The sequence below is a fragment of the Bos javanicus genome, chromosome 10 (genome assembly GCF_032452875.1).
Source record: "Bos javanicus breed banteng chromosome 10, ARS-OSU_banteng_1.0, whole genome shotgun sequence".
Lineage (NCBI taxonomy): Eukaryota > Metazoa > Chordata > Mammalia > Artiodactyla > Bovidae > Bos > Bos javanicus.
In genome coordinates, this window is record NC_083877.1 from 94,903,884 (window position 1) to 94,975,972 (window position 72,089).

A 72,089-nucleotide genomic window follows, 5' to 3' on the forward strand; every position below is an offset into this window, starting at 1 on the left:
GAGAAACTTTAGACCCAGTTTCTACTTATATAATGGACCTGGGATACACTTTTAAATAAATAAATTGGAAAAAAATTATAGATTTGAAGAAAAACTCAAGAGGAGTACAAAAACACTTTTTCAAGGACTGGGAGATATAGAAAGACAATTTAAATAATGTGATTTCCATTTTTATAGCTAAAAAACAATTTCATGGTATGCAACTTGAAGTTTGCCTAGTAAAAAGATGACATCTCTTTAAATCTAAATATAAATGCAAAGCAAAAAAGAGAAGACAGAAACAGCTTGTCAACATGTGACAGTCAACTGCCAAATTGTAAGTGATCAATGATAGTAAATGAAGACATATGACATGAAATCTGTTCTTAACTTGAGAAGGATTAAGTTTGGCAATATTACACATTTTCATGAAAATAAAAACCTAAAAGTGAAGCTAAATGTATCTGAGAAGGTAAGGTCTATTTTCTGGAATTAAATTCACCTCCCCCAGGCTCTAAGCACACTTTCTGAATCTTATCTTTAAATTTTATCTCTAGAATGTAGCTTTCAAGTTGTTTGAAATGTGATAACTTTTTTTGAAGTCCTTTTCACCAATCTGATTTTCCCTAAACCTTTATAGCTGTTTTTTTTTTTTTTTTCCTCTCAGAACATTTCCTTCCAGGAAATATGAATAATGCAGATATGACTTTGGAGTGATGATTTATCTAATAAGCAAATAGTTCACAAAAAATGTACCTGTTGAATGGTATAAAATTAACCTTAAAAATATTTGAATTCAGTTCCATTTCTACTATACTCTACCTGTGCAATTTTGTGGATTATTTTCTTTAAGCATCTTTTTACCATCTATAAATAATATCTTCCTTTGGATAATTAGTTTACCTTTGTCTATTCATTTGATTGTATTTTTGATAATAAAAAGATTTTTTTTTTGTTTTTGTTTAGTCACTAACTCGTGCCCAACTCTTTGCGACCCCATGGACTGCAGCATACCAGGCTCCTCTGTCCTTCCAGAGTTTGATCAAACTCACGTCCATTGAATCAGTGATGCCATCCAACCATCTCATTCTCTGCTGTCCCCTTTTCCTGCTGCCTTCAATCTTTCCCAGTATCAGGGTCTCTCCTAATGAGTTTGATCATCACAGCAGCTGGCCAAAGTATTGGAACTTCAGCTGCAGCATCAGTCTTTCCAATGAATATTCAGGGTTTATTTCCTATAGGATTGACTGGTTTGATCTCCTTGCAGTCCAAGGGGCTCTCAAGAGTCTTCTCCAACGCCACAGTTTGAAAGCATCAATTCGTCACACTCAACCTTCTTTCTGGTCCAACTCTTACAACCATACATAAGTACTGGGAAAACCATAGCTTTGACTAGACAGACTTTTGTTGGCAAAGTAATGTCTTTGCTTTTTAATATGCTGTCTAGGCTTGTCACATCTTTTCTTCCAATGAGCAAGGGTCTTTTAATTTTGTGGTTGCAGTCACCATCTGCAGTGATTTTGAAGCCCAAGAAAATAAAGTCTGTCACTGTTTTCACTGTTTACCCATCTATTTGCCATGAAGTGATGGTACTTGCTGCCATGATCTTTGTTTTTTGAATGCCAAGTTTTAAGTCAGCATTTTCACTCTCCTCTCTTACCTTCATCAATATATTCTTCAGTTCCTTTTTGCTTTCTGCCGTAAGGGTGATGCCATCTACATATCTGAGGTTATTGATATTTGTCCCAACAGTCTTGATTCCAACTTGAGCTTCCTCTGGCCTGGCATTTTGCAAGATGCACTCTGCATATAAGTTAAATAAGCAGGGCAGCAATATACAACCTTGAAATATATCTTTCCCAATTTGGAACCAGTTGTTCCATGTCCATTTCTAATTGTTGCTGCTTGTCCTGCATATGGGTTTCTCAGGAGGCAGGTAAGGTGGCCTGGTACTCCCATATGTAAGAATTTTCCACAGTTTATTGTAATCCACACAGTCAAAAGTCAAAGCTTTAGTGTAGTATACTAAAGTCAAAGCTTTAATACAGTCAATTAAGCAGAGTAAATGTTTTTCTGGAATTCCCTTGCTTTGGCTATCCTACAAATGTCAAATTTAAAACAACCTTGGGAAGGAAGTGTGCTTCCTTTTGTAGGTGGCAATAGAAATTTTAGATGGTTAACTATATTTCCCAATGACATTCAACTATTAATAACAGGCCTGGAGTTAAAACACAGGTCATTATTAAAATACTGTTAATATATTTAATTTCACAATAGTGTGTATATAAAAAATCAAGGAATTCTAAAGCAAAACAAATTATCATTTAAAGCACTAAGGAAAAGTATATAAAAATCTTATGGTGTCTAGAATCATTTTCCTCTTAATGGCTCTTTCTAAAACTCATGAATATTTCTCTACTTCCAATGCTAATAGCCAAAGAAAAGAGATAAAGTAGGGCTTTTTCTTATTTAATTCTTGTACAGAAGATAATGACTTTCATCCTTTTACTCATCTTTAGCCTTTGAAACTTGGGCTCAGCATGAGCACATTTCCGGCAATTACTGTCATTTGGAATCATTTTTGCTTTTCTTTTCCAATTGTCCTGTACCTGGTCCTCATTACTCACCACTAAACAAGGTGACTTCCTCTTTTTAACACTTTCTACCTCCATTCCCTTTCAACTCTGATTTACTATCAGCATAAGCTATGTATTTTTGCAAAGTGATTCCTTTGATTTGTCCAATCAAATCAAGTCATGCTGCATGATGGGGAGACTTCCAAAGAGGCAGCTCTGCTTTTTGGGGGCTAGTTTCCAAAGCCTAAGACACCCACAGTATCCATTCATTAGCATATGTTTAATGAGAGTCCTCTTTGTGAGAAGTGTGGCAGTGCTCTTTGCAGAGGAATTCAATGGGGATTAGAGCCAGGGGTAGCTCAGATGGTAAAGAATCTTCTCACAATGTGGGAGACCCCGTTTTGATCCCTGGGTTGGGAAGATCCCCTGGAGAAGGGAACGGCTACCCACTCCCATATTCTTTCCTGGAGAATTCCATGGACAGGGGAGCCTGATGAATTATAGTCCACGGGGTCACAAAGAGTCAGGCATGACTGAGTGACTATCACACACACGCGCACACACACACACACACACACACACACGTGCACACTGACCTTAAAGGGACTTCCCAGGTGGTACTAGGAGTGAAGAACCCACCTGCTAAAGCAGGAGACATAAGAACTGTGGGTTTAATCCCTGGGTCTGGAAGATCTGGAGGAGGGCATGGCAACCCACCCCAGTTATCTTGTCTGGAGAATCCCATGGAGAGAGGAGCCTGGTGGGCTATGGCTCATAGAGTCTTAAAGAGCTGGAAACGACTAAACCATCTTAGCATGCATTCACTGACCTTAAAAGTTATCCAGTCCATTTTAGGAGACTGGAATATGCACATAAAAAAGATTATATATTCTTATTTTAACGAAATATGAAACATTTCCTACCTTATATTTTCTGTACACTAAGATAATGGCAATATACAAAAAAGTTCAAGAAAATCCTCATTTTTGGGGTGCCTTATATTTAAGCAGGAAACACAAACAATAAAGAATTAATATAATAAATAATTAATAACATAGTAAGTTCTAATTGCCGTGGAAATATTCACAGGCTCAGGGGGATGGAAAGTGCTGGTGGTCGTACGGGGTTTCAGTCTGAGATGTGTGGTTGAGATGGCGTGTAATGAGAAAGCAGCATGCGGACACCTTACTGATTCATGCCGTGGGAAGTTGGAGAGAACAAGGCACCAATTGTGAGGTGGGATCACCGGGCGTATTTGTAATCAAGAAGTGGAGAATACACCGGTTTATTGTAGCAATGTGTGCAAGGTGTTACGGATAGGAAATAAGGTAAAACATGTCATTAGTTGACAATTTCTGTAGGGTCTCTTAGGCCATTGTAAGTTCTCTAGTTTTTCTTTTGGAAGAAATAAAAAGGCCTTTTAAGAGTATACTATCTAACTTTAGGGGGAAAAGGGTGTTAGCCAAAAAATTAGTTGAAGAACACAGCAAAAATGCTTGTTAGTAATGATGGAGGCTTGCACGTGGGTAGCAGGGATGGATGTTAGTCTCCCTAGAAGTGGTGAGAAGCTTAGGACATATTTTGAAGGAAGAGCTAACAGCATTTTATGATAGACTGAATATGGTATTTGAGAAAATGAGAGATGACTTCAAGATATTTGAAACAAAACAACATAAGACAGAAACTCTTAAAATAAAACTATAGATTTCTGAAACTGAGATAGCCTGATACAACCATAATAATATTTTCTCCATCGATGAAGTCACTCAGGAAATAACAAAGATCATGTAGATGCAGCGAGTTTAAAATAGAGTCTTCAGGGATGTAGGATTTACATAGTAAAGAGTAGAGGTATGTATGAGGTAAATGTCACAAGCAAGAGAAATAAGATACATACACACATATATAATGTGTGTATGTGTCTGCTTAGTCACTCAGTCATGTTCGACTCTTTGTGACCTCATGGACTGTAGCCTGCCAGTCTCCTCTGTACCTGGGATTCTCCAGGCAAGAATACTGGAGCAGGTTACCATTCCTACTCCCTGGGATCTTCCTGACCCAGGGATCAAACTCGCGTCACTTGCCTCTCCTGCATTGGCAGGCAGTTTCTTTATCATTCCACCACTTGGGAAGCCCATATATATAGTTAAGTTGAATAAAGCTAGCAAACTTGGTCTGAACCAAGAATCAGGAGAACTAGATTGCAGAGTTTTTCTCTGCAAAATAATTAGAAATCTGCTAGAAATTAAATTAGAAGACTTTTAGAGTTTCAATCAAATTGAGTAAGATTAGTGAATAGAAAATACACATAATAGTTTTCAAAAATCTCTGGAGATAATTAAGGACCACAATGATCCTCTTTAATTAAATTGAAATCTATTTTCATTCTAAGTGACAATACAAAATTTCCTACCTGTGCTGAGATATTCAATGCTTGTGTTGGGTCCATTATGATATGTTTTATCCATTTAGAAGCTCATCTTTATATTAGTAGTGATTTCAAGTGCAATTCAAAATAGTCATAACAATAATCAGGCCAATTTGGACAGCATTTCAAAAACGCAGCTGTGGTCAAATGCTTAGTCTATGAAGTATGCTTTGTTGTATCTAATAGAGATTGATACTATTGATTTTAATTTACATAATAGGCACGGTCAGGTGTCACCCAGAGAGATCTTGGTGGCCATAAAATGACTGAACAATACACCAAAGGGATTATTTACCATTTGCCTTTTAGTATTCAGTAATTTAATGGAAGCTTCTCTAAAGACAGTCTTTTATATACTATCTAGTCTGTAGAAGCAGCTTTACACATGGACTTTGTTCAGTCAAATGCTTGTGTTTTTGTTTTTGTTTTCAAATTTCCTTACAGAAAACTTCTCCTTGTGCATATGTGTATTCTCTAAGCGAGTCACGTTGTAGAGTCTATTTAAGCACCTTGACAGGAAAATTGAGAGATGACAGAGAACCGCGCCATATTGTATTACTTCCAGAAGAAAAACTCTACAAGAAGTAAAATGTGGCCTGTATGTATATGAAAAAGAGTACCGTAATGCTGATTAGTTTACATATGTAACTATGTACCGTGTGTAATGCAAGTGCATTGATGTACATACACTAGAAACCGGTGACTTTTTTGCAGTAAGAGATATTTTCAAGGGCGGTAGTTAGAGTTACACAGCTAGAACTATTTGCAGAAGGTTTCCTAAAAGGTACTTTCTAAAATTCACATTCACACTAGCACCTTTAAAATGAACTAAACGACCAAAATATTTCAATCTAATCACTGATTCAGACTTACTATAGATCTCCTACAAGTAGATAGAGATGTTTCTCCTTGGCGTGAGTCTCGTTACTGTCTGCTGGCTTTTGTGTATGGTATAATGAATGTAGGAGAGCTCTGTCAGCGCATCACCAAACTCCCATGGCCGCAGAGTCTGAGAAAGTTACTTGCTCACAGTCGCTGCCTTCAGACCACAAATACTTTACCTGGAGAATGGGCTGACTTATCAGTTCTCTCCTTCCTGTGACTCATCTCTAACAGCATTATCCTGGAACTTCATTTCCAAAGCTTCGTTTAACCATATATCATCCACACATTTCATCACTTGTAGTGTTACTTAATTTTTTTCATTAAATTGATAAATTTGAAACAAATAGGCATGTGCTGATAATACTTCTTTCAATATTATAGAAGCTTAAATATAACAGCTTAAATATTAATTAAGCTGTATAATAAACAGTAATTAATTACCGTTAATTACTATTTATTGCTTACTGTAATAAGTAATTGCTAATTACCGTAAAAATTAATTACTGTTTATTCATTAGTAACTAAACAGTAATATAACAGCTTAAACATTAAAATAGAGAATGTTTGTATCTGTGTACCATTGAAAACCATCTTTATTATTGCTTATCATGTCTTGAAATATACCAAATTTTGATTGGCGGTAAGGTAGGACTCTTCCTTAATCCGTGTTGAGGTCGGGCTCAACTGTATTTCTCTGTGGCAAAATTGTGAAAAGTATTTAACTGAATCATTCAACTGAAATGATGCTCAACTTGTGATTAAAAGGGAGTACTTTCCTGCATCAGGAAATCATATGAGAACATAGTTTGGTATCCACTTTCAAAGAACTTATATCAGGGACAGCAATACTATGTTGCAAGAAGCTAAGGGAGTGTAAAGAAGAAGAAAACATACCAGTCATTGCAGAATGAGAATTCAGGAATAGGTAGAGCTTGTCCTGGGGTTTTAAATTTCAGATTAAACCTATAATCTCTGAAGATACGAAGGATTAGGGGACGATATTCCCAAAGATTTCTGATGAGCAGGGTCAGGGGATTGCACACGGCTCTTAGAGTATAGCGTACAAGAATTTCGTTGACTTCATGGAGAAAGAGTCTGGAAGTGGATTCAGGCTGTGGATTGTGCAATACTTTGTATGTCAGCAGATGGGATTTTGAATTCTTCAATACGATTTCTGTAATTATTTTTTCTGTTGCTTGTATATATATTTACCTGCTACATTGTATAATGCATCATTGTTATGAAATACCATCAGCATTATTACTACTGTTACAATACTATATGTATTACGTGGGTATTATTATTAATGTGATATATTACATGTCCTATATGTGTATTTCATATGCATGTCTATATGCATATGTATGCTTATTTACACACATGCATAAGTAATTGCTGCTCTGAACATTATACATTATTTAAACTGAAAAGAGGAACCACACTCTTAAAATAGACTTTGCTATGCTTGTTTTACAAATCTGAAAACTGGAAATCAGAAACCTTGTCACAGTCTAACGTAATAGAATTATGGTTCGTTTGCCTATCTGTGATGACTGAATCTATGTTTCTATGAAGTAAAACTTCCATGATAGACATTGACTAGGATAAAGGAGTTTCTCTTATTCAGATTATTCTGGTGGCCAAAAACTCATTTCATGAGTTAGCTGGCCAAAAACTCATTTCATGAGTTATAGCCAGGATCTCCCTGTTTCAGAACAAACATATAGTTTCTCTAACAATAGATTCATAAAATTGCCATGATAACTAGAATTTAATAACCATTATAGTGAGGAACACTGGCAGAATCAAATGTGAATCCACATCTAGCTGGATTGGTGGATGCTTCACTGAAGTCAAAACTTTTCTAAACATCATCTTCACTTGGAATACAAACTTATCTGAATTCAGTTATCCTGGAAATTCTTGCCAAATACATGAAGATATGACAACTTACTCAATAATTTTTATGAAGTCTTTACTTCAGTAATCAGTATGATCATTTTTAGAAAAAGTAAAAGAATTAAGAGTGTTTTGAACTGTTATTAATTTGAAGACTCTACAAAGGAGAGGTGATCTTTATTGTGTCTCAACTGTGATATCAGTATCATCAAGGGGGAAAAAATGAAATAATACATGGGTTCAAACCATGGATCATTCATTTCCTGCCTGTGTGATAATAAATTAAATATCTATAGACCGGATTTCAGTTTCTGCATCTATAAATGCAGCATTTTAAGGATTAGGGAGACTAGCCATACATTTGGCACTCAACATAATAGAAAAAATATGCTTTATAGCACAGGTTTTGGCATCAGCTGGCCCTGGGTGATGGGCTGTATAACCTTGAACATATATGACTTAATCTCTAAAAGAGTAAAACAGAGACTATAACATACTTACTTCATAGTGTGGTAGTGAAAAATGGAGGAAATATTACATAAAAACTTCTTGTTTTCTTAGTTTTAGTACTAATAATAACTGATCACAAATCCTAATAACTGATGTGTGTGCGTGCTTGTGTGTGCTCAGTCATGCCCAACTCTTTGCAGCCCTATGGGCTGTAATCCACCAGGCTCCTCTGTCCATGGAATTTTCCAAGCAATGTTTTTGGAGTGGGCTGCCGTTTCCCACTCCGGGCATCTTCTCAACCCTGGGATTGAACCTGTGTCTCTTGTGTCTCCAGCACTGATAGATCAGTTCTTTACCACGAGCACCGCCTGGGAGACAACCAGTAATGAAGGATGATTACTACAAGTGTTACTGTTCTGACAAGAAGGACTTATGATCATGACATTTGATTATTTGAAATGTATGATTTAAAATATTGGTTTACAATTTTGAAAACAGTATTCATATTTGAAGTGACAGTAACAGATGGAGTACTTATTCTGGCAAGGCTTTAACATTAACTACTGAGAATTAGGTGCCATGAACAGAATTCCCCTAAGTGGTAACAGTCATTTTGAAAATTCTTTCAGTTTCTTTTTAAGATGTGGACAGATTAAAGTTGCCCAACCAGGTTATTACCAATAAACTTTTCCAATATGATATAATTAAACAGTAAGAGTGAGGGTAATAAAATGTCTTAGTTTTATTTCTAAAGTTCCAGGAAAATCAATATCCCAAATCCACATTTTGGTCATTGCTTATGAAAGTTAAGAAAAGAGATCTATTTTCCCTTCTAGTTGTAAACACAAGAACACATATTCCATTACATAAAGTTTCAGTGTCTAAACACAAAGCTTAAAATATGCATTGGAATCAATTTATAATGATTAAGAGTTTGAAGAGGAAGCAATGTCTTTCTGGTGTCATTTTTCGTAAAATACCAGTCTATTTTATTATGTAATTATAACCATAAGTTGTTTCATTTTCAGGGTAAAATAGCAAATATTACTTTATTCCTGTGTGAGGGTTCTCCAGGTTTATTTATTCTTGTCCTAACTCTTGCCCTAATGAATGCATTATCTGTTCTTGCCTAATCCTGCTACACAGGAATGGTAAGGGAAATCCGGCATGAGTGCCTTTTGACCTTAATCTTAAGTGCATTGCAGCATTCCTGAAAGTCAAACCAGCGTGCCTTTTCACGTCTCCATTCCTGAAATCTCATACTTGGAGTGTGTTGTGCTTGTCTGCTTTATTTGCCTCAGGACAGAAATCCTGACCTTCTGGGCCCTTCACTCTACCATGCACCTTTACGGTTCTTGAAAGCTAGTTTATCTGGGGGAAAATAAAATAGGGCAAGAAAAATGAGGACTCAGATTATTTTTAAAATGAAGGAAAGGTATATGATAAGATCAATCATTTAAAATACCTTTGAATTACTTCATGTAAATATAAATCTCTCTACATGTATTGCCTTTAATATATATTTAACCTTATATATATATATATATATATAAAATAAAAAAATGTTCATTTTTTACATTTTTTTCTGTAAGATGGCTTGAGTAGCTCTTAATTGTCTTTAACTTCATTCCAAGCCATTTCGTTAGGTTGTATTGTGACAACTGTCATAACATTCATTTTAAAAGAACTTATCAAAATTGATGAATTTTTGTTTAGCTATTTTAATATTTAAGATGGAAGCAAAAGCAACATTTGCAGCATACTATGCTTTATTACTTCAAGAAAGGTAAAAACACAACTGAAATACACACAAAAAAGACTTGTGCAGTGTGTGCAAGAAGGTGCTGTGACTGATCAAAAGTGTCAAAAGTGCTTTGTGAAGTTTGTGCTGGAAATTTCTCACTGGATGATGCTCTATCATCAAGTAGACCAGTTGAAGCTGATAGTAATCAAATCAAGACATTGATGGAGAAAAATCAGTGCTATACCATGCCTGAGATACCTGAAGGACTCAAAATATCCAAATCAAGAGTTGAAAATCACTTGCACCAGTTTGGTTATATTAATCACTTTGAAGTTTGGGTTCCTCATAAGCCAAGTGGAAAAAAAAAATCTTCTTGACCATATTTCCACATGTAATTCTCTACTTAAATGTAATGAAAATGTTCCATTTCTAAAACAAATTGTGACAGGTGATGAAAAGTGGAAACTGTACAATAATGTGGAATGGAAAAAATTGTGGGGCATGGGAGATGAACCACCACCAACCAGAACAAAGGCCAGTCTTCAGCCAAAGAAGATGAAGTTGTGTATATGTAGGACTGGAAGAGAGTCTTCTATTATGAGGTTCTGGAAAACAAACAATTAATTCTGACAAATACTGCTCCCAGTTAGACCAATTGAAGGCAGCACTTGAAAAAAAGTATCTGGAATAAGTAAACAGAAAATGCATAATCTTCCACCAGGATAACACAAGACCAAACATTTCTTTGATGACCAGGCAAAAACTGTTACTCTTGGCTGGGACGTTCTGATTCCTCTGCCATATTCACCAGCTGTTACTTCTTCAGGTGTTCATTTATTTTGGTCTTTACAAAATTCTCTAATGAAAAAATTTTCAATTCTCTGGAAGATTGTAAAAGGCACCTGGAATAGTTTCTTTGCTCAAAAGGATAAAAAGTTTTGGGAAGATGAGATTACGAATTTGCCTGAAAAAAATAGCAAAATATAGTGGAACAAAATGGTGAAGATGTTGTTTAATAAAGTTTTCAGCGAAAATGAAAAATCAGTCTTTTATTTTTACTTAAAAAATTGAAGGAAAAATTTAACCAAGGTATACTACTTTCCTCAAGTTATATTATTTTTGTTGTTTAGTCGCTAAATTGTGTCTGACTCTTTGCGACCCCATAGACTGCAGCACACCAGGCTTCTCTGTCCTTCACCAGCTCCCGGAGTTTGCTCAAACTTGTGTCCATTGACATGGACATTTGCTCATGTCCATTAAGATGCTTTGCAACCATCTTATCCTCTGTCTCCTCTTATCCTCTGTCCAACCACCTTTCCAATCATCTTATCCTCTGTCTCCCCCTTCTCCTCCTGCCCTCAATAATTATATAGTTCTTTATGTATATTTCAGTTTAATAATGTGTTATAAGAGCTATTTTATGCAGAGAATCAAATTTGCAATTCTTATTTATAGAGGCACAGGTTTCTTTTATCTTGAAAGGCACAGAAATTGTCATTTTATAAAAGATCACTTTTTAAAAGAATAAGGAAAGGGACTGTGACTTAGGACAAAATTGCCAAAAATTTCTAATTGTTCTTCAAATATTTTTAGCTCTTTCTACTTAAATGATAATATCCTTGCAGACTTTGGTCACACTGAAGGGATTAAAAGAGAGTTCTGTTTTCAGGGAGCGTGCAATCTAGTACAAAAGAGAACAAGAAACAAGGAAAATTAATAATTTTAATACGATAATTGCTTTAATAAAGTTGTGTTGTCTGAGGTAAAATTGTAGTTCTGAAGAATAATATGTGGAAATATGCAGTTGCATGCCACCAGTGTGACTTTCCGGGTATTTCAGTGGTGAAGAATCTCCCTGCCAAAGCAGGAGGCACAGGTCCCATCTTTCTGGGTCAGGAAGATCCCCTGGAGGAGGAAATGGCCACGTACTCCAGTGTTCTTGCCTGGGAAATCCTATGGATAGGAGAACCCGGAGGGCTATATATAGTCCATGGGGTCACAAAGAGTCAGACATGGCTGAGCTGTTGCTCAGAGCATATAAGCATGGATATTACCTATGCACGTCCTACCTAATACGTGAAGTCATCTCTAGATTACTTATAATACTTAATGCCATGTAAAAGCTACATAAATTGTTGCCAGTGTATGGCAAATTAAATTTTAATTTTTGTAACATTCTGGATTTTTAAACAAATATTTTCCATCAAAGGTTAGTTAACTTCGTGGATGTGAAACCTGCAGATTTCAAAAGCCAACTCTACTCTCCACATTTTCTCAGCTGAACTCCAGATGGGACAATAATGTACCTTTCTAAAGATAAGGCCAAACAGAAAATGCCCACGTGTCTCAGTGGCCCAAACAATGATGCCCCAGAAGAAGGACATAAATATGAAAGGAGGGAAAAATGAACTGCTTGAGAAAAGTATTTTAAAAGTTTTCTACTCTAATCAACACAAACACGTGGGATGAAATATCAAAGAATGGGAGGAGGAGGATGGATAGAGGGCCTCTCCTCAAGAAGCTTTTCTTCTTATTTCCAGTCCAGTCATGTAAGTTTCCAGCATTTGGATCAACACCATGCGAACACAGGTATCTTGATTCACCATCCATATATACATGATCAGAACTTAAAACAAGCTCAGAAACTCAAAATCATTTGGACAACTGGAATCCTAATGCATGGTACTTGAAGCTAAGAATCTTAGTTTTTAAACATTGGCTATTGGCAAATTAGGATTAGTCTGGGATTGCCGGGAGAAATATCAATAACGTCAGATATGCAGATGACACCACTCTTAAAGCAGAAAGCGAAGAAAACCTGAACAACCTCTTGATGAAAGTGAAAGAGGAGACTGAAAAAGTTGGCTTAAAGCTCAACATTCAGAAAACTAAGATCATGGCATCCAGTCCCATAACTTCATGGCAAATAGATGGGGAAACAGTGGAAACAGTGACAGACTTTATTTTTTGCTCTCCAAAATCACTGCAGGTGGTGACTGCAGCCATGAAATTAAAAGGTGCTTACTCCTTGGAAGAAAAGTTATGACCAACCTAGACAACAAATTAAAAAGCAGACACATTACTTTGCCAAGAAAGGTCCATCTAGTCAAGGCTATGGTTTTTCCAGGAGTCATGTATGGATGTGAGAGTTGGACTACAAAGAAAACTGAGGGCAGAAGAATGGATGCTTTTGAACTGTGATGTTAGAGAAGACTCTTGAGAGTCCCTTAGACTGCAAGGAGATCCAACCAGTCCATCCTAAAGGAAATCAGTCCTGAATATTCATTGGAAGGAGCGATGTTGAAGCTGAAACACCAATACTTTGGCCACTTGATGCGAAGAACTGACTCATTTGAAAAGACCCTGATTCTGGGAAAGATTGAAGGCAGGAAGAGAAGTGGATGACAGAGAATGAGATGGTTGGATGGCATCACCTACTCAATGGACATGAGTTTGAGTAAACTCCAGGAGTTGATGATGGACAGGGAGGCCTGCAGTGCTGCAGTCCATGGGGTCACAAAGAGTAGGACACGACTGAGCAACTGAATTGAACTGATCTGACTGTGGCTCACCGGCAAGGTTTCAGAAGGAGTGAATTTACATATAAAGCACAGACAGACTCAGACTTACAGAACAAACCTATGGTTACTGGGGGGAAGGGTAGAGGGGAGGGATGGATTTGGGAGTCTGGGGCTGAGATGTATAGACACTGCTATATTTAAAATAGATAACCAGCAAAGGCCTACTTTATAGCACAGGAAACTCTGCTCAATACTCTTCAATAATCTAAATGGGAAACAAATTTGAAAAAGAATAGATACATGGATATGTACAACTGAATCACTTTGTTATATGTCTGAGACTAAAACAACATTGTTCAGAGAAGGCAATGGCACCCCACTCCAGTACTCTTGCCTGGAAAATCCCATGGATGGAGGAGCCTGGAAGGCTGCAGTCCATGGTGTCACTGAATGTCGGACATGACTGAGCAACTTCCCTTTCACTTTTCACTTTCATGCATTGGAAAAGGAAATGGCAACCCACTCCAGTGTTCTTGCCTGGAGAATCCCAGGGACAGGGGAGCCTGGTGGGCTGCCGTCTATGGGGTCGCACAGAGTCGGACACGACTGAAATGACTTAGCAAAACAACATTGTTAAATCAACTATACTCCAATATAAAATAAAAATTAAAAAAAAAATTTTTTTAATGTTTCTTCTTGTCCAGGCAAAATGCAAAGAAAACGGACATGTGAGTACTTGTAGTGAAGGGGGGAAATTTTAAAGCAAGAAAACAATAGCAGCGACACTTTTCAAAAAGGAAATAATCTCAAAAATATTTAGTATCTTAGCAGGTCTTGAACAAGTAAATACACACATTTAAGTTAACTCCCTAAAGTTATCATTGGAAAGGTAAGTCTCATTCACAGTCCAATGGGCTAAACATTTAGTTGAATGAATAGAAAAGCAGATCTAATAAAAGTTCTTAATTACTTTTAGATGTTATCATACAGCAAACACACCAGCTCTGTCATAAAGGGTTTCATTAGTCCACAAAACAAAGTCAAAACTCTATTATAGCGCACAAAGTCCTTCATCATCTGGATCCTGGCCATCCTCCCAAACTCTGTTTTCTTTATCCCCTCTATACTCACGCAGTGGATTTCTATTAGGATGATATCCTTGAAATCCCCAAATCAGTCGTGCTTTGTCATACTTCCCACCTTTAATATGTTCTTTGCTTTACCAGGAATGAACATCACATCAGAAATAATACTTCCCAACTTTTAAAATGCTTAGCACAATGAAAGACTTCCATAAACATTTATGAAATGTAAACAATGAAGTTTGCAAACAAGTGTTATATTGTTTTTAATGAGTTTGAACTCACTATTCAAGGTTGCTGAAATATACTAAATGTAATTAATCCCTGAATTTGCAGTGATGACACCCTCCTGCACTGTCCTGATCTTCATCAGACACAGCTCATTTACTCTCACTGGGTACCTAGTAAGACGATGGTTCAGGAGACAGGGCCTGAGGTGAAATGCAAATGTTCTTGATGAATTTTGAGACCAAGAGTTTACATTTGGAATGAAGTCAAAGTATGTTGCTTTTCCTACCTTAGAGCCTGAAAATGTCAGTTTAAATTCTCTGTTCCAATTACCTATGCTCATTGTCTGTTCTGATATTGCTGTGGATTTTAAAAATTGTCTTGATTGTAATAATACTAATAGCTTACAGTTACTAGAGTTTTACAGTATGCCAGGGACTGGCATATACTATCTCATTGAATAACTGAAAAAAAATCCCATTAATTAGATTCTAATAGATGCATGCATGATAAATGAGGAGTTTAAGGCAAGAGATTTGAGATACATTGTCAAAGGGCACACGCCTTATAAATGATGGAGCCAGGATTTTAAAACTTGAAGAGCCCAGAGTCCTTGTTCTTAGTCTCAGCACTCTCATTTTTCCATGTTTCTACCACATTAACATATATTTCCCACTGTGTTGTAGGCGCAGAATTTGTAATTTGTATTAACAGTATCTCATAAATTAATCAGTAATCTGTATTAACCTTATCTAAGTCAAGATTTACTAGAATGTTGTTTTCTACATAGATATCAACAGTGTAACTTGGATAGGTGAAGACCCTTGCCCTAAGTTGTGAAATTAGTTAATTGTAAAACCTAAATTTCAAATCCAAGTACTTTAATTTAGAAAAAGTAAATAATGAAATGATTATGCTTTGGGAGAAAGAGCAAGTTATTTCATGGGGTTTGCAATAAGACAGTGTGTGGAGACACACAAATAATAACAAAGAAAAATGCAAAGAAGCATGGGGATGAGACGAGAGACTCAGAAGTTGTGATAAGAGACAGAGACCCTGATGGATTAGGGCTGTACCAAAATGTCATGGACAAAGACATCTATGCTCTCAACCATTTATAATGCATTTTTTGAAGAAACCTCACACCTTGCCCTTTCCTCCAATGAGTTTTGAACTTTATACCCCAAGCCTGTCATCTTCCTCTTTACCCCATTTATATTTTCTTTTATCATAGCCCACGCTTATTTATGGAGAAGGAAATGGCAACCCACTTGGAGAAGGAAACAGCAACCCACTCCAGTGTTCTTGCCTGGAGAATCCCAGGGACGGAGAGCCTGGTGGGCTGCCGTCTATGGGGTCACACAGAGTCGGACACGACTGAAGCGACTTAGCAGCATGCTTATTTACATATATGCTAAATACAGGCTTCAGTCAAAAATAACCCTCACTTAGTGACATTACCAGTTTGAAAACCCAATTGTCTATTACATTTGTTTCTTTGAATGCCAATCAATATTTGCAGCTTCATTTTTATCATTTTACTCTCAGGGCCCAGGGCAAAACCAGAAAATAGTTCCCAATTGAATAAAGAAAGGAGACTGGAAAGACTTACAGTATACAAAATAAGCTTGATGATGTGGATATGAGGAACTTTATGAGCCCATTAAGAATAAACTCATAATTCAGTCCAAGGAAATCCAGAAAGATTTAGTGGTGCAGGAGTTTTAATCAGTGCCCTCCTGGAAGTTTAAGGTAGGACAATGGATACTTAGTTTTTAAGAGACAATTTTCCTTGCAATTGCTTGTTTCATTTTAAACCTAATGTGGCTTTACCCTCATTCATAATTTATGTGTCTAATTTCGATAGCAAAGCATCTAAATTCTTGGGTAAAATGAAGAGACCGGGGAGAAGCACCTTACCTTACATGAAGGCCAGTTGGAGAACCAACATATGTAGAAGCCTGAATCTGGGTGAGTGGAGGTCTGTGACTTGAAGGAGATCCACTGGATGTGTCTCTGGGTGTGCAAAGGCCTCCAGTTGTAAAAAGCTGAGAGGGTTGCATGTTCCATGGGAGCACAGGGCAAGCAGAGAGTGGATTCTCCTAGCAATGTTAGGTGTTACTGGATTTGGGGATGTTGGATACAATAATAACAATTTAAAATTGCTCTCTGGAGATGTCATCAGACACCTTAAACTCGAGTTGTTTCCCCAGACAGCTCTCAGTGCAGACTGTCCTCTTGTGTTTGGGGTACCTTTCGTTATTGGGAAGAGAAAGGGAGAGTAATGCTTTAAGTTCTCACACTAATATCATTTTCAATTTCCCCTTTCTTCATCCATCAGGCCATAGCAAAGCAGAAGGTAATTGCTCAAATTCTGTTTGTGAAATGCTACTCTCTAAACACTTCAGGAATAGGAAATATGAAGTTTCCTGTGAGAGTAGCTTTATTGTTAATATTACTATTGTTTTAAATTTTAATTATATTGTTTCATTTATTATTATACAATTTTTCTAAAAGATAACTCATTCTGAATTCCCCATTTGAATTTCTATTTTCTGTTGATTCTTTATAATGTTCTTTGTCATTGAAAAGTCAAAGTATTCCATGTAGAAACATGCTGACCTTTTGTTTTAGAGGTTGAGCTAAACTCCTGCTTTCACTCTTTGCTGAGAAACAAACACCATTGTCTCACACAGACATACGCTCCAGGTCTTCCGCTTATTCTGTTCATTTAAGGTCATTACTCTTCTGTACTACAGGCTGTAATTGCTTCTAGCAATATAATGCTTTACCTCACTAACATAATCATAACACAGTTACTAAATATTTTTACATGGTTGTATCTGTCTTTAGATACCTATTATGTTGGGTATTAGTATAATTTTCTGTTTGTTCCATTGTAGTTTGAAGAGTTATAGAATAGAGCCGGTTTCTATCTGCTGAGCAATTAAATGAAATATTATAAACAGGATAGTCTATCAGTAAAGCTTGGCCATTTACTTGCAGAATTAGCATATACCAGAGAAGCAGGGGCAGCCCAGAGTCTTGTAGGAAAGAATACATTTTATCTAAACCATGGCAGCTTGCTTCATAAGGTCTGTCTTCAGTCCATCTGCTATTAGAAGGTGATAACAGCATAAGCAATCCAGCAGTTCTCACTGCCTAAGAGGACACAGAAGTCACTGGAAGCATCCCCTCTTCAGCTCATATTCACAAATTCTGCTGACTGAACAAAAGGGTAATAAAAACTGGCATTTAGATTATGACTTTCATCCCAAGATCTCAGCCTATGCAAAGTAATTTCTTCCTTTCTATAGTATGCTCATCACCACTGGGGTAGGAGCCAATTACCTTTAAAGAGTCTGGTCATCTATCCAAATACCCTTACACTCTCATCCATACAACAGTGCATAGGATTTATAGTCAACAAATCGGAATTGTTATAAGACCTGAGATTACTTTCCAGTCTTCTTTTATAAGACTTGTGCTGACTAAAATGATTATGAGACCTTATTTTCACATCCTAAAGAATAAAGCCCAGTATTGGTCATTAGGGTCATAGATACACAAAATTCATACTGAAAAGATATTAGCAAGTTTCTAGACTACATTTCCTTGAGATGAGTTAAGATGTACTGTTCTAGCCCAATCCAAGTAAATTTCTCCCCCTCTGAGTTCTTATAACATTTATGTCAAGCAGTTTCTTGCTTCTTTATGCATTGCAAAGAACTTTGTTTTAATGTCCCATTAATAAACTTTATTTATTTTAATCTCTCACACACAGTTATTTTAATGATGATTTGAGAGAGTATAACAGTTGACATTCCAAGCAACAAATGTATTAAAATGTGTATCTATTTACAAGACAGAATATGCCCTGGGAGAGAAACCTTTTCAGTAGGATGAGATCTCATTTTTTTCTAGACATGAAAAATTTAATGATGGAAGAGTAAATGAAAGAGTAAATTAAGAATAAAACCCCTTGAGAATAAAATGGAGATATACTATTGCATTCCCTTAATTTTACAATTACCTGAGTTCGAAGTTTAGTAGGTTTTCAATTGACAATCAACAATTTAAAAATTACATGCTCTGAGGAAGAATTCTATGCCAAGACGGGTTTCCTTTGAAATATATTATTCTATTTATGCATCTCAAGATAAAGAGATATAGGTTATTTTAAATAAGAATGTATATCTGTGGAAGTGACAGACTTCTGATTAAACCGGATCTGTGGGCTCCTTGAATTTATCGTGACTTATTCCATACCATAGTTGCTTTATGAATGGGTTCAGTTCAGTTCAGTCGCTCAGTCATGTTGGACTCTTTGCGACCCCATGGACTGCAGCACGCCAGGCCTCCCAGTCCATCAGCAACTATGAATGATATGGGCAAACATCATTGTTAGGCAAACTTTAATTCAAAACATGTCTAGACAAAATTCATTCACTTTAGGAATGGAGTCAAATATACTTGCAAAATCAAGCATATTAAAACTAGATAAATTTGTAGATTTCAATAGAGAGTTGTCCTCAGCAAGAGAATATATATTTTTTTCTATAGTTACTTTGCTGTCACAGAATTGGACCCAAGCTTTGCCACACAGGTAGGACACCAGCTTTCACATCCAGACTGTCATTAATGGCAGGCAGGAGGAAAGGAAGAGAGGGTGACTTCTTATTAGTATCTGTTAAATTTGAAGCAAACTAATCCTGCCACCTTGGGTTGAAAAATAAACAGGGTTTTTTAAAATAAATAAATTTAATTAGTAAAAAAGAGTGCTTCCTAAATTATTTAAGTCTGTACTATAATTAATATACAGCATTATTGATTTAATTAAACTAAGTTGCCTCTGTAACAGGGAAGCCCCAAAGTTAATTAGTGCCATAGCCTTAGGCATTTGAAATACACTGAGAAAGTAATTTGGTGGTAAAATGCATGTTTATGTATTGTAATTTCAAAAACCTTAGCTACATGCACAATTTCTTATTAGTAATAGTTTTATCCCCTGGTGTATTACTCACTTATACAGCTATATGAAGTTAAGTGTTACAGTTATATTACCTGTACTGAGAATGGTTCCAATTCTACAAACATGCTTGTTTAACACAAATTTAGAACTTCATGGGGAATTGCCAGAACATTCTGGGTTCAATATCTATGGGGATGAAAAAAAAGATCCTTCCATCCACTCTCCTCCTTCTAATCTTCAACGTTTGGTGAGCACCTACTGTTTTTCTCCCTTCTCCTACATCCAAGAAACAGCCATTAGTTGCTAATTCTGTCTCTTGAAGGCCATGGTTACAGGCACAAGCCAAGAAAAAGCTTGCAGAATCGACATTAGAAAAAAACAAAAACTTAGTCTTTCTCTACGTCTGGTGCTCCTTTCACTTCAACTGCTTCTCTTGTGTTTAACCTACCTCTTTTGACCCTGAGGTTAATTCTCCACGCGGTTTTCAGAGGAATTTTACCAACCTGTCCGTGTGACCGCCCCGCTCCTCAACTCCCAGCTTAATCATTCCCAACAACTTCCTGTTGTATATTAAGTACAGTCCAAACTGCTTAATGTGAAAATCGGAAGTCGTCTTCACAAATGAAAACACACCTGCGGCACACCCAGGCTTGCAGATAGACTAGCTGTAACATCTCATGACTGCACCTCCTGTCCTTTTCTCATGGCCTTCTCTCAGCCTGGGTGACCCTCTTTGACACTCATCTGCTCACTGTCCAGGATTATTTTATCCAGTGTTCACCAGTCTCATCTCTCAGCTTGCTCTGAATCTCTTGGTTTAAAAAAGATGCATTTTTTAAAATCCATAATATGGTGCTGATGGCCTTCATCTTACTCTGTGATACAACAGTTTATAATTGTGTATGGTATGTCTGCCTCACTAGATGATGAAGTCTTTTAGAAGAAAGGATGCTCTTAATTTATCTTTATATCTGAAGTGTCTACTACATAGCTTGGCTCATCATATAGTTCGAGAAATGCATTGTCTACATATTTAAGAGGAAATAATCTATTTGAGTTATATAATAATGCTAACCTGTTATGGCTTTTCTGGTCGCTCAGATGGTAAATAATCTGCCTGCAATGCAGGAGATCTGAGTTTGATCCCTGGGTCAGGAAGATTCTCTGAAGAAGGGAATGGCTAACCACTTCAGTATTCCTATCTGGAGAATTCCATGGAGAATTCCTGGCAGGCTCCTTGGGGTCACACAGAGTTGGACACAACTGAGTGACTAACACTTTCACTTTCTTCAATCTATCTGAGTTTTATAATAATAATAACCTGTTATGATGCACTGCCTAACACAAGACATTTTTCATGTATTATCTCATATAATTTTCCAAGTCATCATGGATTATCTATCTTATATGAAACCTAGAAAAATTAAAAGTTGAAGGGTTTGGGGGACAATCGTGTGCTTTATTTTCTTTTATTTTTTTGGTCATGTGGGATCTTAATTCCCTAACCAGGGATCAAATCTGTGCCCCCTGCATTGAGAGCATGGAGTCTTAGCCACTGGACCACCAAGCAAGTCCATTAAACATGTGCTTCAGAGTAAAAGTTTGAAGAACTAAGGGAGTCAGTGGTTCAAGAGTCAATGCTCCTGTAGAAAACAATTCCATGGACAATGTGACTTAAAAGTCTGGGTTCTCTTTAACATACTGCACATAAATGCAGCTAATATTTCAAGGATCAAAGCAACACTGTAACCTGGAAGCTCAGGTGAAATTTCATGAGAGAGTTTAGGCTTGAGTCTGATTTTCTCTTCTGGATTTAGATTTTTTTCTTACTTCTCGCAACTGACTCTATCCCTCTCACTGCAGTGTTAACTTACACTTTAATAGCTCCATTGTGGGTATTCTTATAAACAACAAACTTTTGAGCATTTGTGTGTTTTTTAACATCTTTTTGCATTTAATCTCTGAGGATTGAAATGACTTGGATCTTCAAAGACGCTGAACATTTCGGTGACCTTGGCCTCACTGTGAGAGCATGCACTATCTTTTGGAGAGACTTAACCAGATAAACATGTGTTCTTATAAAATCAATAGCTGACATATCACATCTTACAGTGACCTGTCAAGAGGAAGAGCTACTATGAATCCAAGCATCTGTAAAGCATAAATTCAGGGGGCATAAAAAACCTGTACCATAATACAAAGCAGAATCTAGTCAGAAGAATACAGGGAAGATGGGAAAAAAAAATATGCTCTAGCTATAAACTTGAATACACTAAAAGTAAAACACCTGATTATTGTTTCCCCTTTCCTTTGTTTATGGTCTAGAATAGGGAGAGAATCTACCTTGAATGCAGGAGACACAGGAATTGCAAGGTCCCTGGATTAGGAAGACCCCTGGAGGAGGAAATGGTAACCCATTCCAGTATTCTTGCCTGAAAAATGCTATGGACAGAGGGTCGTGGAGGGCTACAGTCCATGGGGTTGCAAAGAGCAGAAGACAACTGAGCAGCTAGGGATTGACACACATACACTGTTGTTGGCCAGTTGCTAAGTCACACCCAAGTCTTTTGAGACTCCATGGACTGCATTCTGGCAGGCTCCTCTGGTAGGATTTCCTAGGCAAGAATACTGGAGTGGGTTGCCATTTCCTTCTTCAGGGGATCTCCTTGACCCAGGAATCAAACCCACAACTCCTGCGTTGCAGGCAGATACTTTACCTCTGAACCACAGGGAAGCCCTACTATAAATAAAATAGGTAACTAATGAGAACCTACTGTATCAGACAGGGAACTCTGCTCAGTGCTCTGTGGTGACCTAAATGGGAAGGGAATCCAAAAAAGAGTGGATACATGTATATGTGTAACTGATTCACTGTGCTATATATCAGAAACTGACACCATATTTTAAAGCAACTATACTCCAATAAAAATTAAAAGAAAAGTAAGAAAACTCCTGTGAAATTCAGTGATGCCTTATTGTCAAGTCCAATAGTTCTTTATTTTCTTAGTGAAATTCTACACTCATATTTGTTCAACCAATGTAATTTTCCCTAGTTTTCCCTTTTCTTTTTTTTCATATATAATTTCCTTTCTGATTTCTTCCTGTGACTCTGTTCCTCAACCTGCTCCTAAACGTCAGGATTCCCTAGGCATCTTTTCTGTTTAATCATTCTGCACATTTCTTTTGGATACGTCACCTGAGTGCACACCTTCTATCACCGTGTGTGTGATCACCTCTGCTAGTGTTCGAGACTCTAAATCTAAATTCCCATCCCTAACTCTTCTCTTGAACTGCAGATACTCATGCCTCCTGCTCATTGTCTGCCAAATGCTCCATAGATGTTTCATCATAGTCTAACACATGATTGCACTTAGTCACTCAGTCGTGTCCGACTCTTTGTGACCTCATGGACCGTAGCCTGCCAGGCACCAATGTCCATGGGGATTTTCCAGACAAGAATACAGGAGCCATGCCCTCCTCCAGGGGATCTTCCCTACCCAGGGATCTAACCCAGGTCTCCCACATTGCAGGCAAATTCTTTACCATCTGAGCCACTAGGGAAGCCCTAACACATGATTCCTCTCCCCAAATTCTCTCTCACCTCCTGTATTCCCTGACCCAGTAGGTGATTCATCTCTCTCCAGACTTTCAAAGAAAACTCTTCTAGAACTTCTATGTTACAAATTTTATTTGAGAGTTCCCTGACATTTGACATGTGACAAGTCTCTCAGAAAAGCGGAACCAAGCTGCATTCTGGGTCTGCTCTGTAGACACACAGGGGGCACAGTATGCTCTGATACAGCTCACAACTGCTCTACCCTCCCAGTGATTTGGCCTTTATATAGGGCTTCCCTGGTGGCTCAGACAGCAAAGAATCTGCACATGGAGGCTGCCAAAGCCAACTTGGCAGTCCCTCTGCCCGGATGACCTCAAGTGAGGTCCAAAGAAGTCCTCCAACAATAAAAATTCTTGCAGAGCCAAAGCATGTTTACTTTTCAGGGCAAATGAGAAGATAGCCTTAGGATTCAAAGTGGCATTTCACTATAGCATTTAAGTGCCTTTAACCAGAAGTCTTTAACACCATAGAGACAGACAGGCTGACAAGGAAGGGAAGGGAGAATCGACTTGCCATTCCCTAGGAAATCTGCCTGCACAGCTGGCACCATGGGCATTTCTTGCATACATTTTTAACGTATTCCAAGGCTTTGAAATGGGATTTCCTCAATCTAAAATGCCAGTTGCCTAACTCTTCTCTCCTTGGTTTTTTTTTTGATTATGATAATGATACATACGTCATCCAGGACCAGAATGTGTGGTTCTTACAGCATTTGTTTTCTACGGCTGTGCTCAGACTGTTTGAGTTTCGGAGTTAAATCCCACTTTGTCTTCTCTTTTCAGAAGTTGTTTTACTGGGGACTTTTCTCCTATTACCACTTCTAAACACTTGTCCGTACTTATTTTATCCATACATTGAGCTATATTCCTTTTACTGTGGTGGGGAGGGGAAAAAATGTGATACTTAATTAGTTCTGCATTCCTTCCAGTGTTATTCCTAACTTAAAATACCATAAAAAGTAATTTCTTGTCAGAATGCATTTTTATTGAATTTCCTCCTGTGCTTGACTTCAGCTGCAATTTCTAGTTTTAGAGTCCTGCATCAATGTCTATTCACTGGCACAAATTATTTGTATCACATTTCAGGAAACCATCAGTGGAGCTCCTTTGCTTCCTTCGATTAGAGAATCAAATCTGTGAGCCAGATCTTAAGTTCTAGGGCTGTACAAATAGATGTGAGCATTCCTGGTAAGTGAAATGTACATTTCTTGTATCAGATATTGTCCCCATTTTATTCCTTCACTTAGTTTTAAAGAAGTGCAGGAAATTGTGTTTCTGGAGGATAACCTTTGTAGGGCTTTGATGATATGTTGCTTTGAAATAAAGACCTCTATAGACTGTTCATAAACATCTGAATCTCTATAATTACTACCAGAGAAGGGAAAACAAGATCCTGTTTATATAGTAGATAAAATAAATATTAAGTGCTTCTGAGACTGATATCACATTGCTTACAATTCATCAACGGAACATTCACATCTTATGTCAATAGATCAATTCTGCTATTAAATAACACATCAAATCATACTTAAATGCCTGCATTTTGTAAATATTTCAAAATAATCTCCTAAAACTAGATTAGGAATAATATCTCTAACTAATTGAGACCTAATGGGGGAGTCTGTTTTTCTGAAGCTGACTTATGTCTGAATTGTATCAATCAGTCTTGCTCTGTTTTTAAGACATAGCTAACTGTGAGTATAAAAATCAAAGCAACTTGAGGTTGTCAAAGATCACAGATAACCCCTCGGTGTTGGTTTCTTGAGAATAAGTATATAGTGTATAGAAGCAGTCATTTTGATCATATAATATTGCTGATGTTTAATTTAATTAATAGACTATTTCAATAAACGTTTGCTTTTGTGATTCAGGAGTCTGAAAAAGTTCAAAAATATCATGATAGCGTCCGTGTAAAATACAATTACAAAAGCAAGCAAAAACAGGAATAGGTAGCTGATTTGACTAGGTGAATATGACAAGTTTATGCTACTAATCATGAGGAACTTGAAAGAATTTTTTAAAAAAATGTCCTTTCTGTGCTATAGAAATCAAATTGATTGAAAAAAAAAAAAGATTTACAAAAAGGCAAGTATGAAGGAGTCATGTAGCATAATTTAAAGTCACATGGGGCGACATTGTGAGCACCACGCTTCAGGGAAGAAAGAAGGCTATATGCAGTCACTCTGGGACTGTGGCTGTGGTGGGAAGGTTGGTAGGACTTAGGCAGACAGAGAGGAAAGGGAAAACCATTCCTAATTGGACGGATTTATAAGCAAGGACCGGGGCTTCCCAGGTGGCTCAGTGATAAAGAATCTGCCTGCAATGTGGGAGACTTGGGGTTCGATCCCTGGGTCAGGAAGATCCCCTGGAGAAGAAAATGGCAACCCACTCCAGTATTCTTGCCTGGGAAATCCCACGGACAGAGGAATCCAGTGGGATAGAGTCCATAGGGACACAAAAGAGCCAGACATGACCTAGTGACTAAACAACATAATCAAGGATCAAGTTTTGTACTTGGATGGCAAGGTGACGCTAATGGAGAATCGGGAGGCAAGACTGTGGGTCTATGACAAGTTTATGGAAAAGCTTTGATGTTACATTATTATCGTACACAAAAGACGAGTATCATGTCCAATAAACATTTATTTTACACTCAGAATCAGTACAATAAATAATTTTTTAAATCAAAAGACAAAAACACTTTGGCACAATACATAAGCTTCAGGGGGTTTCCCAGGTGGTTCAGCAGGTAAAGAATCTGCCTGCAGTGCAGGAGACGCAGGAGACTTGTGTTTGATCCCTGGGTCAGGAAGATGCCCTGGAGGTGGAAATGGCAACCCAGTCCAGGATTCATGCATGGAAAATCTCATGGATGGAGGAGCCTGGTGGGCTACAATCCATGGGGTGGCAAAGAGTCAGGTCTGACTGAGCCACTGAGCCCTGAGCGTGCATGCATGAATTGTAGATTCTTTGACTTGAAAACTGCAGAAGCATGTGCTTTAAACATTCACCTTTCTCTCTGCTCCACTGATGATCCCCTTATACTCCTCGTTCTTTCCTGGTCTGCCTGTTCTAACTACTTAGGAAACAGAATCACCAATGCAGTATTTTAAAGTATTTTCATGATAGCCTTAGGCACCTTGAACCACTGTTGCCCTAAATGAGTCTGTAGACTTCAAATAGAGCAATGCAAGGGCCTTAGAGTTTTCTCAGCCACTTGCTCCAGCCTCACTTGATAGAATGTCGATTTGGAGCCCTGTCTCCAGAGACTCTGATATGGTGACTCCAGTATGGAACTCAGGAAACTGCTTAAAAACCAAGTGAGACAGAGTCTGCTTCATTAACCTCAGCCTCCTCTGTTTTGTCATTCTTTGTGCCATAGAGCTGACTTACTATTATGCCAGTGTGTTATCTGGCTGTGTTGGAAATGACTAGAGAGATGTTTTAGAAAAAGGAGAAAAGTCAAAAAGATCATGCTAATAAGCTTTAAGTTTATTTAATATGTGATAGCAGTATCTTGCTTCCTACATAATACCTGGCACATGAACCACCAGTAGATATAAAAGGATCAAGTTAATGACTGCATAATTTAATTCATACTTTTCCACACTAACATTCAAGGTACTAAAAAATAAGGAGAGATACTTGGTATCTCTATGCACCAAAACTCATTTCTAGAAAAAATAACAGTTCCACGGACATCCTTCCAGAACACAGGTTAATCCTTAGATAATCAGAGTGTTTTGTAGATCAATAATCCTTATCATCCTATCAGGCATAATGATATTATTGCTCCAGATTGACTTTTAAAAGAAGATAGAAGAATATTATGAAAAGAAGCTAATACACTGTGGATCTCATGATGCTTAATGAGAAAGTCATTTCACAGTGAAGGCTTCCACATCCATTGTATCTGCGGGGTTTGTCTCTAGCATGAATTCTCTCATTTTGAAAACGCTGCTTTTTTGATTGAGGGCTTAACAATTTTCACTGCATGTGTAACATTTATCTCCAATATAAATCTTCTGATGTTGCAAGGGTTGGATTCTTGGTGAGGGATTTCCCACATTCATTATTTCCATGGAACTTCGCCGGCATAAATGCTCTGATGTTTAGTTTGACATGAAGTGTGTTTAATGTGCTTTTCCATATGCCTCACATATGTGGGACTTCTTTCTTATAGCAACTGTCTGCTTTGTAATAAGAATTGATCTGACTCTCAAATTGGTCTCATGTTTCCAAAGATTTCTTTCTTCTTGGGAATTGCAGTTTGCTTCAAATATGAGCAAGAAATACATCCCCAGAATTTTCCTCATCTGGAGAACTCACCTAAATTTCTCTAAAGATCATTTCCCAGAAATGCTTACTTTGATAATGATTTCTCAGTTTCAGGAAATTTATCATTATGAAATGGAATGACTGCATTTAAATTTCAACTGAAATTTGAGGATGTAATAGGTGTGAATACCAAATTTAGGTACCAGAACAAAATACAAATATTCAAAACAAATGACCTAGTAATGACCCTCAATCATCTGAAAAATATATAAAAATGTATCGAGATAACTTTGTTAATAGAAAACTTTTCTGAAGCCCCTTTCTAGCCAAAAGGAGAGTTTTGAGTATCTACTATCCTAACTGAAATCTCATAAGGAGAACCTTCAGTGTAAGTATTAGGAAAATCAATATATGACTCCTGCCTTTGAAAAGACAGAGGATGCTTTAATTATTTCAAGGAATTAGGCATTCTAATAGACACTTTAACTGCAATTAAAAGTCCACTTAAGACTTTGTCAGAAAATGAGCAGGACAAGTGTGAGCCTTTGTAGTTTTCACCTAGGAAATAGAAAGAATACCCCTAACTGAGAGAAAATTTCAAAGAAATAGTAAGAGAGGAAAATAAAGCCATATATTGATTATCTGTCTTACATTTTTCATGGTAAATACAGGTTCTGTGCATTTTGGATACTTCTTTTTTCATGATTGGTAACAATCCTTTGTCCTGAGTTGATGATCAAACTTGTCATCAGGGAAATGCACAAAGTCTATTGAGCAGACTTCACTTGGCTCTTCTTCCTGGGTGAATTCCACAGATTTTCATGATACTGAGTTTCAGAACTTGCCAACACGTTTCTCTTTTCTGTGTTAGGCCTTAATATTTTGCTTTTAGAGAAGGAAATCCCAAGACATCCAAGGGGGAAAAAAATCACCTGAAGTGTGTTGATGCCCTTTTCTCTTTGAAAATACACTGGTATGCTTATGGAATCTAGATTTAGTCTGAAAACTGATCTTAGTTGGTTCTGTGAAGACTGTGGCCCTTGATCCCAGTGCTGACTCAGTTCTTTTGATCTTTGAGGATGGTGGGTGGAATGGGTGTCTGTATCTGCCTATCTGCAACCAGTCTCCACCAGGTTAAGTGGCAACATCCACCTATATGTTATTCCATTTGGTACTTGGGGAACAGGTTTATTTTTCTATTATATCATTGAAACATAGGACATAAGCCATATAATTTTCTAACAAAAAAGAAACTTCAACTAGACATATGTTCCTACAAATGCACACATTCTTTTCTCAGAAAAGACACACGAAACATTGTAATGCATTATTGAACAAGAATAAGACATAGTCACTGTGTTAATTCCTTCTATTTACACTGAGCAAGGAAGAAATGAGGACATGTTTCTGCAAGAGGATTTTCTGATTCGGTTACATTTTCTGTTTCCTTGTTCTTCATAGGGAAACGACTTTTTGAAAGAACCTCCATCTTCTGATATTGTGATGAAAAGTCATGCCCACGGTATCCAAGGTCTCCCTGTTCTCTAGGTGTTCTGACTTTACCTAACCCTGGAGAAGGAAATGGCAACCCACTCCAGTATTCTTGCCTGGAGAATCCCAGGGACAGAGGAGCCTGGTGGGCTTTCATCTATGGGGTCGCACAGAGTCGGACACGACTGAAGCGATTTAGCAGCAGCAGCAAGCCTGGATATCCCTGGTCTGATGGCCAAAATCTATGGTATAACATGAATTTGAGAAATAGTCTACAATTATAGGAATATATATATATGTAACACAATGTTCCAAATTGCACCAGGCATGAGTGTCGCACAGTTGCTTCAGTCATGTCCGACTGTAACCCACCAGGTTCCTCTGTCCATGAGATTCTCTAGGCAAGAATACTGGAGTGGGTTGCTCTTCTCTTCTCCAGGGGATCTTCCTGACCCAGGGATCAAACCCATGTTTCTTATGTCTCCTGAATTGTCAGGAGTGCCACTTGACAACCCAAATTGCACCATATCTATTTGTTGAAATTGGTTGTTAAAACCAATCTCAGGGTCTCTCTATTGAATGAATATCAGTAATTTACCGAGAGCAAAACTACTGAAGTCAGTTCACATTTTCAAAGGCTAGACAACTTCCAAAGACTGAAAATCTGCCTAAGTATATTAAAATGGTTTTATTTGCCAAAGCTCTGTTTGAGGATGATTTCTGGCCTTCTGGGTCACAACCCTACAAATCATTTAATAAAATCTTATTTTTACCTAAATGTGGATATGAAGCTGATAAGGCAATGGCATCCCACTCCAGCACTCTTGTCTGGAAAATCCCATGAACGGAGGAGCCTGGTAGGCTGCAGTCCATGGGGTCGCTAAGAGTTGGACATGACTGAACGACTTCACTTTTACTTTTCACTTTCATGCATTGGAGAAGGAAATGGCAACCCACTCCAGTGTTCTTGTCTGGAGAATCCCAGGGACGGGGAGCCTGGTAGGCTGCCGTCTATGGGGTCGCACAGAGTCGGATACAACTGAAGTGACTTAGCAGTAGCAGCTGCAGTGGATATGAAGAGATAGAGTAACATCCAATGGCAGGTCCTGAAAATGAGGAATTTCTACTGAACGTGATCTCCATCAGGAAGCGATTTAACTTTACATTAAATTAGATAATTTTGTCTACACCTATCAATAGCATTATGAAATTCTGTTTCATAAGTTCACTATATGTCACTATATTTAGTCACTATATAATTCACTATATTAGTTAGGATTGTCCAGAGAAACAGAACCAATAAGATGCTGTGACAACTAATTCTGTGTCAACATAGATTGGATAACAGTATGCCTAGATGTTTGGTTAACATTATTTCTAGGTGTGTCTGAAATCAGTTTACTTGAATCAGTAAACTGAGAAAGGTGAAGTGACCTCTGCAACTTGGATGGGCATCATTTAATCTGTTGAGGGCCTGAATAACACAGAAAGGTAGAGAAGGGAGGCTTCTCTTTCTGCCTAACTACTTGAGCGGCAGTCACTCAGGCGTCTCTGACTGATTGCAACCCCAAGGACTGTAGCCCACCTGATACAGGTGGCCCCTCTGTCCATGGCATTCTCCAGGCAAGAGTACTAGAGTGAGTTGCCATTCCCTTCTCCAGGGGATCTTTCCAACCCAGGGGCTGAACCTGGTTCTCCCACTTTGCAGATAGATTCTTTAGCCTCTGAGCTACCAGAGAAGCTCAGAAAGGTAGACTAATTCCTGAACAGGGACATGAACTTTGGGTCCTCAGATTAAAAGTCTGATGCTCTACTGACTGAGCTATCCAGGCAACTACTTGAGCTGAAATATAAATCTTTTCTCACCACTGAGTGATCCTGGATCTCAAGACTTTTCGATTCAAGCTGCAATTGATATCATGCATATATATTATATACACAAACCCTTTTTTCATAAATCATAATATATATATACATACAATTTGCTGTTGTTTTATGTATATGTATATATACACACACATATATATATGTGTGTGTGTGTGTATATATTAATATATAATTTGTTATGTTTCTCTGGAACCCCTAACTAAAGAATGTCTGATAAGCGAAAGACAAAGTAGAGCCAATGTTCCAGTCCAGAGGCTGGAAGGCTGGAAATTTTCTTCTTATTCTGGAAAGTCTGTCTTTTGTTCTATTCAAGCCTTCAACTGACTGGATGTATTCCACTGTCATTACAGAGAACAATCTGTTTTTCTCAATCTTCACTGACTTAAAGATTAATCTCATCCAAAACCACCCTTTAATTTGATATATAAAATTACCATCACACTTGCCGAAACAGAGGATCATCATTGAAAAAACAGAACAGAATGCATGGAAAAATTCAACAGTGAAAAACCAAAAGTGCATCCTCAGGGTATGTGGCTGCTGCTGCTGCTGCTAAGTCACTTCAGTCGTGTCCAACTCTGTGCGACCCCATAGATGGCAGCCCACCAGGCTCCCCCATCTGTGGGATTCTCCAAGCAAGAACACTGGAGTGGGTTGCCATTTCCTTCTCCAATGCATGAAAGTGAAAAGTGAAAGTGAAGTCGCTCAGTTGTGTCCGACTCCTAGTGACCCCATGGACTGCAGCCCACCAGGCTCCTCTGTCCACGGGATTTTCCAGGCAAGAGTACTGGAGTGGGGTCCCATCGCCTTCTCCACAGGATATGTGGCATTTGTTTTCAATTCTTCTTTTAAGGAGAAATTTGGATTGAATGAGTCATAAGAGCTCTTACAGCTCTAAAGTACTGCATGGTAGTGAGTTATGTGGGTTCTAAATAATACAAAAAAGGGAAGAAATATAGAAGATAATTTTTATCTGGTCAGTACTGTACTATTTAGGAATTAATTATTCAATTTGCAGGTTATCCAAAGTTTTCTCTTTTTATTTTCATCCACATTCTACCTTTCAGATAAGGTAAACCTTATCCAAAATTGGACTTAAGTTTTCTTATAAATGTCAGTCTCTTGCTTATAAATGTCAGTCTCTTCTTATAAATGAGAAATTGGCTGGGAGATAAAATTATAATCAATCAGTTTTGCTTAAAATTGATTAATTTTTTGTTATCTATGGATTTCAATTGCACACTAATGAGTTCCCCTTTATCACAGTTAATTTGAGATTTATATCTATAGGGAGTAAAGAAAGTGTTGAATTCCAGAAATTATTTGAAACTCAAGCGAGCGTTATATAGTGATTCAAATGTTTTAGATAGCAAATCAGATTTTTATAAGGCTAGGATGATTGGCAAAGAAAAGTAAAAAACCTCTTGCACTTTCTATTTCCAGCAATATTAATTTATTTTCAATGTAAAACGGCTCTATGAATCATATTAGTATTACAGTAGGATATTAGATAGCCTAAAGGGAAAATTTTGATTTATACCTAAGTATTCACTTTGACTAATGTGTCCTTTTGGACCATTTGAGTAAATCTTAAAAAGAATAGATAATAATGCAGAAAGAGCCCATAAGCCAGTTTTTTGTTTTTTTCTCTTATTTTCTTGGAAGCTTCTCTGTGATGAATATATTTTAAAAGTAACAGGACTTTTAGCTTTCTCTCTCTTAACTGATGGCATTTCCATATTGTACCAATTACCTATTATTTTATAATTTAATTCGTATTTTTCAAATTACACAAAACATATTTTCATAGTACAGAGATAGCTATTGATTTCATCAATATGTAAAAAGAAAACTATAATAACAACAACTGATGTGACATTGCCTGGTAGGTAAAACAGCTAAAGCCGAAACATACATTATATATGATTTCTTCTAAAATATATTTGGGTAGTTTTGCTGGTTTGTGGGTAATATGAAATAAATTAGATAAGATTTGGGGAGGGAAGTTTGATATATTAATATCACAAAAGAAAAGAAGTACTCAGTAAATATTTAGGAACTCATGTACAAAATGACACATTTTCAAAATCTTCTAAAGATTATTTTCAAATGTTAACTAAATATAAATAGACAAATCCCAAATATAATTGATGATTTTAACCAACATTCTCTCAGTAACCAATAAAACAAATGGACCAAAAAAAAAAAAGTACGGTAAGATTATAAGATATGTGAACAATGTATAACCTGTGTAACGTTTTAGAACATTACATCCAATCACTGAAGAATTCACATTCTCTTCAAATGTACATAGAATATCTCTAAGATAGACCATATATTGGGCCACAAAATAAGTCTCAAAATTAATTTAGATATCAATGACATTGAGATATTGAAAGGAGACAAGGGGATTTGGAGATTTAATGGCACATCATTAAGTCACTGATGACAGTGATATCACAGAAAGTTTTGAATTATGTAGATATGACATACACAAATTTTAAGATACAGAAACAGGAACACTTAAAGGGAAAATTATAACAAAATTGTCCGTATTGGAAAAATCAGTGTTAAAAATATTACTTAAACTAAAAAATTTAAGCTAAAAAGGTATTAAAAAAATCAAATAAAAATAAAAATCAATGAAATTGATTGTAAAATACAAAAAATCTAAAAAACTCATAATTTAAAACTTTAGCAAACTCGCAAATCCTAGCAGACTGAGGAAACAAAGGAAATGAATGAAATAGGAAAGAAGGAAGGAAGAAAGGGCAGAAGCAAAGGAAGGAGGGAAGAAAGCAAGAAAGAAAAAGGAAGGGCAGAAGAAAGCAAGAGAAGAAAGAAAAATTGAAAGAAAAAGTAGTAACAAAGGAAATACCATTATAACAACTACACAAATGAGAGAAGAATACATAAATGTTATGAACAACTTTCTTCTAATTAATCCAATGATTCTGGTGAAACTGGCACTTTTAAAGCATAAATGGCCAAAACTAACTCAAGACAAGCGTCTGCCTACACTGCGGGAGGCCCGGATTCGATCCCTGGGTCAGGAAGATCTCCTGGAGAAGGAAATGGCAACCCACTACAGTGTTCTTGCCTGGAAAATTCCATGGATGGTGGAGCCTGGTAGGCTGCAGTCCATGGGGTCGCAAAGAGTCGGACACGAGTGAGCGACTTCAATGTCAACGTCAATGTAGCACATATATATATGTGTGTGTGTGTGTGTATATATACATATTTATGTTAATTTATAATAAATAACTTCTGATAAAAATAAAATCCAGGTCCATATAGTTTTATTTGTAAATTCTGCCAAATATTTTAGTGCAAAATAATAACTATGAAAATAAAGAGAGAAGGAACTATTTCACGATTCGTTTCTGTTGCTAGCATAATTGCAACACCAAAACATGACAAAGATGTATAAACGCAGATCAGTAAACCTGAATTCACAAACCTTTAAAACAATTAGACTATAATACATTTATGTACTTTTGAAATACTATTGTAAACAGAGATGTCTTTCTTTGATGAAGGCCCATCAGGATCTTGCTCTGTGAATCTCAATGTGAAATTAGCAGCCTTCCAAATCATAATGCGTTAACCTGCAGATAATCTGGACTGACTCAATCATTTTATTTGATGGTACCTCTTTAAATTTATTGCTTCTATTTCCTTGCTTGACCAACATTTTAACTTTCTATTCTAAAATGACATGACAAAAATTGGTTGGACCTTCTCAGTTTTCAAGATCCCAGAGAGAAAAGAACCACTGTCAGTGTTAACCAGATATGATTCTGATACATCACAGTGCTCTTATTTTCTAGCTTATGTCGTAATTATCCTTTTTGTTTCTCTGTCTAGAAATTAGGTTGACCTCCATGGGTTTAAATCAATGTTCAGGCTGACTAAGGAATGTAGGTGATTCATATTTAAATGATCTGTAAGTGATGATTATTAAGGAAGGAAGCCAAGTTGACACACCTTAGGACTTGCATTTCTTCTAGGAATGCAACAAAATTAATGAGAATGGAGATATTTTATTTTGCTATGTATTATTTCTCTTTGGGCCAAGCAAGAAGAGATGTTTGATTAGGAAATAAACATTTATAGAATTATTTATGATTTTGACAAAACCTCAAAATAAGATGTATTAATCTATGGCTTACTTTTTACATTTTGGAACACATTGGGTTTTTAAGAAGAATAAATTGTAAGATTCAGGATTACAAATTCAACGTAATTGAATGGCTCAGTAACAGCTTTCTCGATTTAATTAGGAAATATTTAGAGCAATAAACTTTAAAAAAATCATTCTGACAGTAGAGCTAGTTCAACCACAAACAATGACAACTCTCACACAACATTATAAGAAATGAATGATGGAATTCTACTGAAGCATCTCTTGAGGTGATCAGGATCAGCACATCGACTGTTTCCATAAATATTCTGCACATTCACATAAAGCAGGTTACAGGACCCAAATCATAATTGTTGACAATTCTCTAGAAAAACTGTCTTGAAGTTCACAACTTGACTTTCAGAGAAATCCCTCAAGAGACTTCTCTCGGAGGTGCTGACACATTGCATCACTGAAATAACAACAAGTGCAAAAGTGTAAACAAACACAGCCAGGGCACTTGGAACTTAAAGAGTCCAATAAATCTATGACTTCAAATCTATGACTTCAAATCCCACACACACCCAAAGTACAAAATTCTTTGTTTATATAATGAAAATATTTGTCAACAGGGCCTAAAGGTTGTAAAATAGAGCTGGGGAAAATATGTGCTTGTGAGCGTCCTACGCATTCCCAGTAGACATTCAATGATCTGAAGCCAAGACTGACTTTTCTACCAAAACATCTTGCTGGCCCTGCAACTGGCAGATACTTCTTTTCCTTATGTTCTTGAAAGTGAAAGTGAAGTCACTCAGTGGTGTCTGACTCTTTGCGACCCCATGGACTGTAGCCTACCAGGTTCTTCCCTCCATGGGATTTCCCAGGCAAGAGTACTGGAGTGGGTTGCCATTTCCTTTATACTTCTTACTGCTATTCAATCACTCAGTCATGTGAAACACTTTGTGACCCCATGGACTGCAGCACCCCAGGCTTCCCTGTCCTTCACCATCTCCTGGAGTCTGGAGTTTGCTCAAACTCACATCCATTGAGTTGGTGATGTCATCCAACTATCTCATCCTCTGCCGCCCTCTTCCTTTTTTGCCTTCAATCTTTCCCAGCATCAGGGTCTTTTTCAATGAGTCAGTTATTCATATCAGGTGGCCAAAATACTGGAGTTTCATTTGCAGCATCAGTCCTTCCAGTGAATATTCAGGGTTGATTTCCTTTAGGATTGACTAGTTTGATCTTGTAATCCAGTTCAGTTCAGTTCAGTCGCTCAGTCGTGTCCAACTTTTTGCAACCCCACGAATCGCAGCAGTCCAGGCCTCCCTGTCCATCACCAACTCCCGGAGTTTACCCAAACTCATCTCCATTGAGTCAGTGATGCCATCCAGCCACCTCATCCTTTGTCGTCCCCTTCTCTTCCTGCCCTCAATCCTTCCCAGCATCAAGGTCTTTTCCAATGTGTCAAATCTTTGCATTGGGAGCCAAAGTATTGGACTTTCAGCCTCAGTATCACTCCTTCCAATGAACACCCAGGACTGCTCTCCTTTAGGATGGACTGGTTGGATTTTTTTGCAGTCCAAGGGACTCTCAAGAGTCTTCTCCAACAACACAGTTCAAAAGCATCAATTCTTTGGCACTCAGCATTCTTCACAGTCCAACTCTCCCATCCATATATGACCACTGGAAAAAACATAGCCTTGACTAGGTGGACCTTTGTTAGCAAAGTAATGTCTCTGCTTTTGAATATGCTATCTAGGTTGGTCATAACTTTCCTTCCAAGGAGTAAACATCTTTAAATTTCATGGCAGCAATCACCATCTGCAGTGATTTTGGAGCCCCCAAAAATAAAGTCTGACACTGTTTCTACAATTTCCCCATCTATTTCCCATAAAATGAGGGGACCAGATGCCATGATCTTCGTTTTCTGAATGTTAAGCTTTAAGCCAACTTTTCACTCTCCTCTTGCACTTTCATCAAGAGGCTTTTTAGTTCCTCTGCACTTTCTGCCATAAGGGTGGTGTCATCTTCATATCTGAGGTTATCGATATTTCTCCCAGCAATCTTGATTCCAGCTCGTGCTTCTTCTAGCTCAGCGTTTTCATGATGTATTCTGCATATGAGTTTAATAAGCCGGGTGACAATATACAGCCTTGACATACTCATTTTGCTATTTGGAACAAGTCTGTTGTTCCATGTCCAGTTCTGACTGTTGCTTCCTGACGTCCATATAAGCATGTTAGGTGGTCTGGTATTCCCATCTCTTTCAGAATTTTCCATAGTTTATTGTGATCCACACAGTCAAAGTCTTTGGCATCATAAATAAAGAAGAAATACATGTTTTTCTGAAACTCTCTTGCTTTTTTGATGATCCAGCAGATGTTGGCAATTTGATCTCTGGTTCCTCTGCCTTTTCTAAACAAGCTTGAACACCTGGAATTTCACAGTTCACCTATTGCTAAAGCCTGGCTTGGAGAATTTTGAGCATTACTTTACTAGCGTGTGAGATGAGTGCAATTGTGTGGTAGTTTGAGCATTCATTGGCATTGCCTTTCTTTGGGATTGGAATGAAAACTGACCTTTTCGAGTCCTGTGGCTACTGCTGAGTTTTCCAAATTTGCTGGCATATTGAGTGCAGCACTTTCACAGCATCATCTTTCAGGATTTGAAATAGCTCAACTGGAATGCCATCACCTCCACTAGCTGTGTTGGTAGTGATGCTTTCTAAGGCCCACTTGACTTCACATTCCAGGATGTCTGGCTCTAGGTGAGTGATCACACCATCATGATTATATTGGTCGTGAAGATCTTTTTGTACAGTATTCTGTGTATTCTTGCCACCTCTTCTCAATATCTTCTTCTTCTGTTAGGTCTATACCATTTCTGTCCTTTATCGAACCCATCTTTGCATGAAATGTTCCCTTGGTGTCTCTAATTTTCTTGAAGAGATCTCTAGTCTTTACCATTCTGTTGTTTTCCTCTATTTCTTTGCACTGATCACTGAAGAAGGCTTTCTTATCTCTCCTTGCTATTCTTTGGAACTCTGCATTCACATGCTTATATCTTTCCTTTTCTCCTTTGCTTTTCGCTTCTCTTCTTTTCACAGCTATTTGTAAGGCCTCCCCAGACAGCCATTTTGCTTTTTTGCATTTCTTTTCCATGGGGATGGTCTTGATCCCTGTCTCCTGTACAATGTCACGAACCTCATTCCATAGTTCATCAGGCACTCTATCTATCAGATCTAGGCCCTTAAATCTATTTCTCACTTCCACTGTATAATCATAAGGGATTTGATTTAGGTCATACCTGAATGGTCTAGTGGTTTTCCCCACTTTCTTCAATTTCAGTCTGAATTTGGCAATAAGGAGTTCATGATCTGAGCCACAGTCCACTCCTGGTCTTGTTTTTGCTGACTTTATAGAGCTTCTCCATCTTTGGCTGCAAAGAATATAATCAATCTGATTTCGGTGTTGACCATCTGGTGATGTCCATGTGTAGAGTCTTCTCTTGTGTTGTTGGAAGAGGGTGTTTTATGACCAGTGTCATATGCTATGACAAGTGTTCCTTGTAATCCAAGGAACTCTCAAAAATCTTCTCCCGCAGCACAGGTCAAAAGCAACAATTCTTTGGTGCTCAGACTTCTTTATGATACAACTCTCACATCCATACATGACTACTGGAAAACCCATAGCTTTGACTGTACTCTGCTTTTCTTTTATTTCTACATAGTGGTTTATGTCACCTCAATTCTTTGTTACTGCCTTTTACAAATTTCCCCATTTTCCCGGTGATTCTGGTATGTGTCTGCTGCCACATACTAGCCTATTTTAAATACTTCACCCGTACTCCCACCTCTGCACACACATACACACACAGTGGACACTTCACTGGCATCTCCATTCTGATTCCCTTGAGAAGTCACCAGGCTCTATGTTAAGAATTTTACAAACATTATCCAATTTCTTTATTTCAGACATTATGGACAATTTAGTAATGAAGAAATCAAGTTTTAGTTTCTTTCCCAATGTATGTCACAATTTATAAAATTATAGAGTCACAATATTCTTCTGATATCAAAGCCTAGATCTTTTAGTCACTACGTTATACACTTCTCAATAAGCCTGGAGTACCTATGTGTGGGTAACTTGTATGATTCAGAAATACACAAGCTTGTATAAATATGTTGAATGAAAGCAGTAAAAAATTAACCAAAGGGGACAATGTTCTCTGTTGTTTGATGCAACTCTTAGCAGGGTCATTGCGATGCAAGAGGGAAGCCCTGATAAAAACAAAGCTCCATTGTCAACCCTTCATAACTTTGGGTTCTACATCCACAGGTCTAACCAACCATGGATGAAAATACTGAAAAAAATATTCAGAAATTTCTAATAAAATCAATCTTGAATTTGTCTCATACATGCTTATTTATATAGCATTTGCACTGTATTGACTATTATAACTAATTTAGAGAGCATTTACTGTATATGAGAGGATGTGCATAAGTTGAATGCAAATACTTTGTTATCTTATACAAGGAACTTGAGTGTCCATGGAGTTTGGTATTTGTTGAGGATCCTGGAGCCAATCCCTTGTGGATACTGAGGGCTGACTATTTTTAATGATGCTATGGTCAAGGGTCAAAATTGTCCAAATTCTTTCCTGTCCAGCCAAACATCCCATCACCTCTCCTAAAATTCTAAGTAATCTAAATTCAAAGACCAATGACAAAATAGAAATCCAAAGCTTCTTAATTACTAGTTGTAGAGCTCTGACACCAAGATTTATTAATACTAAGGCTGACACTTGGCCTAAGTGGGGTCTTGTGCTCAGTTTTTACCCCAGTCCCAGTGCTTAGCTTTATCTTAAGCCCCAATCAAAACGCTTGTTAAACTTAGAACAAGTGCAGTTCACAAGGTCAGTGCTCAAGTCCATTCACCTTCATAATCCCATGAAATCAACAGCAAAAAAGAAGAGTGTATCAATAATGCCTCTGGTTTATCTAATCTACTGCTGCATGAAATGTAAGAGGAAGTGAGGAGTGGATCCTATTTCCCTAATAATAACTGTTCTTCTTTAACCTGCCAAGCTCTGGCCAATCACAATATAAAGAACTCTTCTCTGCTATGTGGCCTGGCTGTGTGAAGAGGTATCTAGCAGAGATGGCATAAATTTCATTGCAAAAAGAGAAAAAGCTGAAAACGCCTCTCCTTCCCGACACAGACATATTCTAAAGTTTAATCATTCATTCATTCTACAAATACTTATGGAGCAGACACTGATTAGGGTTCCAGAGAAATTTCAACAAAGAGGACAAGTGCATGTCATGCCATCACATCACAATGATATTAGTGGCGGTGTAGAAACAACAGATATTACTATGTAAAAAATAATGTTTACAAAGTGATAATTGCTATTAAGGTCTTCCTGGTGGCTCAGCAGTAAAGAATCCTCCTGCCAATGCAGAATACATGGGTTCAATCTTTGGGTCAGGAAGATCCCCTGTAGAAGGAAATAGCAGCCCACTCCAGTGTTCTTGCCTGGGAAATCCCATGAGGAGAGCGGCTTCTTCATGGGATTGCAAAAGAGTCAGACAAAACCTAGTGTCTAACCAATCGATTCAGTTCAATTCAGTTGCTCAGTCATGTCTGACTCTTTGCGACCCCATGAATCGCAGCATGCCAGGCCTCCCTATCCATCACCAACTCCTAGAGTTCACTGAGTCTCACGTCCAACGAGTCAGTGATGCCATCCAGCCATCTCATCCTCTGTCATCCCCTTCTCCTCCTGCCTCCAATCCCTCCCAGCATCAGAGTCTTTTCCAGTGAGTCAACTCTTCGCATGAGGTGGCCAAAGTACTGGAGTTTCAGCTTCAGCATCATTCCCTCCAAAGAAATCCCAGGGCTGATCTCCTTCATAATGGACGGGTTGGATCTCCTTGCAGTCCAAGGGACTCTCAAGAGTCTTCTCCAACACCACAGTTCAAAAGCATCATTTCTTCCGAGCTCAGCTTTTTTCACAGTCCAACTCTCACATCCATACATGACCACTGGAAAAATCATAGCCTTGACTAGATGGACCTTTGTTGGCAAAGTAATGTCTCTGCTTTTTAATATGCTATCTAGGTTGGTCGTAACTTATCTTCCAAAGAGTAAGCGTCTTTTAATTTCATGGCTGCAGTCACCATCTGCAGTGATTTTGGAGCCCCAAAAATAAAGTCTGACACTGTTTCCACTGTTTCCCCACTGTTTCCTTCATTTCCCAGGAAGTAATGGAACCAGATGCCATGATCTTTGTTTTCTGAATGTTGAGCTTTAAGCCAAGTTTTTCACTCTCCACTTTCACTTTCATCAAGAGGCTCTTTAGTTCTTCTTCACTTTCTGCCATAAGGGTGGTGTCATATAAATATCTGAGGTTATTGATATTTCTCCCGGCAATCTTGATTCCAGCTTGTGCTTCTTCCAGCCCAGCGTTTCTCATGATGTACTCTGCATATAAGTTCAATAAGCAGGGTGACAATATACAGCCTTGACGAATTCCTTTTCCTATTTGGAACCAGTCTGTTGTTCCATGTCCAGTTCTAACTGTTGCTTCCTGACCTGCATGCAGGTTTCTCAAGAGGCAGGTCAGGTGGTCTGGTATTCCCATCTCTTGAAGAATTTTCCACAGTTTATTGTGATCCACACAGTCAAAGGCTTTGGCATCATCAATAAAGCAGAAATAGATGTTTTTCTGGAACTCTGTGGCTTTTTCCATGATCCAGCAGATGTTGGCAATTTGATCTCTGGTTCCTCTTCCTTTTCTAAAACCAGCTTGAACATCAGGAAGTTCACGGTTCATATATTGCTGAAGCCTGGCTTGGAGAATTTTGAGCATTACTTTACTAGCGTGTTCGGTGAGTGCAATTGTGTGATAGTTTGAGCATTCTTTGGCATTGCCTTTATTTGGGATTGGAATGAAAACTGACCTTTCCCCTAGTCCAAGGTAGGGAGCAGCAGCTGTGCTTTGCTGGAGTAGCCATGAAGAGATAACCCATGTCCAAGGTAAGAGAAACCCAAGTAAGATGATAGGTGTTGAAAGAGGGCATCACAGTGCAAACACAGTGAAACCATAATCACATAAAACTAGTCAATCTAATCACACTAGGACCACAGCCTTGTCTAACTCAGTGAAACTAAGCCATGCCCTGTGGGGCCACCCAAGACAGGCAGGCATGGTGGAAAGGTCTGACACAATGTGGTCCACTGTAGAAGGGAATGGCAAACCACTTCAGTATTCTTGCCTTGAGAACCCCATGAACAGTATGAAAAGGCAACATGAGAGGATACTGAAAGAGTAACTTCCCAGGCCAGTAAGTGCCCAATATGCTTCTGGAGATCAGTGGAAAAATAACTCCAGAAAGAATGAAGGGATGGAGCCAAAGCAAAAACAATACCCAGCTGTGGATGTGACTGGTGATAGAGGCAAGGTCCAATGCTGTAAAGAGCAATATTGCATAGGAACCTGGAATGTCAGGTCCATGAATCAAGGCAAATTGGAAGTGGTCAAACAGGAGATGGCAAGAGTGACTGTCGACATTCTAGGAATCAGCAAACTGAAATGGTCTGGAATGGGTGAATTTAACTCAGATGACCATTATATCTACTACTGTAGGAAGGAATGCCTTAGAAGAAATAGAGTGGCCATCATGGTCAACAAAAGAGTCCGAAATGCAGTACTTGGATGCAATCTCAAAATCAACAGAATGACCTCTGTTTGTTTCCAAGGCAAACCATTCAATATCACAGCAATCCAAGTCTATGCCCCAACCAGTAATGCTGAAGAAGCTGAAGTTGAACGGTTCTATGAAGACCTACAAGACCTTTGAGAACTAACACCCAAAAAAGATGTCATTTTCATTATAGGGGACTGGAATGCAAAAGTAGGAAGTCAAGAAACACCTGGAGTAACTGGCAAATTTGGATTTTGAATACAGAATGAAGCAGGGCAAAGACTAATAGAGTTTTGCCAAGAAAATGCACTGGTCATAGCAAACACCCTCTTCCAACAACACAAGAGAAGACTCTACACACGGACATCACCAGATGGTCAATGCTGAAATCAGGTTGATTATATTCTTTGCAGCCAAAGATGGAGAAGCTCTATACAGTCAGCAAAAGCAAGACCGGGAGCTGACTGTGCTCAGATCATGAATGCCTTACTGCCAAATTCAGACTTAAATTGAAGAAAGTGGGGAAAACCACTAGACCATTCAGGTATGACGTAAATCAAATCCCTTATGATTACACAGTGGAAGTGAGAAATAGATTTAAGGGAATAGATCTGATAGATAGAGTGCCTGATGAACTATGGACGGAGGTTCGTGACATTGTACAGGAGACAGGGATCAAGACCATCCCCATGGAAAAGAAATGCAAAAAAGCAAAATGGCTGTCTGGGGAGGCCTTACAAATAGCTGTGAAAAGAAGAGAAGTGAAAAGCAAAGGAGAAAAGGAAAGATATAAACATCTGAATGCAGAGTTCCAAAGAATAGCAAGAAGAGATAAGAAAGCCTTCTTCAGCGATCAATGCAAAGAAATAGAGGGACACAACAGAATGGGAAAGACTAGGGATCTCTTCAAGAAAATCAGAGATACAAGGAACATTTCATGCAAAGATGGGCTCGATAAAGGACAGAAATGGTATGGACCTAACAGAAGCAGAAGATATTAAAAAGAGGTGGCTAGAATACACAGAAGAACTGTACAAAAAAGATCTTCATGACCAAGATAATCACGATGGTGTGATTATTCATCTAGAGCCAGACATCCTGGAATGTGAAGTTAAGTGGGCCTTAGAAAGCATCACTATGAATACAGCTAGTGGAGGTGATGGCATTCCAGTTGAGCTGTTTCAAATCCTGAAAGATGATGCTGCAAAAGTGCTGCACTCAATATGCCAGCAAATTTGGAAAACTCAGCAGTGGCCACAGGACTGGAAAAGGTGAGTTTTCATTCCAATCCCAAAGAAAGGCAATGCCAAAGAATATCCAACCAATAGCAATTGCTATTAAAATGAAAATATCACTTGACAAAATGCCACACAATGAGGGAAGAACAGACAGCTGGAGGTCAAAAAGCTTGACTTTTTTGTATACATTATTGTTCAGTGTGCTGTTGCCAACTTAATGTAGTCTCTCTTATATACTTGTCTATAAGATGGGGAGATGAAAATTATGTGAAGGTGTAATATTCATTGCCTTTCTAGGTGGCTCAGTGGTAAAGAATCTACCTGCCAATGCAGGAGCCACAGGAGATGTGGGTTCAGTCCTTAGATTGTGAAGATCCCCTGGAGGAGGAAATGGAAACCCACTCCAGTATTCTTGCCTGGAGAATCTCAGATTGAGTAGCCTGGTGGGCTACAGTCCATAGTGTTGGCAAAGAGTCGGACATGAGCATGCATGCCACAACAATAATACTCATAAGAAACAAAATGTAAATTATAGCTAAAGTCAACTGAGTTCTTGTTTTGTCTAGCAACTGTTTTATGTATACCTGTCATACTAATTTTAATCCTTATAACAATCTTAGGAGAAAAATGCTACTGCTATGCCTGTCTTACAAATTATAAGCTGAGGTAGAGAGACATGAAATATTGTGCCCAAGTGGAAATATCAGAAATTGAGCCAAGGTCATCTTTCATTAAATTTTAGCATACTGGTATACTACAGTTTCTTTTATTATATATATATATATAATATAATGATTGAAATTTCTGTAGTTGACTGACTTTTGTGACTATTTTTTTTTTTTTTTTTCCTCTGAGCAGGAGACATCCAAGCAGAGAAGCAGATATTCATGAGGTCTCAGGGTATGGTTATGACTCCTTGATTTCTCTTAGCCCGGATTTTCTTATCCAGTAAAACTGAAAGTCGGTCATTAAATATATGGATGTGTTTCTCTTAAGACATAAATTCTACTGAGATGGAAAGATAAGTAAAATCAACACATTTCAAAGTTGTTGATTTTGTAGATTTTTATTTTTAAAACTTCCCACAGTTAAAAATCTGCCTTTAACAACATAGAATTGCAAGCCATTGCATATTCAGGAGAAGTAAGAAATAGGCATGGGAGGATATTAGGAAACAGGAAAATAAAAACCAACATTTATTACAAATAGCCTAAGTTTTGCTCAGTTTCCAGAAGTAGAAACAGTAATGAGGAAATGTGAAAGTTAGATAAGGTGTTCACTCCTTTTTGAGGAGATTCAATCTTGCTGCAGAAACCTAGTATGGATATAAAACCAATGTTAAGTGTTAGTTGCTCAGTCGTGCCTGACTCTTTGTGACCCCTTGGACTGCAGCCCACCAGGCTCCTCTGTCCATGAGATTTTGCAGGCAAGGATACTGAAGTGGTCACCATTTTCTTCTCCATGGGCTCTTCCCAGCCCAGGGATCAAACCTGGGTCTCCTGCACTGCAGGCGGATTCTTTACCAACTGAGCTACAAGGGAATCCTATGGAGAATGTTATGGGATTAAATTTACGAAGAATGAAAAATGTATCCTCAGATTTAAGAAGAGAGACAGCTGAGTTGAAGTCACCAGCTGTATTTGCTTTTATACATGTCTTTTTGTTTAGATCTCCCTGGAGAACCATCAAGAATAGTATCCAGAAGGGGAGCATTGAGAATATATATCAGTGGAAGGAACACCAAGGGACATCATGAGCATCCACATTAGAAATAGTCATTGGGGCTATCTAACCAAACTCATAATACTGGTAAGAATATTAAATAGGAGCAGCATGAGATGTAGAGGCAAGAATGAGAAAGGATCAGACGACAAGCGATGATAAAGTCACGTGGAGTGGAGGATGCTGGGTGTGAATAGCACAATGTGAAGTAGAACTGATTGTGAACACCTTTCGATTCCAAAGTAGCTAGAACCCTAGTCTTATTGTCTAGGGCCATTGTCTTGGCCAAAATGATAATCTTCCAAAAGAGGTGGGCTGAGCATTTGTGCATATTAGCACTGTGTTGCTTTGCCTTGCGTTAGATGTTGTCCCCACCCTGGATGGAGCCAAGTGCAGGGATTTAACAGCCTAGATTTTATACTGTACTTCCCTGGTGGCTCGGACGGTAAAGCGTCTGCCTACAATGTGGGGGACCCAGGTTCAATCCCTGGGTTGGGAAGATCTTCTAGAGAAGGAAATGACAAACCACTCCGGTACTCTTGCCTGGAAAAATCCCATGGACAGAGGAGCATGGTAGGCTACTGTTCATGGGGTCGCAAAGAGTTGGAGACAACTGAGCGACTTCACTTTCTATCCTTAGACACAAAAGCCAAAGAGATTCAAAATGAACAGATTAAACATGCCTGTCACTCAACCCAGCTGTGTGTGGTGGCTAATGTGGTTGGCTCCGCTCTATTTGAGCTTTGTCTCTTGGGAACTATTTAAAAAGTGTGACTTAAATGGTGTCACTGTAAATGAGTCTATACAGGGCAGGCTCTGAATATGCCATGTGGGAATCAGGCTGTTTGTGTCAGAGAATAGATGACAACCTGAGAGCTAGAGAGAGGATTGCATTTTAAAAGGAGGGCGTTCGGTCTTGAAAATTTTTAACACTGTTCTTCACATAACTGCAGAATAAAAATTAGTCAACAATTCCAAGATTGAAGATATCTGCATGTTAAACATATGTTCTAATTTCCAACATTTAGCATGTATCTCATTTTAGAAATAACAAAACTTACAAAAGCATGTGAGTAAGGTTGATCTTCTAGGTTCTCAAGTTATAATTATATATGGTGTCTACGCAAACTAAAGAACTTTTAAAAAGTGTACTACCAGAATATCTATGTATGTAAATAAGCTCTCTTATATCTTAAACAACAATTACGATTTACAAAAATAGTTCATGATTTAGAATCAGATAGTCCTAGATTCTGATATTAGGATTGTCAGAGGTTAACTGTATAACCTTTAGCAAATCATTTCACTGAAACCAACCTCAATGTATTGTCAAATAGTTGTAATAATATATAATGATAATGTTATTAGGGTTTCCTGCAATTGCAGGAGATGTAGGAGATGTGGCTTCGATCCCTGAGTCAGGAAGACCCCCTGGAGGAAGAAATGGCAACCCACTCCAGGAAAAGCTCATGGACAGAGGAGCCTGGTGGGATACACTCCATAGAGTCCCAAAGAGTCAAACTCAACTGAACGACTGAGAATGCATTCACAATGCTATTGAGAGGAGTAAATAAAATAGCAAGTGAAGCTAATATCAGTGGTGCATAATAATTACATATTAAATAACTCTTAGTAAATCTTCTTATTCAAATTGGTTGTCATTGCTTTGTGTGTGGGGGCTCAGTCATTTCTGACTCTTTGCAACTCCATGGACGGTGGCCCACAAGGCTCCTCTGTCCATGGGATTTCCTAGGCAAGAAAACTGAAGTGGGCAGCCATTTCTTCCTCCACAGGATCTTCCAGATCCAGGAATTGAGTTCACGTCTCCAGTGCCTCCTGAACTGCAGGCAGATTCTTTATGGATGAGCCGCCACAGAAACCCCTTTTTAAAATTTTCCTAATCTAAGTCCACAAAGAAAGGATCACAGTGTAATAAGTGATTAAATAAATAACTTACAGACTTGTTTGCCAAATAGTAATCTTCTTCTAACCTGTAATCAGATTACATTTTGAGAAAGGAAATTTACCATTAGTTTACTCAACTTAATGAAAATGTCAGTTAAAAATGTCAAGATATCTTTTCTGAGCCCTTTTGGTAGAAAAGCGAATGCTCTTAGAGTAGACTGCTCACTTTCTTCCACAGTCTTAACTCTTAATGATTTTTGACCACCTTCCAAATTCAGATATCAGACACAAATCATAGGCAGTCACACTGTGAAATCTGCCACCCTTTTTATTGCCAGGCTTGACTCAAACGACCTGCCCACTAAGTGGATATTGCCTTCCTACCTCACAGCTCAACAGACATCCATCCTAAATATGCTGGATCAAAACTGATGATCTTTATGATCTGTTTAGAAAGAAGAGGTGATATCTTCTCATCAATAGTTTGCAGCAAGTAGCTGACCTCTGCCTGAGTCTCCAAATACTTATGAAGGATTATCTATAGAAGAAAATGTAACTTAACCTTAAAGCAGAGATCAGACATGATGATAGGTATCCATATAAGTACTCCCCAAGAATCTGAGGGAAATATCAAATATACTCCTAGAAATATTTCATGCAGTGACAACATCTATTACTGGGGAGATACTAAGCCTTGCATATGATTTGGAGGCATCATTTTTATCTGAATCATTCATTTGTAAATCCCCAAATTCTAGTACCTTCTTGGTCCATTACAGGAGCCACTGTAGTGAATCAATAAATATTTAAGAGAAATAATTTAGATATGTAACTTTTAAAAACAGCATTAGTATCATTGCTTTGAAACCATTGTCTCCTACGATTCTTTTGAAACATGGGGTGTTTCACTAAGTTTATTGCATAGAGTGTGTTTCCAAAGTCTCTAAGAGCAACACATTATAACCAAAAGATGTTTACAGCTTAACTTCAACCATGAAGCTTCAACTATGAAACTTAACTTCAGCAATAATTCTGCCGTACATTTAATAAAAAATCACTATTACCCAGCTGTGGATGTGACTGGTGATAGAAGCAAGGTCTGATGCTGTAAAGAACAATATTGCATAGGAACCTGGAATGTCAGGTCCATGAATCAAGGCAAATTCGAAGTGGTCAAACAGGAGATGGCAAGAGTGACTGTCGACATTCTAGGAATCAGCAAACTGAAATGGTCTGGAATGGGTGAATTTAACTCAGATGACCATTATATCTACTACTGCAGGCAGGAATCCCTCAGAAGAAATGGAGTGGCCATCATGGTCAACAAAAGAGTCCGAAATGCAGTACTTGGATGCAATCTCAAAATCAACAGAATGATCTCTGTTTGTTTCCAAGGCAAACCATTCAGTATCACAGCAATCCAAGTCTATGCCCCAACCAGTAATGCTGAAGAAGCTGAAGTTGAACGGTTCTATGAAGACCTACAAGACCTTTGAGAACTAACACCCAAAATAGATGTCCTTTTCATTATAGGGGACTGGAATGCAAAAGTAGGAAGTCAAGAAACACCTGAAGTAACAGGCAAATTTGGATTTTGAATACAGAATGAAGCAGGGCAAAGACTAATAGAGTTTTGCCAAGAAAATGCACTGGTCATAACAAACACCCTTTCTGACAACACAAGAGAAGACTCTATACATAGACATCACCAGATGGTCAACACCGAAATCAGATTGATTATATTCTTTGCAGCCAAAGATAGAGAAGCTCTATAAGTCAGCAAAAACAAGACCAGGAGCTGACTGTGGCTCAGACCATGAGCTCCTCATTGCCAAATTCAGACTTAAATTGAAGAAAGTAGGGAAAACCACTAGACCATTCAGGTATGACCTAAATCAAATCCCTTGTGATTATACAGTGGAAGTGAGAAATAGATTTAAGGGCCTAGATCTGATAGATAGAGTGCCTGATGAACTATGGAATGAGGTTCATGACATTGTACAGGAAACAGGTATCAAGACCATCCCCATGGAAAAGAAATGCAAAAAAGCAAAATGGCTGTCTGGGGAGGCTTTACAAATAGCTGTGAAAAGAAGAGAAGTGAAAAGCAAAGGAGAAAAGGAAAGATATAAACATCTGAATGCAGAGTTCCAAAGAATAGCAAGAAGAGATAAGAAAGCCTTCTTCAGCGATCAATGCAAAGAAATAGAGGGACACAACAGAATGGGAAAGACTAGGGATCTCTTCAAGAAAATCAGAGATACAAGGAACATTTCATGCAAAGATGGGCTCGATAAAGGACAGAAATGGTATGGACCTAACAGAAGCAGAAGATATTAAGAAGAGATGGCAAGAAAACACAGAAGAACTGTACAAAAAAGATCTTCATGACCCAGATAATCACGATGGTGTGATTATTCATCTAGAGCCAGACATCCTGGAATGTGAAGTCAAGTGGCCCTTAGAAAGCATCATTACAAACAAAGCTAGTGGAGGTGATGGAATTCTAATTGAGTATTCCAAATCCTGAAAGATGATGCTGTGAAAGTGCTGCACTCAATATGCCAGCAAATTGGGAAAACTCAGCAGTGGCCACAGGACCGGAAAAGGTGAGTTTTCATTCCAATCCCAAAGAAAGGCAATGCCAAAGAATGCTCAACCTACCACACAATTGCATGCATCTCACACGCTAGTAAAGTAATGCTCAAAATTCTCCAAGCCAGGCTTCAGCAATATGTGAACCATGAACTTCCTGATGCTCAAGCTGGTTTTAGAAAAGGAAGAGGAACCAGAGATCAAATTGCCAACATCCGCTGGATCATCGAAAAAGCAAGAGCGTTCCAGAAAAACATCTATTTCTGCTTTATTGACTATGCCAAAGCCTTTGACTGTGTGGATCACAATAAACTGTGGAAAATTCTGAAAGAGATGGGAATACCAGACCACCTGACCTACCTCTTGAGAAACCTGAATGCAGGTCAGGAAGCAACAGTTAGAACTGGACATGGAACAACAGACTGGTTCCAAATAGGAAAAAGAATTCATCAAGACTGTATATTGTCACCCTGTTTATTTAACATATATGCAGAGTACATCATGAGAAACGCTGGGCTGGAAGAAGCACAAGCTGGAATCAAGATTGCCAGGAGAAATATCAATAACCTCAGATACGCAGATGACACCACCCTTATGGCAGAAAGTGAAGAGGAACTAAAAAGCCTCTTGATGAAAGTGAAAGTGGAGAGTAAAAAAGTTGGCTTAAAGCTCAACATTCAGAAAACGAAGATCATGGCATCTGGTCCCATCACTTCATGGGAAATAGATGGGAAACAGTGGAAACAGTGTCAGACTTTATTTTTCTGGGCTCCAAAATCACTACAGATGGTGACATCAGCCATGAAATAAAAGACGCTTACCCCTTGGAAGGAAAGTTATGACCAACCTAGATAGCATATTCAAAAGCAGAGACATTACTTTGCCAACAAACGTTCGTCTAGTCAAGGCTATGGTTTTTCCTGTGGCCATTGTGAGATGTGAGATGTGAGAGTTGGACTGTTGAAGAAGGCTGAGCGCCGAAGAATTGATGCTTTTGAACTGTGGTGTTGGAGGAGACTCTTTTTTTGTTTGTTTGTTAAACTTTACATAATTGTATTAGTTTTGCCAAATATCAGAATGAATCCGCCACAGGTATACATGAGACTCTTGAGAGTCCCTTGAACTGCAAGGAGATCCAACCAGTCCATTCTGAAGGAGATCAGCCCTGGGATTTCTTTGGAAGGAATGATGCTAAAGCTTAAACTCCAATACTTTGGCCACCTCATGTGAAGAGTTGACTCATTGGAAAAGACTCCGATGCTGGGAGGGATTGGGGGCAAGAGGAGAAGGGGACGACAGAGGATGAGATGGCTGGATGGCATCACTGACTCAATGTACGTGAGTCTGAGTGAACTCCGGGAGTTGGTGATGGACAGGGAAGCCTGGCATGCTGTGATTCATGGGGTCGCAAAGAGTCGGACACGACTAAGCGACTGATCTGATCTGATTGTCATATCTGTGATAGAATGCCAGGTTTCCTTTATTGATTGATTAATCCAATATGTAGTCCAGATCTTCAGATTTGTTTTTTTTCATTTTAGGAAAACCAAACATATTTCGTTGTTAAAATGTTTTAAATTATGAGACTCTTTTAGCATTGTTTCTAAGCATCTAGTTCAAAGTAAATTTTACTCTCACTATTATAAGGACTGCTCTGAAAACCATCTCATCCCCTTTGAACATGAATGCTGCATAAAGGAGACTGAAGCCAAATGGAAAGTAAAAGGCTCTTTGTCAGGAATTGTGGTCTCACCAGTACCCTTGATTAACTGGGGACATTGTCCACAATACCTAATGTTTTTGACTTCAGTTTTTTTGCATAAAAATAAAGATAATGATTTCTACTTCTTTGGAGGTACATATTACTACATTAATATGTAGTAAATGACTACATATTACAGGTCTTGTTTGCTACCTAAATGTCCATCAACAGAAGAATGATTAAAGATGTGGTATGCATATACAATGGAATATTATCCAACCATTAAAAAGAATGAAATAATACCATATGCAGCAACATGGATATACATATCTGATAGAGAATGAGGTCATACTGAATGAAGTCAGATGAAGAGAAATAGCATACGATACCCCTTATATGAGAAATCTAGAAAGGAAATGGCACAGACACATTTATTTACAAAACAGAAACAGACTCACAAACTTAGAGAGAGAAATCTAGAAAGGAAATGGCACAGACACATTTATTTACAAAACAGAAACAGACTCACAAACTTAGAGAACAAATTGATGGTTACCAGGGAGAAACGGTGGGCAGAGGGGACAGTTAGGGAGTTTGGGATTGACATGTACACACTTCTGTATTTAAAATGGACAAGCACCAAAGTTGTACTGTATAACATGGGGAACTCTGCTCAATGATATGTGACAGCCTGGATGGGAGAGGAGTTTAGTGGAGAATGGATACATGTATACATATGACTGAGCCCCTTCGCTGTTCACCTGAAGCTTTTATAACAGCTAATTGGCTCTACTCTAATATAAAATTAAAAAAAAAAAAAACAATAGAAAATGGTCTTGGTACATAGTAGGTGCTCAAAACAATACGTAATCAATAAGGGGATTGATAAGAGTGGCTCTCAGATAATAAGGCATGGCCATTTCAAGGCCATGGGCTACTTGAGGGAATTTCAAAGGGTTTTAAAAATAAGCTAAAGTTGAATTTTATATGCATTATTAAAGCCTATACATGGAATATTAACATCAGATGAAAGAGCTGGACATCTACATAAATAGGACTTTTAAGGCAAGATAGTTATTTCAAGAAGATGTACTTTGATTTGATCCCTCTGGTTAAGCTGTGTGCAGATGTCTGGATTCACAATGTTCTTATTTATTTTTCTTAATGTTCACTGAATGCCAGCCATGCAGTATTTTGACTCCAGTTGTGCTGTGCTCAGTCTGAATCTTTGTGACCCCAGGGACTCTAGTCCACCTGGCTCCTTTGCCCATGGGATTTTCTAGGCAAGAATACTGTACTAGGTTGCTATTTCCTCCTCCAGGGGATTTTTCTGACCCAGGGATTGAAACCACATCTCTTGCATTGGCAAGCAGAGTCTTTACCATTGAACCACTGTCATTCAATGCTAAGGGAATTCCTGGTGAAGGAAAAAGAGCCACATAATCTTAGCTAAAATCAAAAAGTTTATTAAAGTTTTCACCCTGATATGACAATACAGAAAATTGGCTCGATTTTTAATTTTTTCTAGAAGATCACAAAATGTCAGGAACTTTGAAAATGAAGTGTTGCTTCTCACCGAGAGTCTTGAAGATAGATTGGAGGCTTTCCCTATCTGACAAGGAGTTATCACTATCAAGCTTACAGCAGAAGACAAGGTTGATGCCGAAGCCTGCCTAACTCTGCTAGTAAAGATACATGAAGCTGCTTTTAGACTCAGTTTATTAGGTACATCAAAAGGAAGAACAGACAAAGATGCCAGCCTCCGGGTCCTTGCCGCATACACCCTACAGCATGCATGTGTGTGTGTTTAGAGGCTCAGTCATGTCCCACTCTTTTACGACACTATGGACTGTAGCCTGCCAGGCTTCTCTGTCCATTAAATTTTCCAGGCAAGAATACTATAGAGCATAGCCATCCCCTTTACCAGGGGCTATTCTTAACACAAGGGTCTAACCCAGGTCTCCTTCACTGCAGGCAAATTCTTTACTGTTTGAGTCACTAGGGAAACCCAAGCAACACACAGCAGTGGTCTGCAAAATTCTGGGTGCAGGCATGGGTTTTGTGGGAGATTTTCCCATGGACTGGGGTGGGGAGCTGGTTTCTGGATGATTCAAGTGCATTACGTTTATTGTGTACTTTATTTCTATTACATAAGCTCCACATCAGATCATCAGGTATTGGACCCTGGAGGTTGGGGACACCTGCCATAGAGGACACATCGATGGGTGACTGCAGTGTGAGGTGTTGGATGTCTCTCAGTGCTGTGGAGCCAAATCTAGGCTGCATCTAGTGGTTATATATCTTGCGGCTCTCCTCTGAAGGAGGTGGGCAGAGAGCCTCATAGTCACCGGAACCTGGGAGGCAATGAGGAAGTATCTCATGGTAGCCTCCCAGGGAAGGTAGGGAAGTGCATGGGAGACGAATCCCTAGAATCCCTTCACGTGTTCATCATGCTCTTAAGTCCTGGGAGGACCACGTGGAGCTCCTCCAAGGCTCAGAGAAGCTGTTGTGCTAGACTCTGCCTTGGTGGCCTGTGTGAACTGTGTGAGGTCACCAGGGCACAATCATGGAGATATTTTTTTACTTTATATGTTATTCTTTCAAGGTAAGGAAAATATATTATTTTTCATTCTCCACTCAAAATATGGGAATCCTTACGGCAGGCATGCGCTCAGTTGTGTCTGACTCTTGGCAAATCCTAGACTATAGCACACTAGGCTCCTCTATCCATGGGATTTTCCAGGCGAGAATACTGGATTGAGTTGCCATTTCCTCCTACAGGGGATCTTCCAGACCCAGGGTCCAGACTCACGTTTCCTGTGGCTCCTACATTGTCTGGTGGATTCTTTACCACTGAGTCACCTGGGAAGCCAATGGCAAGTAGAAAACAGCATAATAAAGGCTAAAGTCATAGAATTTTCACAAAAAATATTCTAATCCATTGTTTGACTCTCGTGGCCTAAGAATGAAAGTTCAAAATTGTGCAGATAACCAAAGTATACTTTGTGTAGCATTTTTAAAATGTATTAAAATAGCGTTTGCTTTGTCACCAAAACACACTATTTCCTTACAAAATCATGCTTCCTGTTTCTCATCATAATTCCTAATTCATCTTGAAATACGACTGAAAGAAGCTAGAAGAGAATAAAATCACAGAAATGCTCAAGCAAGGTTGACATACAATATCAAATCCTAAAGACAGATAGGTCATGTGGGGCTCACGGGGAGGCAAACAGTCCTCTCTCCAACCTTCTGCCCAACCAGCTACCTCTTTGGCAAGGTAGGGTGGGAAAAAGTACCCTAATGGTAGGTCACATCTAGCTGAGTCTCGTTCTACATTTATTTACATTATTTAAGCCATGATCAGAAGCCACTTTGTTTGGGGAAGAATCTCAGGCTCTAGAATCAGAAGACCTTTAATATTTCTTAACTTTGCAATAGTAAAAACTAATAGAGACACCTCTGCCTCGGTTTCCTTATCTGTCAAACTACTATGATGAATATCATTAAATATTATTGACTAGCATTCCTCTTGGGAAAAGCACTAGATATGTGGGAAGTTTTTGTTTGTTTGTTTGTTTGTTTGTTTTTGTTTTAAGTGAGGGAAATGAATTCTAAAGGAATACACACATATACAAAAAAAATGAATAAAAAGGAAGATGATCATTAATTCTGTTAGCATGATTAAGAAGAATGTATTCTGCTTCAGAGAGATGGGAGGATCAAATTAATAAAGAGAAGAACTAGGAAGAGGCGAGAGGAGAGGAAAAAAGAGGTCAGATGACACTGTACTTTCTACGATACGACCCTGCTTCTGACCTCTAATTTTTATTTACATCTTTTAAACCGATAAAGTGCACAATATGAAAGATTTATTTTTAACTCAAATTAAGGATATGCTATGCTTGGATATAATGTCATATATTATAATGAGTTAAAAAAGAATCTTTCACAATGAATGTACTTTACCATAACATGGGCGGCAAGGAGATTGAACCCATATCTTTATCCATATCCTTTCTGCATTTACTCCAAAAAACTGGCATTGTGAACACCTACAACCTCTGCCAAAGGGATTTTTATTGTCTTCAGGAACACTGTTGTCCCAGTGCATATGGCAGACTGCAAGTATTGGAGTATCAGTGTCCTTGAATGTAGCCCCTCTAATCACTGACTGTGGGCACAAACTCTTTAGACATTTGCTACAATGCCTCCAAGTGTTCATTGGCAGAACTGAGCTCCATTTATTCACAGAGGTACCTGGCTTACATGACCTTATTGACTTTTTCCTTTTCTGCTTTATTTCTTCACTCCTCTACCAGCTTTGTCTTGGATAAAGAGAACTCCCACACAAATGATGGGCATTTAAATTCTTGTCTCATCAGGTGCCTCTGGGAAAACCTAAACCAAGATATGAGTTCATAAGGGACAACCCACACAAGAGTGTACACACATTAAAGTTCCAGGATTCAAATGCCACCATGGGAGAATGCACTGCTTGGAATTTTCTAAAAATTAGAAGACAGGCTTTGCCCTTGCACAAGACGTGCAATTAGTGGCTTCTTGGCAAATTGAAACTAAGTCTATGAGAGGAGTATCAGCCACCGGACTTATGTTAGTATTAATATAATAAGCTCTACTACATTAGATGGTTGTGAGAGGCCTAAAATAAATAGGATAATGCATATTTAAATGTGCTGTAAACTGTTAAGCTCATGAGAAATGGACATCATTTCTCAACCTTGTGATTTTGATGTATCTGTGACATTAATGTGATCAGATATACTTTATAGCTTTGACCTACTTTGTCAAGTTCACTTAGATTTACCACGAGTCTGAAAGAGAGCACTCAGGGCTACCCCTACTTCTTCTGATTCCCAGTCTCCAGTCTGTCCTTTCTCTTATTATCACATGAGATCTGCAGCTACAGCAGTTTTTGTGTGAAATCCCTGTGCTAAAATAGTCAGCTTGGGTGTAGGTCACCTAGGTGATTCTTTGCACAGTGGAAGTGGAATGTTATCAGAATTTAACAAAAAATTGATCCCCTAGCTCCGCAGATGTAGAAAAGCGAAGCTTGACTTTGTCATGCATATTTTGGTATTAGGGTTTTGTTCTCTGAACCAATCATGGCACTATCAGTAAAGAAGACTCTTAATACTATTTTTATTTCTGTATTTTTGTTATCTGATGCATGCTTTTAAATTGACAACTGCTACCCTTTGGAGTTCAGGTCTTATAGCACTGATATGCTAAGTGCTGAATAGTAATGTTGCTTTTGGCATTGGGACCCTTAAAGCAGAAAGTATCATTTTTAAAACAGGCATTTATTATGAAAACAATCTGCAAACATATTCAGAGTATGGATAACAGCTTTAAAACACAGATATTGTGGCTTTTGTGTATGGTTTTTGTTGTTGTTGTTGTTATTGGAAGTAGTATGGGCCTTTCACTATAGATGTCCAAAGTAATTTCAGGTCAGGATCTAAAATAAGGTATTTTTTTCACCCAGGATTCACTTCTATCGCTGCCTAGTTCACCATGGCTTTATTATTTGGTGATTAAGTAGCACTGTCCACAGGTTTTTATTATGATCTTTAAAAGGAAATCATAGCTAAAAAGAATATCCGGTGGGTAAATACCCAAATAACAAGACTGAAGCCAGGTCACCATGGAGAAAGTGACCCAATGAGTTTACTGGGATCAGCAGTGAGTTTACAGAGATCAGCTAAAGACTTGCCCTATGATCCATTTCACTTCCCAAAATGGAAGGATGAGAATTGGGATCTTGGCCATTCAGCATCTTGCTGTGTAAAATCGTTAGGGCGCATGGACTTCTATGAGGAAGCACATGCATAGGTCAGCCTGGCAGGACAGGCACTGGGACAGCCTCTGGGGAGCCCAGAGGGAATGGAAGATTGGCGCTAGGCTGAACTTTCTCATTCTGCCCGTCGCGCAGTTACCAGGTGCCTGGGCTGAAGATACAAATATCGCTAACTGACCATAAAATTAAAACCATGACCCCTTACACACTGGGCTAACCCATAGTCACACCTAGGTCATTTATGTACAGAAATAAAGAAAGAAAAACTGAGAGAATGAAGTTAAGAAAGAGGATGAAAGAACCATTAAGAAAAATTAGATCACTACAGCAAAGTTCCTGACACTAGAAGAACGATACTTGTGGGAAGTATGTCAGAGGAAAGAGCATATGCATTTAGGGTTACGAGAGGGCTCGAGTCCCCACTAAGTGAAGCCTTCAGCTTCCTCAGCTGTAATGTCTATCTGTTGCTGTTGCTAAGTCGCATCAGTCATGTCCGACTCTGTGCGACCCCAGAGACGGCAGCCCACCAGGCTCCTCCGTCCCTGGGATTCTCCAGGCAAGAACACTGGAGTGGGTTGCCATGTCCTTCTCCAATGCATGAAAGTGAAAAGTGAAAGTGAAGTCGCTTAGTCGTGTCGGACCCTCACCGACCCCATGGACTGTAGCCTACCAGGCTCCTCCCTCCATGGGATTTTCCAGGCAGAGTACTGGAGTGGGGTGCAATCGCCTTCTCCAATATCTATCTGTCTACCTGCAATTCTTTGACTTATATTTTTTTTCTTACATAAAACACCAAAGGAGAAAAGTTGCAATAATTAAAGTCTGTATTTGCCAAATGTCTAGGAAAAAGAAAATCCTGGATCAATGGTGAATATCACTATGATTGTTCAGTGTTTTTCAATGCATGGAATCTGAATGGATCCATAAATTAAGCCATTTATTTACATATTCATAAAGTCCCCCCTTAGGCATCACTGTTACTAAAAGTGTAAGTAATTTAAAACAGCAGATAAATAAGAAGTCGTTTATACTTGGAAAAGCTGTACAGTGCTGATTTTGAGGTTAGTCTCCACTTGTAAATCTGAATTCCAAAAGAATCTGGCAGAAAATGAAGACATGTAAAGGACTTGGGTTTTTACCCCAAATATCTGGGTCTAAATGATAATAATGTTATCAATACCTCAATATCACTATAGCCCTCTTATAACATGCTTAATAACTTTGAATATTCCAGTGTATGTTCTTGCACAAAGACATTCCTGTAGCAGGCCTTGATTTCTTCATATACTGAATGAAGAGTTTGGATATGATACTCAGTATTGGTCAAGTCTAAACTTCCATGGTTACAGGAAATTCAATAATTTTGTAAATTAAACAATGAATTAAAAATGGAAGTCATGAACTAACACTTTTTTCAAAGAATTGCATAGAGTTAGATATTTTTCTCAAAGTTAAATTTTAAAATATTTATGTAATTGAGAAATTTAATATCACTGCTAGTGAGATTCTCATGCAGGTTGTCACTGCCATGACACTCTGCATTTGCTTCTAAATTTCTGCCCAGAGATCAGGGCATGATATTGGACTTGAGGGTAGAGATCAGGGAGAGAAACGTAGGTGTTACTCTACCAAATATTGGAAATTTGAATTTGCCACTTATTACCACCTTTGTTCGTCTAGTCAAGGCTATGGTTTTCCCAGTGGTCATGTATGGATGTGAGAGTTGGATTGTGAAGAAAGCTGAGCACCGAAGAATTGATGCTTTTGAACTGTGGTGTTGGAGAAGACTCTTGAGAGTCCCTTGGACTGCAAGGAGATCCAACCAGTCCATCCTAAAGGAGATCAGTCCTGGGTGTTCATTGAAAGGAATGATGCTGAAGCTGAAACTCCAATACTTTGGCTACCTCATGCGAAGAGTTGACTCATTGGAAAAGACCCTGATGCCGGGAGGGATTGGGAGCAGGGGGAGAGGGGGATGACAGAGGATAAGATGGCTGGATGGCATCACTGACTCACTGGACATGAATTTGGGTAAACTAAAAGACCCTGATGCTGGGAAGGATTGGGGGAAGGAAGAAGGGGGCAACAGAGAATGAGATGGCTGGATGGCATCACCGATTTGATGCACGTGAGTTTGAGTGAACTCCGGGAGTTGGTGATGGACAGGGAGGCTTGGTGTGCTGCTATTCTTGGGGTCACAAGGAGTCAGACACGAGTGAGCAACTGAACTGAACTGACCCACAAAATAGATAGTCCATAGGCCAATTATTGTAAGGAAAGATAGAAAAAATATATAGATACATCATGCCCTAAGGATACTCTACCAGAATTTCTTTCCCCTGACTCTTTTGAAGACTGAACTAAAAATGATAGAAAACAGTTAAGTTTTACAGTTTTACATTCCATAAGACTTTATGATACTTACAGAAATTGAAATGGAAATCAGGCCAGCCAACAGAAGTATCAACACTGAAGATGCTTTAATAGAGTGCACACACAGGCAGCATGGAGCCCATTTAATGTTATGTATTCGTTGGAAATAATATTCTTTAGGCCTTAACGCCTTTATCCAGGCTACAATAAAATATGCTGCATCACATGTGCCTTCTCTCATGTACTCCTAGAGCCTCTCAATTCATCTAAAGATTGAAATCCATATGCTATAAAAGTCTGTTCTTTTTACTGCATAAGCAGGCTCTGTGGTGTTTGTGTAGTAGTTTGGGGTTTGGGGGAAATGTAGGTTGATTCAAATGCTCTCATTGTGAAACAAACCAACCCTGTTCCTCAGAGAACGAACCTCACTAAATGTTTGCTGCTGGCAAGTGGGTATGCTCTGAAGCCATCCCTGAGCTTGCTTTGACAGATGTCAGCTGATGGACATTTGCACAAAAGTCTCTGAAATGCTGTATTTTGCACCCTGTGTCAGTTGGCACATTCCTTTCTTGTACCTTCTGTGTTTCCATTAAATTAGGTTGGAAACAAAGCCTCCTATTTACTGAGCAAAGTCTTTGCTCTGTGAAATGGTGAACAATTACAACCATTAGTCTGTCAAGCATTTCTATCAGTTCAATTAAGAATGCCTACGCACTGCATTCTGCATCATAGTCACCCTGAGTGGAGCCTGACTCTGGCGTTCAAGACTAGTGAAAAGACTCTGATCACATCGGGGTGATGATGGAATGCTCTTTCATTTGTAGCCTTCTTACATTTTCTGAGCATGTTAACCATGTTCTGTGCTCTGTTGGCACAGTGTTATGACCCCATTCAAAGGAAAAACTTTCCCTGACTTCCTAAAAAGCTATTATGACCATCACAAAGGTGCAATGGAAGCATAATTTGATGAAATAAGTATAAATAAAGGCAAAATATACCAGTGGGAGATTGTAATTTTTAACCAAGTGTTGAATACTTGTGTATTCAGCTCAGTTCAGTTCAGTTCAGTCGCTCAGTCACGTCTGACTCTTTGCGACCCCATGAATCGCAGCACGCCAGGCCTCCCTGTCCATCACCAACTCCCGGAGTTCACTGAGACTCACATCCATTGAGTCAGTGATGACATCCAGCCATCTCATTCTCTGTTGTCCCCTTCTCCTCCTGCCCCCAATCCCTCCCAGCATCAGAGTCCTTTCCAATGAGTCAACTCTTCACATGAGGTGGCCAAAGTACTGGAGTTTCAGTTTTAGCATGAGTCCTTCCAAAGAAATCCCAGGGCTGATCTCCTTCAGAATGGACTGGTTGGATCTCCTTGTACTCCAAGTGTATTCAAGATATTGCTAAATTCAAACAGATGGGAAAATAGAAGAAAAAAGTAATTTTAAAACTCCAAAATATTGTCACAGTCTCTATGCTTCTATTGGTACTCCAATTACCACATGTCAAACATTATATAGACTTGATCATATATAATTGAAGCAAATATTCCTGAATTAACCTTACCAAATATTATAGAAAAGTTTTAGTCATAAAAAATTCAAGTTTGAAATGTTTTAAAGTAAAAGTTTTACTTGAGACATACATATATATAATATATAGTTTACATGTACATAAACATATGAAATGTATGTTCTACATATTTCAAAATATATTATTATTCCAACATGCATAAGGTAGAACTCTAAACTGTTAGAAACAGAATAGGAAAATATTTTTACATCTTTGTGTTGCTAGCAATGGGAAAAGATGTTTTAGATTAAAAAAAAAAAAGCAAAAATAAGATGAATGATAAATACAGCTAATTTAAAATTAGCAATGTCCATTCCTGACTTGACACCACAGTTAAGGTAAAAAGACCAAAGACAAACTGGAAAAAAATATTTGTAGGTATATAGTGAGTGCATTGGGACGGCCCAGAGGGAGGGTATGGGGAAGGAGGAGGGAGGAGGGTTCAGGATGGGGAGCACGGGTATACCTGTGGCAGATTCATTTTGATGTTGGGCAAAATTAATACAATATTGTAAAGTTTAAAAATAAAATAAAATTTAAAAAAATAAATTAATTAAAAAAAAGAAAGATTGCTATGTAACACACATAAAGTAACTGTTATAAGACATAAGGAAACAAATAGAAAAATAAAAACAAGTATTTGACAAAATAGGGAAGACTAATGATCAAAAACCATGTAAAGTCTTTCACTTTATTATTCACAAGCAATTAAATGCAAATTAAAAAAAAAAAAACTGACAATATAAAGTCATGGAAATAATATGGATTGACAGGAAGATAGAAGCCAGGTAATTACAGAAATAAATTGCTACCATTACAATAGGATATAATGTTATATTATCTAATAAAATAGAATATACATATATCCTGTGACCCAGCAATAGCACTTTTCAGGGAAACTGCTGTGTCTGTGCACTGGGAAACATGCTAGAGAAGATTTTTAACACGTCTCCTGGTGAAAATGAAAATTTGGGAGCGTCAGTGTGGAAAAGAATAAATTAATTATAATATATTAACACAAGGCAATCCTATAGAGGAGAGAGCTATTGCTAAACATATTATTGTGGTTGATCCCAACAAACAATTTTAATAAAGTTGAGAAACTCTCAAAAGGATACTTACAGAATTTTATTAGTTGCATAATAGTTCTATGTTAAAGAACCTAAAGCATAAATATCTAAGTATTATGTAGTGCATGCATAAATACATATGCAAGAAACCTATTAATCCAAGAGAATGATAAAAACAATTTCGAATAGTGATTTTCTATTACAGTAAGAGGGAGAAATGTGATGAATTTAGCACACAGGCTATTCTATGTCCTAATCAGGCGAGCAGACAAATTTATATTTCTTAATTATTATTGTATGGCCACCAAATGTATATATTTATATATATTTGTGGACTTCCCAGGTGGCTCAATCCCTGAATCAGGAAGATCCCCCAGAGGAGGAAATGACAACCCATTCCAGTGTTCTTGCCTGGGAAATCCTGTGGACAGAATAAGCCTGGTGGGCTACAGTCCATGGGGTTGCAATGAGTCAGACATGATTGAATGACTCAACAAAAACAACCATATGTATTTTTATGTTACATATACATATATATTTATAGGTATTAATTATTTCATAATTTTAACAAAATCATTGGCAACAAAGGAAAAATGTTATTAATATTGTTAAAGAATAAATTAAGGAAAGTTTTCTATTTTATACACATTAATAGCATGCTTTTCTATTTTGCCTGCCATTCTCATGCGTTAATCAACCCAGAGTCTCACGTTTTTCTCTCTCCCATATGTTCTTTCTGTAGTAGTTAGAGTCTAGCTAGGAAAAAAGGAAACTGAGCATCTCAAATAGAAGTGATGTGGTCCGATGATTGATTACCAGATTTCTCAGATAAGAGTAATGTTGCACAATGATTGATTATGTAGGTGGGCAAAACTTGAAGAGAAGAGTAAGAGAAAGGGAGCTGAGTCAAAGATTATTAACTCTAAGAGGAAATGGAATTAAAAGAAGGAAGATTTCTGAGCCAGGATTTGGGAGTGGAAAAAGCTCCCAACTTCAAACACTGCCACTGCCTCCAGCACCAAGATCTGGGAGCGAGAACCACCGTCTCCAATGTTGGGATTGAAGAGGCACGCACCCCCTCCCTTCAAAGATTCTATGAAAGAAAGGAAAAGACAAAGAGTAAATGAAAGAAATTCCACCTTCTAATGTGCCCCCAGCACCTCTTGCTGATAGCATTTAATAAGCCAAATGGCAAACGAACATGGGAAATGTGGTTTGCAGATTCCTAAATCTCTGTATCAGTCCCTCAATATTTGCATAACTGTATCAAGTTTTCATACAAAGCCTACCCTCTATATGAAACTCTGCATGAAATTACACATAAATGAGATGAGATTTTGTTCTAAGGACAAGTTGCTGAGTGTGGAAGGGTGTGGCAAGTTATAAATGAAGGAGATTAGTAAGTCTGCCGGAGAAGGCAATGGCACCCCACTCCAGTACTCTTGCCTGGAAAATCCCATGGACAGAGGAGCCTGGTAGGCTGCAGTCCATGGGGTTGCTAAGAATCGAACATGACTGATCAACTTCACTTTCACTTTCATGCGTTGGAGAAGGAAGTGGTAACCCACTCCAGTGTTCTTGCCTGGAGAATCCCAGGGACGGGGAGCCTGGTGAGCTGCCGTCTATGGGGTCGGATACGACGAAGCGACTTGGCAGCAGCAGCAGCAGCAGTGAGTCTGCAGACAAGAGATGGAGCTGCCACGATGCTTTGTGATCAGTTGCACTCTAAGAGCCCTTCCAGAAGACAAACCCAGAGAAAGATGAGACCCAGCAAAGCCAACTCCTGCTGATGACTGTGTCACGAAATCCATATCCACAGCAGCACCCTCCTCAGAGCGCGAGGAACATGTCGTTTAGGGCAACGGACTGGCACCATTTGCCCTTCCTACCCTTTTCTTTTTGTCTTTTAACTTAGTAATAATAATAATGATAAAGTGCTTTCCTTACCTCATAACATATTTATAAGAGGACATTTTAAAGTCCCTACACTACTTTAACCCATAATACTGCTATAGCCCATGCTACCGTATTAATTGATTCTTATTTTGCTGCTTCTTCTTCAATGGCCATCTTCTTAACTAGTTATCGATTTTACACGAGTATCAATAGTGTATATATGTCAATCTCAACCACACAATCCATCCTACACCTCTTCCCCCTCTTGGTGCCTGTGTGTTTGTTCTCTGTCTGTGTCTCCATTTCTGCTTTGCATATAAGATCGTCTATACCAGTTTTCCAGATTCCACATATTTTTGTTAATGGAACTCTACTCAATCCTCTAGGGTGACCTAAATGGGAAGGGAATCCAAAAAAGAGGGGATATATGTAGCTAAGTCTCTTTGTTGTAAAACGACTATACCCAATACAAATAATTTAGCAAAAGCTAAAATAAAAACCACCATCCTCATTTGCTCTTTGTTTCTTTAAAGGACATATGTTGGACAAATATTATTCCCAGTACATCCCCAGTAAGAGCCAGACTCAAGTCAGAACACTTCCCCTCTACACTGTAGCAAGCGAATATGCTCAAAGCTGACTCTCAGTTTTTTGGCCATAATCTATTTCTCTAGTCTCTATTGCTGCCTTCATTTTATTTCTTGAAAAGTTTGAGAATCCCTTAGATTTTCATACCGGACCTGCAATACTAACCCGGATGAAAGGAGATAAGGGTGGGAATGGTTTGAAGGAGACTTGAAAAATCAGCCCAGGGTGCAATTCAAATAACCTGCCAAAGAACTGTTAGATAATTACACATTTTTATTTTCCATAAACAAAATTGTAACATTAGGAATATAAGAGAAGTGCAGCTGATGCCTTATTTCTTTAAAATATTTGGTTGGGATGTAAGAATAACAGATACAAGCCTCTGGGTTTAGCAGAATCATCAGTGTGAAATTATGTACCTGACTCCAAAAATACGTCAAAAAGCAGTACAGAATATAAGCCAATTCCCAGCAGTTTGAATTTATTATTTATGATGCCAGTTAAACAAGGCTAATGGGCTCCTCAAAAGTGGTTATAGCTGCTGTGCAGTATTAGTAGAAATTAGTCAGATGTTACCAGCTCAATACAAAGTCAATTTACAAAGGCTTCTGCAAATGACAGTTTGGCTGAGTTAACATGACACTTGAACGCATCGCCACTGTGTCAGTCTTGGCAAGTAGGTTTAGAACCAAAGTCAGCATTTATCAGTGTAGGAAACGAATTAAACCAAAGTGGGGGAGGAGCAATAATGAGCACTTTACCCAACGTGCAGAAAGAGTCCATTACATCATCCTCCTCTCTAATTTGCCTCTAAGGAGTTTCAAAAGAAAAGCCATTAAAGGTCACCTTGCTCATGTTGTTAGAATACTGCTCTACCCAGCTTCTTCTCATCAGATTGCACGCTTTAGGAATACCTTCTATCAGTGAGTTATTCTGTAAGGGCTGTAGTTATATCAGCTTGCTATTTCTCAAGGAAATTCTATAGAGGTATATTGCTATACACAGTAGACTACAAGTTGTGCTAAAAAAAAATATGTAAACCTAATAGTTTACTTTTAATTTATAAACACTTTATCACAAATATGCTGATGAAATCTTTTTATAAAAACTTCAGTTCAGTTCAGTTCCGTTACACAGTCATGTCCGACTCTTTGCAACACCATGAACTGCAGCACACCAGGCCTCTCCCTGTCCATCACTGACTTCTGGAGTTTAACCAAACTTATGTCCATTGAGTCAGTGATGTCATCCAACCATCTCATCCTCTGTCATCCCCTTCTCCTCTTGCTGTCAATCTTTCCCAGCATCAGAGTCTTTTCCAGTGAGTAATTTCTTCACATCAGGTGACCAAAAAGTATTGGAGTTTCAGCTTCAACATCATTCCTTCCAATGAACACCCAGGACTGCTCTCCTTTAGGATGGACTGGTTGGATCTCTTTGCAGTCCAAGGGACTCTCAAGAGTCTTCTCCAACACCACAGTTCAAAAGCATCAATTCTTCAGCACTCAGTTTTCTTAATAGTCCAACTCTCATATCCACATATGACTACTGAAAAAACCATAGCCTTGACTAGATGGACCTTTGTTTTCAAAGTAGTGTCTCTGCTTTTTAATATGCTGTCTAGGTTGGTCATAACTTTCCTTCCAGGGAATAAGTGTCTTTTAATGTCATGGTTTCAGTCACCCTCTGCAGTGATTTTAGAGCCCCCAAAAATAAAGTCAGCCACTGTTTTCACTGTTTCCCCATCTATTTGCCATGAAGTGATGGGACTGGATGCCATGATCTTAGTTTTCTGAATGTTGAGCTTTAAGACAACTTTTTCACTCTCCTCTATCACTTTCATCAAGAGGCTTTTTAGTTCCTCTTCACTTTCTGCCATAAGGGTGGTGTCATCTGCATATCTGAGGTTATTGATATTTCTTCCAGCAATCTTGATTCCAGCTTGTGCCTCTTCCAGCCCAGCATTTCTCATGATGTACTCTGCATATAAGTTAAATAAGCAGGGTGACAATATACAGCTTTGATGTTCTCCTTTTCCTATTTGGAACCAGTCTGTTGTTCCATGTCCAGTTCTAAATGTTGCTTCCTAACCTGCACACAGATTTCTCAAGAGGCAGGTCAGGTGGTCTGGTATTCCCATCTCTTTCAGAATTTTCCACAGTTTATTGTGATCCACACAGTCAAAGGCTTTGGCATAGTCAATAAAGCAGAAGTAGATGTTTTTCTGGAACACTATTGCTTTCTCAACGATTCAGCAGATGTTGGCAATTTGATCTCTGTTTCCTCTGCCTTTTCTAAAACAAGCTTGAACATCAGGAAGTTCACAGTTCACATATTGCTGAAGCATGGCTTGGAGAATTATGACCATTACTTTACTAGCGTGTGAGATGAGTACAATTGTGAGGTAGTTTGACAATTCTTTGGCATTCCCTTTATTTAAGACTGGAATGAAAACTCACCTTTTCCAGTCCTGTGGCCACTGCTGAGTTTTCCAAATTTACTGACATATTGAGTGCAGCACTTTCACAGCATCATATTTTAAGATTTGAAATAGTTCAACTGGAATTCCATCACCTCCACTAATTTTGTTCATAGTGATGCTTCCTAAGGCCTACTTGATTTCACATTCCAGGATGTCTGGCTCTAGGTGAGTGATCACACCATTGTGATTATCTGGGTAGTGAAGATCTTTTTTGTACAGTTCTTCTGTGTATTCTTGCCACCTCTTCTTAATATCTTCTGCTTCTGTCAGGTCCATACCATTTCTGTTCTTTATTGATCCCATCAAATGTTCCCTTGGTATCTCTAATTTTCTTGAAGACATCTCTGGTCTTTCCCATTCTAATGCTTTCCTCTATTTCTCTGCATTGATTGCTGAGGAAGGCTTTCTTATCTCTCCTTGCTATTCCTTGGAACTCTGCATTCAAATGGTATATGTTTCCTTTTCTCCTTTGCTTTTTGCTTCTCTTCTTTACACAGCTATTTGTAAGGCCTCCTCAGACAGCCATTTTGCTTTTTTGCATTTCTTTTTCTTGGGGATGGTCTTGATGCCTACCTCCTGTACAATGTCATGAACTTTGTTCCATAGATTCATCAGGCACTCTGTCTATCAGATCTAGTCCCTTAAATCTATTTCTCACTTCCACTGTATAATCATAAGGGATTTGATTTAGGTCATACCTGAATTGACTAGTTGTTTTCCCCACTTTCTTCAATTTAAGTCTGAATTTGGCAATAAGGAGTTCATAATCTGAGCCACAGTCAGCTCCTGGTCTTGTTTTGGCTTCTCCACCTTTGGCTGCAAAGAATATAATCAATCTGATTTCGGTGTTGACCATCTGGTGATGTCCATGTGCAGAGTCTTCTCTCATGTTGTTGGAAGAGGGTGTTTGCTATGACCAGTGTATTCTCTTGGCAAAACTCTATTAGCCTTTGCCCTGCTTCATTCTGTACTTCAAGGCCAAATTACCTGTTACTCCATGTGTTTCTTGGAGTTTCCTACTTTCGCATTCCAGTCCCCTATAATGAAAAGGACATCTTTTTGGGGTGTTAGTTCTGAAAGGTCTTTAGGTCTTCATAGAACCATTCAACTTCAGCTTCTTTAGCATTATTGGATAAAAAGCTTATGGCAATAAAATATTGGCTCCTTTCAAAAGGTTTTACATGCATTAAGCAACAGAGAATACACACATATTAAAAAACGTCATTTAGATCTCTTTGTATGAGCAAAGAAATGTTAGTCTGCTTATTTGAAACTTACTGTTGGAAAGAAAGCATAGCTGATTTTTAGAGGGATTTTGAAAAGTTATTGAGGATTGTGGAAAAAAGCAACACCCCTTTAATGGAAATGTGAGCCTGAGGAAATTCATCTTCCAGTTGGATTAAAAAAAAATCCCTGCTTTTCCATCTCTTCTCTTTTGCACTCTTATTAAACATGAATTCTCCTTCCTTGGGGTAAAAGAGAGGCAATGTTTCATCCCACAACACAGCTTGCCTCCAATCATTAAATAAACGGTAGGGATTTTAACAATTTTTGGACATCTTGTTAAGCATAAAGGTAACTGGTGTATTTCTTGTGATTAATTTTATAACTGGAATATGGAACTCTAGACACTGTATGTGAACATATACAAATTAACTGAAGGTACAGATTCAAATCAAGAACCAGGCTCTTTACGCAGATATAAGGTTATTCCAGCTATATTCATGATAATTAACTTTCTTCTCTTCATTGGTAATTGAATGTCACTATTATTCCAAAAGAGCTGTACCATTATTCTATTTTGGTTCTCATTTTTCTATCTGGACTATTCCTCTAGACTCTGAATTGTTCCTAATGACATCTGTAGTTTAATAAGTTCTCTGTGCAATAGAAACAAAGAATGCGTAATTTCAGATACTTAAGTAGTATCTTCATGTTCAAGTGGCATTCTCCATGTATGCAGGATTCTGTACTAATTTCCCCTTTTACAAGAACACCAGTCCTATAGGACTAGGCCCCACTTTAATAAACTCATTTTAACTTGATCAGTTCTATAGAGACCCTATCTTCAAATTAAGTCATGTTCTGAGGCACTGGAGGTTAAGACTTCAACATATGAATGAAGGGCATTATTCAAGCCAAAATGTAAAAAATACACATCTCTCAATATTACTACTTAATGTCTTTACTCTGATACTAAGTTGCTGAGGAAAGATGGGAAAGTGTTAGCAGAGATGAATCAAAAGAGAGTTGAATGGGTTAAGTTAAAAAAAAAAAAGTCCAGTAGTAAGGACTTCCCTGATGGCCCAGTGGTTAAGACTTTACCTTCCAATGTAGGGGGTGTGGATTTCACCCCTGGTTGGGAGCTGAAATCCCATAAGCCTCACAGCCAAAAAATAAACAAAAAAATATAAGAAGCAATATTGTAACAAATTCAGTAAGGACTTTAAAAATGGCCCACATTAAATATATCTATATAATATATATATATATTATATATATATTTAAAAGTGTCAAGTACCACAGCTTGAATACAGTTCACAAAATTACCCCAAGATAGTTCTAAACTTGATAATACATACATTTTATTTTATACCTTGATAGGATTAACTGCATCAAAAGAAAAGTTCAGGAGCAAGTAAGAATGCACTTGCCTATTCTATTTAGTTTCTGGTAATAAATTCCAATTATTTTGAATTGACAGTGTTCTGCTCAGCCAAGAGTTTACTTCAAGAACTTCCTTCTCTGCTCTGTTTAAGTACCAAAGACAAATGATTATACCGAATTCGTTGGCAAGGCTCCATTTACTTAAAGCTCATCTATGCTTTTCTTTCTCTCTCTGGGGACCCTTTGGGGGAAAAAAATACTCATGGTCCAAATGCTGGGCCTGTTGTGGATGCTTTGACTTTAGAAAAGGAGTGATCTAAGCCTGAGCTTCAGCCCTGCTGTTTAGCAGCGTCTATAGAGAAATTATCCTAATAGAAAAGGATATCGATTTATTTTATAAATCTGGGTGGGCCGCTGTCCCACCTTCCCAACCCCCCAATATTCCTGCTCTTCAAACCTCCTAAATTACTGAAGCTATTAATTCAAAGGACTTGTTCAGAGATCCTGTTCGGTTCTGCCCCTAATCTTGGTCTAATAAATATTTGAAAATTGCAGCTAAAGGCAAATCATAATTCTCACATAATGCAACTGCAGCCTAGTCTACCCTGCTCAATGCTTTAAAGTTCCTGAAGTAGGGAAGTGAGAGATGATGAGATCTGGGGACAGCTTATGTGAGCAATTTGTTATGCATGCAGGAGGGATGGAGGCTTGATGATAGATTCACTTCTTGGTCCTGAACCTTAATTAACAAGGCACTCTGAGAAACACACAGAGAAACAATAAGAAAATTCTTCTGAGCATTTTGCAGATTATTCACTTAATATCTTTGGGGATTTCTTTTATTATTTTTCTCTCTTTTGCGAGCTGCAGCTTTGTTGCCTTGACATCCACACTCAAGAGTTATTGGTATCAAACCAAGCTATATAAAAACTATCAAGCACTTCTCAGATTTTCCACAGTTCAAAGCAGTGTTGGCGGCTGGCCAGCCATGAAAGATGAGCTGAGGGCCAACGTGGTGAGTGTGACTGAACGTGCAAAAACCGAGCACGGGGGTGAGGGAGGAGTCATGGGAACCTTCCTCACAGACCTGAGGGTCACACTCTCCCCCTGCAGGGAGGAAATGGAACTTATAAAGTCCTCCACTAAATATAACCACAGTAGGAATAGATTATGAGTTTTATGGTCCAGATCATTTTTCCTAATACACATTGAAATAAATATCTGTTATCAAAAAAAGAAATAGCAGACTCTTGGAGAAGGAATTTATCAGTTAAGGAAAGAGGAGATATGGTTATAATAACCAGGAATAAAGTTACTAAAGAGGATTTCATTCATGTTGGCCCCAGAGAAACAAAGACCCTAAGGTTCAGATGTCCACTGAGACCAAAATGCAAATAGTTATGGTGACAATACTCTCTTAACACAGAGAATATGCACTCCTAAAATGCTAATGAAATTGGTGATGTCCTATTAATCCCGATTCTGTTCCAGGAACAAGTTTCCAATTTACTTTTAACTTCTTGGTCTGTATTTTTCAAACACAGTTGGAAAATGGAGGTGGAAAAATGAGGCACATCTTAGTTCCTTATCATCTTATTGAAACAGGATTATGTTTGGTGTTATTTTAAGGAAAGATTGTAGGCAGTGTTGTT